Raw genomic sequence first — 66,609 nt, 5'->3', positions numbered from 1 at the left:
AAATGGATCCCAAAGTTACCATTCACTATTGTTATCGGGATATAACAATGGAGAGAGAAAGGATCAAGACGATAGTGTATGAATGTTTATTCCTGAAAGCCGATTAATAATATTTACTATTGTATATTTTCAGACTGTTATGTCATGATAAGAATAGTGAATGATAACTTTGGGATCCATTTATGGACCAATATTATGCATATATTTTTTATGGTATAATTGTTAAATAACTAAACTATTCATATTCATGTCCCCCTTATTATGAGTTTTTTTGACTATGAACTATTATTATACGATTTACCAATCTTGAATTATGCCCTGTCTTTCAATTACTATCTCTTATTCACAGCCATATTTGGCTAAATCTTGTACAAATGTTGTTTCTTATTTTATCGTACGATGTGGTCTGTCTGTTTGGTATATAAACTCAGTATGTTTGAAATACAATGATTCATACCACATAGGCTTTTATTGATGTTCTGGACTTAACTGGCGGGGCTAGACAGAAGCAGGACCGATAAGTACTCTAGACTACTTGTACGGGTTTCGTGTGTCATTGGTCCGATCGATAAATCAATGCTCTCTGATTGGCGGTCTTTTCACGTTATACATTAACAGGGCATCCAGGAGGCACAAGTTATAACACACTGACAAAAATTTACGGGTAGTAAATAACTTCGACTGGATAAATAATTTATTGATCAGAAGGGGTTTTGTGGATATTTCAGTATTTTCATAGTTGAAATCATGAGTCAATTGAAGCTAGACCACCATGGAAAACCTGGAAGCACTGGACGGCCGTTTCGTCCTATTATGGAACTCCTGTGTGGTGCAACCACACAGGTACCAAGCATTCTGGTGGACCATTCGCACCATTCATATACACATTCACATCACATGTATAAATATTCCGATCAATGATCGCGTAAATCAATTATGCATAACATGAACAGGTCAAAGTTGACCCATTCCGCTTACATAAAAGTCAAACTCATTACTGTTAGCAATGGCGACATGCCTTACAATGGATCTTGAGAACACTGAAAAGTAACCACCAGTATGAATGAAATCGGTTAACCAGCAAACCAACTTTTCACATGAACAGCCAGCAAAACTTGCCAAAGCAATGCTGAACCATCCACAATGTCAATGAAGAACCTCTAGCTCATATGAGACCTTCAGCTCTACATGGCGATATAGCTTATACTGTATACAGCACATATGTAGGGTAATAAAAGAAATGACCCGGCCTGCAGCGTTAAAGCTTAAAGAACACTTAAAAGTCATTGTCTTGTGTCAAAATACTATTACAAGACCACCAGGATCATTTTTGTCGCATGTGCGAAATTTTCATTTTTCCAACTTTTTAGACCCTTAATTTAGGGGTAGTTGCCTTCGTTGCCCAAACCGAGTTAACCTAAATAGAATATACAAAATCAAATATCCATAACGGAGTCAGACTGCGAGTTTATAAGAGTAACGATTAACGGAGGTAACTGTTATATCGATTGCTTGTGTGCCCTGTTAATATATGAACGTGCTGATTCCCGCCAATTAGAGAGGAGTGAATTATCGATCAGAGCAATGATACACGAAATACCGTATGAGCAGTCTTGAGTAGTTATCAATCCTGCTTTCTGCCTAGCCCAGCCAGTTAAATCCAGAACACCAATAATAGCCTCTGCAATATGAATCATTATTGTCAAACATACTGGGTGTATATACCAAACAAACTGACCACATCCTACCATAAAATACAAACTAACATTTGTACAAGATTTAGACAAATGTGGCTGTGAATAGGGGGAACGGTAATTATTGGACTAGGGATAACTCAAGAATGGTAAATCGTATAATAATAGTCTATAGGTCAAGATGAAGCTTATAATAAGAGGGACACGAATATGAATAGTTAAGTTACTTAACAATTATACAATAGGAATTATACGTATCATATTGGTCCATAAATAGTTCTCAAAAGTTACCATTCATAATTCTCTTCGGGATATAACACCACCCCTTTTTTGAAAGATCCGGAGTTGATATCCGGATTTTAGATTTCCCGAATTTATATATTCATCAAACTTTAAATACTGGTATATTTTTTACTTTCAACAAGTACTGTATTGCAAACCAGTACTGTTGTTACTAAGTATTCTATTTAAAAAACACTTACGAGATGCAGGTACATCCAGCTGACGAGTCCCAAATAGGACGAAGTGGCGCGCATCAAACTGGATTCAACTGCTAACCACTATCCATCTTTGCTTAGAATGCTTGTGAATTAATGCAATATCGAGGCAGTCCGCACAGTATGCACATATGCCAATAAGAGACTGACCAGTTGCAGTCCAAAAACATCAATGGGAAGATTCAAACAAACGATACTAAATGAACTTATATCATACTTTGTTTCTTATTTTTCATTTATCCAAATCATTGTTTTGTTGACTATGATGTATTTGAATGGATTCTTTCGTTTTTTCTTCTATTCATTGACATTGTGATTTAGTATCCTTAACTGACCGTACTACTAATAGTACTGTGATTGATCTCTTTTTGTAGTTGAGGGGGAGAGGAAGGGGGAGAGATATGGTAAACGATTGATTTCAATTCAGATCATTGACATTTTCATATTTGTTTATTCAATAATTTTGTTGTCATTTTGATAGTGGTGAATGAAACTGACAACTTGTCTGAATGTGTTAGATACTAATGGGTTGTTATTTCAAACGAATAGTAAAAATGAAAAGAGAAATAAGTTGAAAACATTGAAGAAATGGGGAAATTCTTTTTTTGTTCTAACTAAACACTAACTACATTCATTTGGTATTGTTTGCTTGTATCATTCCATTGATGTTTAGGATTGTAATTGATCAATCTCTTATTGGCATATGTGCATATTGCCTCGATATAGCCTTAATTCACAAGCATTATAAGTAAAGATGGATAGTGCCTAGCAGTGGAATCCAGTTTGACGCGCGCCACTTCGTCCTATTTGGGACTCGTCAGCTGGATGTACCTGCATCTCAGAGTTGATGTTCACTCTGAGACTCGAACCCAGTACCTTTCGCTTCAAACGCCATCGCGTTATTCACTTAGCTACTGAGTCTTGGTAACTACCTGCTTAAACGCTATTGGTTCGTTGTATCCTTTAGTATGCTATTTTATAACGTTTCCCAAGGACAGTTTTATGTTGTATATGTACGTTTAATTTGTACCTGTAATATCGCTTGTGCTTCTGTCTGCTTGCAGAATATATTTATTTGGACTTTGTTATTCATCTAAATAGAATCATGAACACAAAAGTATAAATTAAAGCTGAATCTATAAACTTGTATTTAGCTATTAAGAAGAAAATTCTATGGATGTTTATATTACAAATGATGTTGAATGATCATAGAGTGTTTCAGTCCATATTAGATTTGTTCCCTTTTCTAGTTTGTATACTATTCTATTTTATTATCAGAAGGGGTTTTGTGGAGATTTAGTATTTTCATAGTTGAAAGGGTGAGTCGATTGAAGCTAGACCACCATAAAAAACCTGGAAGCACTGGACGACCGTTTCATCCTATTGTGGGACTCCTCGGTGGCAGTGCGCATTCACGACCTCGCCTGGCGAGATTCGAACTCAGGACCTACCAGTCTCGCGCCAGAGCATTTAACCAATAGACCACTGAGCAGGCATCCGGTGGTGTTTATGTCTAACTCCAACCAATCCACGAAGTTGAGCAACCATTCATCAATTGTCTTCAGTGAGTTGATATCTTACAACAGACATAGTTTGAACTCCACTGGTCACTGCTTCTCACTAGAACTCCTGGATTTATCTCTCGAAGTCAGTCACTATTCTATTTTAGTTACTGACAGAATAGTAATAACATATTACATAATTGTTGACAAACAGATGGAAATTCCCGTACAAAAACTAACTAACTCACTGATCAATGGATTAGTTCACTAACGAACTATCTGTATATCTCTTATGGATAATAATCCATGGTAATGATTAATAGTTTATATGTATACATATAGCTTAAAACTGTCTATTAATCTACCATACTACCATCATACTACTACTACTGTTACCACTGCTACCACTATTCATAATTATACGCATATCAGTGCTTCCTGTTTGAAAATAGCTGAGTGGGTAACGCGATAGCGCTTGAAGCGAAAGGTACTGGGTTTCGAGTCTCAGAGTGAACATCAACTCTGAGATGCAGGTACATCCAGCTGACGAGTCCCAAATAGGACGAAGTGGCGCGCGTCAAACTGGATTCCACTGCTAGGCACTATCCATCTTTACTTATAATGCTTGTGAATTAAGGCTAATATCGAGGTAATACACACAGTATGCACATATGCCAATTAGAGACTGATCAATTACAATCCTAAACATCTATGGGAAGATTCAAACAAACAATACAAAGCGAATTTAAAATAGTTTTTTTGGCTGAATTATTAAATTTAATAAAAAAAAGAAAAAAAAGGAAGCTAAAAGAAAACTACAAATCGTGGATACGCATTGCCACTGAGGAGTCCCATAATAGGATGAAACGGTCATCCAGTGCTTCCAGGTTTTCCATGGTGGTCTAGCTTCAATTGACTCATGATTTCAACTATGAAAACTACAAATGTTTATTTCATTATACCTATAAAAGGTAAATATAACAAGAATGAAAATTACGCAATCACGTTTCTGTAATATCTACTAGTTTAGCTTAGCTTATCTACTTATCCATTAACGTTGATAATTAGTTACTATAATGATACATCAACATAGATACATTTGATTAAAACATACCCAAAAAACATTTATACAATTTAATATAATGGATCATCATTTGAAAGAATAAAGAGAAAAAAAGCGAGGGGAGGGGTGGGTGTGTGTATCTGTGCTTACAAGATACAGTTACTATTCACTATTTGTATAATATTCATTTTTTTAATTTTTTCAATCTGAACCCATTAATTAAATAAAAGAGTTTCCAAAAGAAAAAAAAGAAGAAAAAAAGTCAATGTGATAGGGAATTGTAAGAGCAGGGGGTGGTGGTGAAATAGGACAAGGTATAGATCTGTACTTTTCTTTGCTTTCTTCACATTTCCTTATCATAGTTATCATTAATGTTTTTCCTTTCTTTTTTTCTTTTCTTTGTTAAAAAAGGGATACTACAACTGTTGCGTAATCACCATGGTGTTTTCTTTTTTTGTTGTTGTTGTTGTTGAAAGAATGTTCACATCTGTTTTAAATGTTATTTTGAAGTTCAATAAAAGATATGAAATTCATTGTACAATTTAGTAATGTTTGACAATGGAGATTGATATTCATTGGAATATTATTAAAAGTAGGTAATATGAGAAGATTGTTACCTCCAAATGCCCTGGTATGGCTGAGAGTGGGGAGAGTTAGTTATCCTTCTCCAAATGCTTTCATATGGCTATGCGTATATAGCCTCTACCAGGAAAGTCCTACTCACTACCTTCTCGTGGCATTACTGTTGTTTACGAAATTAAGAGGACGAAAAGCGAATGTCTGGAGCTTTAACCGAGTTGGTGGATGTGGAGTGTCCACCTAGGGAAGTTGGAAAATCCTGATTCCTAACCAATCGTGCACATGGGCTAACTCCAGTATCCCGAAGGAACAAATGGCGTATGAATCAATTGTTGGTCACCGGCTATCATGGGACTACATCTCCTCACGATGCTCCACTGCCTTGTGGATCAGATCTTTCGGTCAAAGGCTCCGGGTGTGGCCCTCTAAGGAAACCACCTGTTTCGGTTTGGGTACTTGGGCAGTATCACAGCCCTCACACAAATCTCATTTGATTTGTGTGGCGCATATATATATGGTGCCCTTTTGTCCAAATATTTATGTGTTTAAATAAATAAATAAAACATATATGCACCGGATCAAGCTGCCATACCTCATTAGCACAACAAGATGAACACCAAATTTATAGAAGTAATTACTTCAATGGTCATAATATATAAAAGAAAGATTGTATATAACGATATAATACAGGAAGAAAGAATTAGTTCATAGAAAGAAAGGCATGAAGTTATTTTAACCGCACGGTTTAAGAGAAGACAGAGAGTGTATACACCTATACCATTGTCATCGATTCTGTGCCATGTCACCTACAGTCTCCAACCATTGGTTATGATAGTCACGCGGACCTTAACCAAGTAGTCTGAATCTACCAACATGGCTCAGACTATAAGTTAGTGACTTTATGAATATATATATATATATAAACCAATCACACTTTATGGCGAAACTCTAGAAGATGTGAAATCTTTCACGTACCTGGGAAGCATCATTGATGAACAAGGACGATCTAATGCAGACGTGAAGATGAGGATTGGCAAAGCAAGGACAACATTCCTACAATTGAATAACATATCGGACTCAAAACAACTATCAACTAACTTCAAAGTCAGAATCATCAATACGAACGTCAAGACAGTCAGTTCTACTGTACGGAACTGAAACGTGGAGAACTACTACATCCATCGTAAAGAAGGTACAAGTATTTATGAACAGTTGTCTATGCAAAATACTCAACATCCATTGGCCGGATACTATCAGCAACAGCGTTTTATGGTAGAGGACAAACCAGATTCCAGCTAAAGAGGAAAGTACGAAAAGACGTTGGAAGTGGATAGGATATACATAAGGGAAATCACCAATATGCATCACGAATCAATCCCTAACTTGGAATCCGAAAGTGAAGTGGGAAAGAGGAAGGCTAAAGAATACATTACGTCGGGAAATAGAAGCAGATATGAAAAGGATGAATGTTAACTGGAAAAAACTGGAAAGGATTGCCCGGGACAGAGTTGAATAGAGACTGCTGGTGAGCGGCCCATGCTCCTTCACGAGGGGTAACACGCGTAAGTAAGTAAGCAAGTAAGTATATATGAGAAGAACTCAGTTTGCATGTTACGAAATCCGATAATTATATTTTGTTAATCAGTATTGAAAAGTATATACAACATATTCCCCTCATTTTCTTTTCACTAACAGGAAATGAATGAAAAACGGAAATCAACAACCATTTTATAGACTTTGATTTGTTCGCTTTTCTCTCTAACTTACATTATGATTTATGGGAATGAATGAATAGAATAGGGTAGTCTGAATTCAACTTTTCCTCTTTTTTCTTTCTTTCAGACAATCAGTATAAAAGGCATTTATCATACATAATAGTAATCAATGATTATGTCAGAATTTCAATACTTTTAGTCTACTTATATTCATATAAGTAGTATATGGTGATGATCAGACGAGAGAATGTATTTTGGCAGAAGATCGATAAGGAAAGAACAGGAATGAAACACAGTCGGTACGAAAGTGCATGAGAAATGAAATTAGAGAGGATGGATTGATATTTGCAGAAAGGGACAGTGAAGATTGAGACACTTGATTGTTATTTTGGAAATTAACTGTCGACTGTATGGTTATCAGAATTTAGGGAGATAGTCTGTAATTTGTGCTTAAATACATCCGATTGTTCCCACTTGTGTTCTTGTTCACTACACAATCAGTCAGTAAGTCAGTCAGCTACAACGTAGGACTGGGCACATATATGCATCGGTCCAAGTTGCCACATCTCATTAGTAGTTGCTACATTATATTGGTAATGTGGTATGATCGGTTTACGTTACAATATTCATTCACTGTAGCAAGTTATTGTTACAGATCATTTCAAGATTTATAAAATCTTATCATATGTCTTCACTACCAGATTTATCTATACTGACCCAGTGTTATTCAAATTATGATATACTCATTGATAATAGGAATTTGTGAAGATTGCTGAACTTTACAGCATGTATTAGGGATTGACTTCAGTTAGGCAACCAATAAAAACTAGATAGCACTGAACAGAAGTTTTGTGTTAGTATGAAACTTCTCAGTGACAGTAGTTACCTACGAGGATCAAATGAGAATCTGTGGTCAATCGAGTTCAATCGAAACGGGTATGATACAGTTGCTTACTAGCAATAGTCAAAGATGGTTGCATAATACTGTGACTTGATTGAAGTTGGATATGTAAACCATTGGAAACTAACCGAATTGTTTAAAGTTTCGCGCTCGCCTACAGTGTTGTGGATGCTTACTGCCCTTGAGGAGTCCCGAACTAGAACAAAACAGCTACCCAAATCTTGGTGGTTTTTAATAGCTGTCTAAGATCAGTTCGCGATATTATGTTCCGTTGAATGGTTTTTGGAAATTAGTTCATTGAGGAAATAATTCTCGCGTTCTTATTTATGAATGTTTTTGATATAGTGGGTTAATCAGACATCGTCCAAACGATAAACCTATCGCAGTAGAAAAGATGAGGCTTTCTTCTGTAAGGAATAAAATAGACGTCATTGGCGAAAAAATGTAAATCAAATCCCCAGAGGACACATATATATGAGTGTATAGTTATTTCTCGACTCATTTGGGCGATAAAAAGATTCTTTCCCAATTTCATTCTTGTCACTGAAGTACCCTGTTAGGTTCGTAAATAGGAGTTTGAGGAAATTATGACTGGTGACGAATTTCATTCATATGAGTTAAAGGAGAACTACTCAATAGGTCAGTGGTATAATGGATACCAAAAATATGATGGTCTCCGGATTTGATCCGTATAGTGTGCGAATGTTCCACACCAAAATGTCACTGACTAGAATGATCCACCTGTTCAAAACTTCCTGATTTTCATCCGGAACTCCAGTTGATATCAGTATTAAACGAAAAATATATTTCATATATAGTTGAAATCATGAGTCAATTGCAGCTAGACCACCATAAAAAACCTGGAAGCACTGGACGACCGTTTCATCCTATTGTGGGACTCCTCAGTGGCAGTGCGCATTCACGACCTCGCCTGGCGAGATTCGAACCCAGGACCTACCAGTCTCGCGCCAGTTTGTTAACATGTTGTGATTAGTGTGAAATAACTGAATGAAATAAAATCCATTTTGCTGGTTTCATTTATTCATTAATAAAAGCTTAGTCACTATCTCTCTATCCATTTTATTTCTATGCTGAGTTATACTGATTGAGTTCAACCATAGATATTAGTATTGGATATAACATCACTATAATTCGGCCAATCCGTAAGGAGGCAAGTTATGGAATTGTACAAACGTAGCATGCCACGTTGATATTTATAGTTTGTATCACTGACTGACTCTAGTAATATAGCCGCCAAAAATCAGAAATCGCTAGACATCCGTTTCGTTCTAATATAGGGCTACCTAGAAGTGTGCCTCTACGACCTGCCCTGGGATTGAGAGAGAGAGCACTTAACGTCTAGACTGCCTAGCCGGTATCTAGTGATTTCAACTGTTTAACTTAAATTCATTTATGATATTTCTCAACCATCTTCCAATGCTAATTGGTAACAGATTCATATCTGACATGTCTAATCACAAATTCTGATATTTCTACAAAGACAGTGATTAAAATTTGAGTGATGGAGAATCAACTCAGTGTTTTCCTCGTTATATGCTCATCTCAAAACATTGAAACTGTATATTTTCTATTTAATCCATAGTTTTTACTGTTTGAAAGTCAATATGATTAGAAAAACCTTGACCAATATCCGTCAACGAATCAATGTGCAGTGAATAGTTGATTTGTTTTAATATGCGGATCCTCTGAAGCGCTTACTCATGATTATACACGGAATAGACACATCGGAAGCTTCGGGTTATATGTTGATCGTATTAATTTCATACTACTGAGTTGGAATCCAATGATTTACACCTCTGAATTCAGTCAACTTGGTATAAAGTGTGAAGGTAATTCAGGGCCTTCACCCTTAAAATCATCCTGATGTTTCCAAACTATGTCTCTATGTAAAATTTATCTACAGTTGCAGAATACTTATTCATTATTTAGTTCGACACTATAGAGTACCTGATAAAATTGTTAATATCATCCGGAATTTATACGACGGACTAGAGTGCAAAGTCGTGTATAGAGGACAGCTGACAGATGCATTCTAAGTAAGGTTAGGAGTCAGACAAGGCTGTCTACTATCCCCCTTCCTCTTTCCTCTGGTGATTAACTGGGTTATGAAGACATCGATATCTGAGGGGAAGCTCGGAATACGATGAGCAGATTGGATACAACTAGATGATTTGGACTTCGCAGATGACCTGACCGTTCTATCCCATACACACCGATAAATGAAGGTTAAGATAACCAGTGTGGAAGCAGCCTCTGAATCAGTAGGCATCAACATACGCAAGGGAAAAACCAGAATCCTGAAATACAACACACTTCACCGCCTTGCACAAGGTAGTGGTTATCAGAACTCAATAACTAAGTAGATAACGTGATAACATTTAAAGAGAACGATAGTAGGTTCAAGTCCTAAAGTGAACATCAACTCTAAGATGCAGGTACATTCAGATGACGAGTCTCAAATAGGATGGAACCCTCAACCTGGATTCCACTGTTAGCCATCATCTATCTTTATTTACAATTGACCATAATAGTTTATATTTTTTTAATCTACACTACTCATAAGTACACAACAGTTTTTTTTTACAAAAACCTTATGATTTATCATCATTGATAATAGAACTGAACTCAGCAACTTCACAAATGACATTTATGCAACATAAGTCAATGGATAATCCCTTCAAATCTAATATAGATATATATGAATATAATCACTAGAATGAATATCCTAGATCTTATTATTAAAACAAAATTCAGTATTTTCATAATTGAAATCATGAGTCGATTGAAGCTAGACCACCATTAAGAACCTGGAAGCACTGGACGGCCGTTTTGTCCTATTATGGGACTGCTCAGTGACAGTGCGCATCCACGATGCCGCACTCTCGAGATTCCAACCCATGACCTATCAGTCTCGCGTAAGAGCATTTAACCGATCTAGCTTAACCGACCTAGCTTCAACTGTCTCATGATTTCAACTATGAAAATACTGAAATCTCCACAAAACCCCCTTTCTGATCCAAAATTCAGTAATAAAACTTTTATACAATATCTTCATAACAATACATTTCATATTCTAAACAGGATTACTCTATTCACATTTGTCCATGTATCGACAACAACAACAAATGTTATGAGATTAGTCGTTAGAATCAATTATTGAGTAAGATAAATTGACAGCAATAGTAATAATAATAATAGTAATGATAGTAATGGCTATTATGTCAGAGATTATGTAATGCATGACATAGAATGAATTGAATACAACTTCATGTCATTATCGAACACAACATTTTATTGTGCCGGCAATCTTAATGGATGTATTGTCATTAATAATAATAACAACAGTAATAATAATGTTATAAACAAAGATGGATGGTGGATATCAGTTTTTATTTATTATATTTATTTGAGCACATAAATATTGGTACAAAGTGGCACAAGATATATATGCGCCACATCTCATTTGATTTGTGTTAGGGCTGTGATACTGCCCTGGTGCCCAAACTGAAGCAGCTGGTTTTCTCAGGGGACTACGCCCCAAGCCTTCGACCGAAAGGTCTGATCCACAAGGCAGTGGAGCATCGTGAGGAGATGTAGTCCCATGGTAGCCGGTGACCAACGGTTGATTCATACGCCATTTGTTCCCTCAGGATACTGGAGCCAGCCCATATGCAGCACTGTTTTGGAATGAGGGTTTTCCAACTCCCCTAGGTGGACACACCACATCCACCAACCTGGTTAAAACGCCAAACATTCGCTTTTCGTCCTCTCAATTTCGTAAACAACAATAATGCCACGAGAAGGCAATGAGTAGGACTCCCCTGACAGAGACGCGTGGGCATGTGAGAGCATTTCGAGAAGGAGAGCGTACTCTCTCTCCCCACTCTCGGGGCATTTGGGGGCATCCATTTATGAAGAAAAACAACTTTCCATTCTCTTATTCTGTCTTATAAATTGAAATAATCTTGTCTAATCCTTTATGTTCATATGTAATAATTATGTTGCATACAATCTCTTTAATTATAATGCATATGTACGATTATTATTACTTTCATAATCGTCATTATTATTGGTTAGTATACACTGATCTGAATGTTTTGACCAAATGATGATTACTTATGAAAACCATATTGATTTATCAGTCAGTTAGAGGGAAAACAGAATCTGCCATATATATGTATCGATTCCATATTGCATTAAACATGTGATGTTGGCAGTATGAGGTTATGGAGATTGTCGAATTTTATTGAAATCACGAACATATCTAAGGTATAGAATCAGTGGAACTCTGGAGGCACTGAACAGCTGCTTTGTACTAGTATAGGACACCCCGATAATGCTCATCGTCAAATCAACAGCCTGGAATCGAACCCGGAAACTTTGATCTCACGTTCAAGCTCTTAATGAGGACGCACGTTTCGTCCTATTTGGGACTCGTCAGCTGGATGTACCTGCATCTCAGAGTTGATGTTCACTCTAGGACTCGAACCTAAATTATTATTATGATTACCTGTAGTGATTCACTACAATTTAGCGATTCGGTTCTTTTTTTTTAGTTTTTCTTCTTTTTTTTGAATGGTTAATGTAAATGGCGTCATTTTGTAAAGATTCCCTTTCTCCTCTTTCTCTTTTTTCTTTCTTCTCTCTCTCTCCCCTTTCTGATAATGTAAAAAAAATTTGGCAGTAAAATGAATACCATATCCATTTTAGTTCTATCTCTATAACAACATCATTATGCAATGATTGGTTAGTAACAGAAAAAACACATTATCTGATTATTTCATGATGAAAAGAGGGAAGTCTAATCATTTATTAAAAGTCATTATTATTTATATTATTAAATGAATGAGCAAAAGGAGAGTGAAAGAGGGAGGGAGGGAGTGAGTGAATGAGTAGAAGATTGTTGTTATGTGACAGGAGGAAAAGGATAAAATGAAGTATGAACATAGAAGAAATTCACATACATACACACATACATACATGCATATACACTTATACACATGTTTACATTGATTAATATAGATCTTATTTCTATATAATTTTGAAGTTAGACATTAACACTATTGAATACTGATACGTCTTGTCGGTTGAACGCTACATCCGTTTCCTAAGCTATTCTGGTAACCCACAGGCTAGAACTACTCAGTGACTTGAACACCAGAGAGAAGACACGAGTATGAGAGAAACACTTTATCCCAAGGTTCAATCTTGTACAGAAAATCATAGGTATTTATAGATGTTAGCGTATGTTAAATCAACATCCTATTTCAGCCAATCCATTAACGACATATTATGCTACCGACCAATAGTAGAACGCCACGTTGGAATTCCAGAACGTTCCATCGTACTCTGATTGGCTAGGGCTCTCCGGCTCCTTTTGGGCCTCTGGAGGCTCCGTTGAAGTTCTCCGGAAGCCGCCTCAACAAATGCCAGCTTAGTGGTCTAGAGGTTAAGCACTCGAGCGCGAAACTGATGGGTTCTGTGTTCGAATCTCGTGGGAAGGAATTGTGGATGCGCACTGTTACTGAGGAGTCCCACAATAGGACGAAACGGTCATCCAGTACTTCCAGGTTTTCCATGATGATCTAGCTTCAATTGATTCATGATCTCAACTATTAAAATTACTATAATATTCACAAAAACCCCTTCTGATCTTATATAATTTTGATTAGTAAAAATGAAAGTGAAAACAGTTTTATTGTTACTTTTTGTTTGTTTAAAATTGACTTTTGTTTTAGTAACTGAATCTTAAATTTTACTCTAATGAATAATAATAAAAATAAACATCATATATGTATACGGTTGTGGAGATAGTTGAGTTTTTGATTGAGATCATGAATGGATGAATGTTAGATCACTATTGAGAAACTAGAAGAACTGGATAGCTGTATTGTCCAATTGTGGGACTCCTCAGCAGTGCGTAACAACGGTCGCACACGCGGGATTCGAAACCAGGACCTTCAGTCTTGCGTATGAACGCCTAACCTCTAGACCACTGAGCCGGTTTGAGTCCTTCGTGTGGGATCGTGGATGCGCACTGCTAAGGAATCCCACACCAGGAAGAGATGGCCATCTAATGCTTCCAGGTTTTCAGTAGTGACTTTACATTCATCCATTCATGATATCAATTTAAATATTATATATGTTGAAATAAATTGGTAGTCATCATAACTCAGTAGTATTTGATGTGAGCCTTAATGTAAAGGTACAACAAATTGACGAGTGTTAAAATAAGGTGAAGTGTTTCATCAAAACTCTGCTTCCAGTAACTACCACAAAAATTTGAAATAACTTATAACCACAGTAAAGGTATCGAGGTATCCATTCAAAAAGATTATATATTAACATAGACTAATCAAATACAGTGAGGAATATAGACAACAACGATTTATTGACCCCCTTATTTGACTTCAATTGGATCGTATGAATGTGATTAAAGTACACATGTCGTCTATCCTCATATATAATTCTCGACTTAATCCACGTATCACATTATTATTATCAGTAAATTTGCATTAATGAACCGTTGGAGTTCATTCAGATGATCCAAATAACAATAAAAAAACTTAGTACATAAACAAGTACATATATGTCAGTCAGTCACAACGTAGAATTTCGTACGTACGTACATCAGTTCGAGTAACCATACCACATTAACACAGAGATGCAGTTGTCAATTCAAATCCCATAGTGGTAGAAGTAGTAAGAGTAAAAGCAGTAATCTGAAAGATTAGGGTTTGAAGATGTTATTCAAGGAGTATAATCCAGTGTAATAAATTTGGAAAGAGAGAAAAGAAAGGAACAGGAAGAATCCAGAAGATTAGAATTTGGGAGAACACAAAGAGTGGATGCACCTTGGCCATTACAAACGATTTTGAGCCATATCATTCAAGGTCTCTAACCATCGATTGCTATCATCTCGCGAATCCCAACCAGGTAGTCTACACCTACCAGCATGGCTCAGTCCAATTGTCAGTGTAAGTGGTTTCGCATAAGTTTCAGTTAGATGAAATAGAATTGTGTGACTCTAAATTACAGTCCACTGTTGTAAAATTTAATTAATTCATCGACGAGACTATAATTTATCAACAAACCAATAAGATTTAAGATAACAGGTTATGGATTTGGGTGCGAAATTCATTTTAGCTGATGTCAGTTCGTGATGAAAACTTTAAAACTAATTCCTAACCATAACCATCAATTGTAAATCATATTTCCTTATTCTTCACACAGCTTTATAACTCTCTTTAAGTTCTAGCTAGTAGGTGGATATCATCAAGGCCACTTTAACGTCGTTCAAAGGTCGTCTATAAATTATAGTCTCACTAATTCATCATTGTTATAGTAACAAGAGTTTACATGAAGATGTATTATTCATAATACTTATTTGATTCATTTTTACTTACGTCTGTTACTCCCAATGGGGCATAGGCCGCCTACCAGCATTCTCCGACCCACTCTGTCCTGGGTCTTCCCTTCTAGTTCTATCTAGTTGTTATTCATTCTTCTCATATCTGTCTCCATTACTCGATGTAATGTGTTCTTTGGTCTGCCTTTTTTCCTTTAGCCTTCAGGATTCCATGTGAGGGCTTGTCTTGTGAGGTAGTTGGGTGCTTTCCCTAATGAGTGTCCGATCCGCTTCCAAAGCTTCTTCCTGATTTCTTCCTCGGCTGAAATCTGGTTTGTTGTCTCCCACAGTAGAATGTTGCTGATAGTGTCTAGCCGATGGATCCGAAGAATCTTGAGTAGACAACTTTTAATAAACACCTGTAACTTCTGGATGATGGCTTTCGTAGTTGTCCAGGTTTCCGCCCCATACAGTAATGTATGTAATTAAAGTCTCATTAAAATATTAACTTAAACTGTTATCAATACAGTTGTATATGAAAAGTATTAGTCGATGGAAAACAACATGGTATCTGATATCAATATGCTTTCGTAAGTCTGTTAATTGTTAATAGCATTCTGTTCATTGAGTTCCAGTGTTACCATTAGTCTAAGTGAATTAAAATCACGTGAATTATGTTGAGATTTTAAGTGGTCGAAAGTAGTAATAATAATGATGATCTTACTTACTTAAGGCTGTTACCCCTTATGGAGGAACATAGGCCACCCACCAGTATTCTACATCCACCTCCATCCTTGATAATCCTTTCCAGTCGTTTTCAGCTGCTACCCATACCTTTGATGTCTACTTTCGATTCACGACCAAGTGTGTTTTTCTGGCCTTCTTCTTTTTCGTTTCCCTTCAAGATTCCAAGTTAACGCTTGTCTCGTGATGCGGTTTGGCGATTTCCTCAATGTGTGTCCTATCCACTCCTATCGTTTTTTCTAATTCCCTTTTCAGATGGAAGCTGGTTTGTTCTCTCCCACAGTACGCTGTTGCTGATGGTGTTGAGCCAACGGAAATTGAGTATCTTGCATAGACAAGCGTTTATAAATACTTTTACATTGTTGGTGATGGTTGTGGTAGTTCTGGGAGTTTCATCTCTGTACGGTAGAACTGTCTTGACGTTCGTATTGAAGACTGTAACTTTGATATTTGTTGACAGTTGTTCTGAGTTCCATATCTTCTTCAACTGTTTGGCCACACCTAACCTTATATTTAATTACAACTATGCTAGCTAACATTATGTGTCAGGATAGGTGATATATAAAATTTACAATAATTATTTGATTGTGATTATGAATGGATTACTGTTAAACCACCACTGAAAACCAGGGAACACAGAACGGCTGTTTCGTCTGAGTATGGGACTCCTAAACGGTGCACATCTACGATCCCGCAAGCAGGATTCGAACCCAGGACTCTTCGGCGTCGCTGTGACCAGTGGAGTTCAACCGTGTCTAGTGTGAAGCAGATACTCACTGAATGGAGGATGGCCACACAATATAACGGATTGGTTGAAGTTAAACATCAACACCGTTCAATGCCGGCTCAGTGGTCTGGAGGTTAAGCGTTCGCACATGAGACCGAAGGTTCCAGGTTCGTGAATGTGTACTACTGAGTAATCCCGTACTAGAACGAAACAGTCATCTAGTGCTTCCAGGTTTTCATTGATAGTCTAACATTGATCAATTCATGATCTTAATTAAAAAAAAAACTCTACAACTCTATATTGATAATAATTATTTGATCAATTAAGCTAACCGAATAAAAAACATAGTTGACCTCAATTTCAGATTGACTCTTATAGTAGTTAGAGATGAGTTTTTTTTAAAAAATTGAAAATCAATAATTTTTTTTTGACAGTCACCAAAGAGACGAAAAATTTTTGGTGGTGGTTATTTCGACTAGGTTTAATGGTGATATAAAAAACTTTTTTTGTTAAATTTGTAACATTAGACAGCTTAATTTCCAATTCAATGATTGGGGTAGCCTATTTGGAAATCACCAATGTGTATTACAAGGCAAAACCTAACTTGGAATCCGAAAGGGAAGCGGAAAAGAGGAAGGCCAAATGAACACATTACGTCGGGAAATAGAAGCAGATATGAAAAGAATGAATATTAACTGGAAAGGATTGCCCAGGACAGAGTTGGATGGAGAATGCTAGTGAGCGGCCTATGCTCCTTCACGAGGGGTAACAGGCGTAAGTAAAGTAAGTAAGTATTTGTAGTATGTACTGTTTATGAATTGACAGTGGCATGAGAATGAATACAAAACTGGTGAGTAGTATTAATCAGTTTATCTGTAATCTAATGGTAACTGATACTCTTTGTAAGATTCACACCAGCGTCATAATAAGGAAATCGACCACCGAGCTATTTAGGTTTTGATTGACCTCTTTCTTAGGGCTGGGATGTGCATGTTAACTAATTACTGAATAGTAACCAATGAAATTCTTATTTGATCTTTAGTACTATCCAAATTATATCGATCGATTTGTGGCTTTATCCTAAAATCAAATGTAAATATTTCTGTTAACAGACAAGGAACCAACTGGTAGCATATCACAGTTGTTGGGTGGTGCGAACTCAAGTCTTTGACAGATTTATTTCCAAAATTATGCGTAAGTAATGCTGATCTTTCTTAACAAGCATTTGGTCAGAGTTGAAGCCTACTATTACTTGTCCACCTCAACATCTGTTACAGGTACATGAAGAACAATAATCAAGGAATTCTAATCTAGATTGAGTATCAAACAATACAGACGAATAGTTGTCATAAATAGTCACTGCTTGAATTCAACACTTTGTCAGCAAATTTTATTAGGGAACTCAAAATAGATGGATTTCAACCATGTAAAATAGTAGTTACCCATTCACTGATTGGGTTGGATAATATCGTGCTATATTGACAACCACTTAAAAATGGAAATAATAACCATAAAATTTGATCGAGAGTTCACGTTCCTATAACGAAATTCGAAGATCCTAGATCGTGGGTGAAAAACGTATGGAACAACTGGTATAGTGATGCCCGATTCGCAGTTGATTTTAATGTATGATGAAAATCAAACTCAATTACTGGTGATTGTCACCGAAACTAGAAGGCGCTGAATAAAAGAAATATCTAGTGTTTCCGAGTTCCAAAGGGTTTTTTCAAATTAGGCCAGTTCGTAACCTTAATAATACTCAATAACCTTCTAAACTGGTAATAGTAGGTATTTAGAACTTTTTCGGGACCACGAAATAGCATCCACATTTTCCAGATGTCCTTAAAATGATCATTTAACAATTATACTACTCATGAGTAGTTAAATGCAAATTCTGGAAGTATTTATATGGTGGTTATATATACATAGTACCAAAGGTCAAATTATGCTATTTGTCAAGGTATGTTTGATAGATAATTGACCTTAATCGAAAGCATCAGTAACCTTGATTCTTGAAAAACAGAACGTAAAGTTTATTTCTATTTTTAAGCAAAGAATTTAAGTATAGTCTCAAGCAAACAAAAATGATCACTGTGGGCAAATATGGATAGTGGCTAGCAGTGGAATCCAGGGTGCGCGTTTCGTCGACTCAGTGGCCGAGTGGATAACGTGATGGCGTTTGAAGCGATAGGTAATGGGTTCGAGTCCCAGAATGAACATCATCTTTGAAATGCAGGTACATCCAGCTGACGACTCCCGAATAGGACGAAACGCGCATCCTGGATTTCAATGCTAGGCACTATCCATCTTTGCTTAGAATGTTTGTGAATTAAGGCTATATCGAGGCAATACACACAGTATGCACATATGCCAATAAGAGACTGACCAGTTGCAGTTATAAACATAGATGGGAAGATTCAAACAAACAATACTAAATGAATTTAAAAATGATCACTGACGCTAGAATTGATATAGAACATCGAAATTCTATTGAAGAATCCTAACTGACTGAGTTCAACATCAATGGGAGAGAGACAGTCACCACCGATGATGGTGATTAGCAGTCATAACATATTGAGGACTGATTCCATTTAGAAGTATGGGTCAACAAACAAAAGCTCAGTGATCTAAATGATAATTCCCTCACCAGGAGAATCGAACATTTTAGGTCCGATCCCATGTTGGGTTATAGGTATTTACTTCTGAGAAATCTTCAACTAAAAAAGAAACGACTGTACAATGTCCTTTGGTTCCCTTTTGTCGCAGAGTAGTTTTCATCACGTAAAGAAATATGTAATCTATTGTTAAATATGAAAAATGTATCTTTATTTTTCTTCTCTGTACTGATTCGTTAAATTTCGATTTTCCTATGTGAATAATAAAACAAATACACTTGGTATTGTTTACTTGAATCTTCCCATTGATGTATAGGACTGCAAATGATCAGTCTCCTATTGACACATGTACATCTTGCGAGGATTGACTTAACTTATAAGCATTATAAGTAAAGATGGATAGTAGCTAATAAGCCAATAAGAAACTGATCAATTACAGTTCTAAACATCAATGGGAAGATTCAAGTAAACAATACCAAGGGAACCATTGTACAAATATTTCATTTGAGTATGGAGTTTATCAACAGAGTGCACTCACCATCCTACTAGAGAATATGGACCACCCATGGGGCTTGAGGATTCTGGGTTCGATCGTAGATCGGTTTGTAGACGTGTACTGTCGATATGTCTCATACTAAGACAAGACATTTGCCTAGTGCTTCCTGGTTTGCTGTTCAATAAATAGCCGGCGAGAAACGGAATATATACATATAAATATACATATGACCATGATATTTTTCAGAAGTTGCTTCAAACAAAATATGATATACTGTATGTACAATAATGTAATTTGTTCTCATTTTTAAATATCCTACAAAGTTTATTATTTTACTATCTGATATACAGTTTCTTAATAGAAGCGGGTTTTTGTGGAGATTTTAGTAATTCTATATAATTGAAATCATGAGTCAATTGAAGCTAGACCATCACGGAAAACCTAAAAGCACTGGACGGTCGTTTCGTCCTATTGTGGGACTCCTCAGCATTGCACATCCACGATCCCGCCTCAAGAGAATCGAACCCAGAACCTATCAGTTTCGCGCACGAGCATTCAACCACTAGACCACTGAGGAGGCCAGCATTCAACGGTGTTGATGTCTAACTTTAACCAATCCACGAAATTGAGCAACCATACTTAACAGTTGAATTTATGAGTCAATTAAAGCTAGATCATCATAGAAAACCTAGAAGCACTGGACGACATTTATGTTCTAGTATGAGATCATTAACTTATTACAATCTCCACAAAACCCCTCTTTTGATAAGTATCTTGTTTCTTTTAAAGAAAAAGCTTTCCCAGATTATCAATTTTTACAAATCTGTCATGAAAAGTTGATTATTATTATTGCTTTTTGTAGTCATAAAAAAGCAACAACCAAATTTCTAGATCATTTAATGCTAAGCATTTAAACTGTATATCTACATAAATATACTGATTTATAACATTAACTTTAGATTCTGTTTACATAAACATTTACACTACATACACATCTTCATGTACATTAAGCTTATTAAACATCTAATTAGTGTATGAAACCAAATTACAGAATTAATTTCGCAGATTAGTTGAAGTTAGACATTTACACTGTAGGGTGCCGACTCGAGGGTCTAGCCCCCAAATGCCCTGGTACGGTCGAAGGTGGGGAGAGTCTGCTCTCCCTCTCGAAACGCTCTCACATGGCCACGCGTATATACCCTCTGCTAGGGAAGTCCTACTCACTGCCTTCTCGTGGCATTGTTGTTGTATACTAAATTAAGAAGACGAAGAGCGGATGTCAAGAGCTTTAACCGGTTTGTTGGACACAGAAAATTCACCTAGGGGAGTTGGAAAACCATGATTCCAAACCAATCGTGAACATGTACTACAGGATTCTGAGGTAACAAATGGCGTATGAATCAATCATTGATCACCGGCTACCATGGGACTGCATATCCTCACGATGCTTCACTGCCTTGTGGAACAGATCTTAAGGTCAAAGGCTCCGGGTGTGGCCCCCTAAGATAACCACGTGCTTCGGTTTGGCCACCCAGACAGTATCACAGCTCTCACACAAATCAAATGAGATTTGTGTGGCGCATATGTATCTGGTACTCCTTTGTACCAATATTTGTGTTTAAATAAATCGAGTGTCTAGATGTTAGGCGTTCACGTGCGAGACCGAAGGTCCTGGGTCCGGATCCCGCTAGCAGGATTGTGGATGAGCACTGCTGAGGAGTCCTATACTAGAATGAAGCGGCTGCCCAGTGATTCCAGGTTTTCCATGATGGTCTCGCTCTAATCGACTCATGAATTCAACTATTAAATTACCTATAAATATGTTATGTATATGTAAGAATGAAGAAATTATATTAAAATCAATGATTAGTGTAACGAATAAGATCTCTATTTAAAATATTGTAATAGTGTCGTTGCATAGAGTAACTGAGTCAGATTTCAATGTACATCTCCATTGTAGTTTTTTTTCAAGTTCGTAAACATCATTATTTGTCAATTAAAGCTTTTCCAATCAGTTCGCTTTATCATTATGTGATAGTTAAGATTTACAGCTTTGATTGAAAAACCTGAAAGCATTGGATAGATGCTTAAGTATAGTATGCGATTCTTTAGTAGTGTATATCTGTAAGTGCACCAAGAATGGAGTTCAGATGGCGCTTAACCAATAGACCACTGACTTAGGTACTTAGCACAGTCGTGCTTGTACGCTGTTGATAAGCCCTATACTAAGATGATGCGTCTGCACAGTTGTTCTTAATTTTTGTCGGAGCGTAACGTGAGATATGTGTCATCGTAGTTTATGACACTCAAATTTCGCAAAATTCATCTGGGAACTAGTCATCGCCCCAATCATGTAATCATTTGGTAACGTAATTTGTAGATCTAACATGATTTAATGGTGGAAATAAACTTGACTAATATGAAACAGTTAATATAAATAAACCTATTTTTACCGTCATGTAAATACAACAGTGCCGCCTGTTCACCGAGGGCATGGTTATGCGCTCACCTTTGAGATAAATTTACCATGTGAGGTTCAGTGATACCCAATTTTACAAACCAACGTGTGAAGGGCTATTCGACGAATAACCATTGTAGACATAACGCTCTAACCATTTAAATGATCAACTATGAAATTGATTATTGTCACTAATCGAGATTACTTAGCATACATCTATGACGCCCTGTTGAAGATTAAAATTGGAAACCACAAAGCTCTATGGCAATCATCTTATAGTTTATACTAACTGCAAAGAAGGATGGATTTTGACATATTCCAAATGTTGACTTGATTATTGTGTATTTCAAGTGCTAAAAAGAATCCCATCGACCAAGTCGTAGAGTGGTCACTACTTTACATATCTACGAGTCATAGTGGTCTCAAGGAAATACAATGATTAGTAACTTATGTATATTTTTGAAAATACATTTCAAGAAACCCCGACCGGGACTACCTAAAAACAATACTTCTAAACCTTACGTATAAAGTTGGACCAGGCTCCTTGAAAAACTGACTCTTAAAAACAATACAAATGCTTCTACAACTGTCCACAATGTAGAATTATCAATCAAAGCTGTAGCGGGATCCCAGTTCTTTGTTTTCTCAAATGTTAAGAGGCGAGATTAATGAGGTAAACACTACGGAATTCTGTTGTTTTTTTTATTAATGTACTTCCGTTTCATGGAGCCAATGTAAAGCATAACAAAGATGATGCTTCAAAATTGTATACATTTAATTAGACATCCTTTTGATATAACGTAACTTGCAATCACATAAAACTAACAGTCTATTGCAGTGATTCTATAAAATCTTAGTAGGAATTCAGATGTATGCCATACTGATCAACAACTGCCGAACTCCAGCATTTAAGTAGACATGTGAATACATCCAACCAAGTCATGGAAATTGTCTTTAGTAAAACGATTATCAACTGAGTGAGACTATATACTAGTTGTTCAAGAAATCGACTTTCAAGTTGAGAAATTTCGAACATACATTACCGAATACAGAGATTATGATTCATTGGGATGAATTTACAACATATCAGATTTAAGGATGAACATTTTGAAAAAATAGGGGCGAATTGTAGTCTAGTTAGCCATAAAACTACATCACACAACAGGCTTCACTATCCCTTTTTTGTACAAAATGACAGAATCACTGTTTAGGAACTTAAGTTCACTTTAATATTTTACACAAACTGGATACAGTGTGAGTTCAGAAAATCAACTTGTATTAATCGAGAGAGTAGAGGTTTATGAAAACCTCTACAGTGATGAATCAGTTGTTGCTCTAATACCTTAGTGACAACATTTTCGACACTGACACATTAAGTCGGATTCGAATTCACTGAAGAATACCAGTTCTCTTAATATTGTAGATAGACTCTGCTAATGAGGGCCAACTAGAACAAAACCTAAATTTACAAGGTTCTCTATCAACTATTTTCCAGACCTAACATCTAAATATAATTCACAAGAAGTTAAATCACATGCATTAATAGTCACATTATAATATGATCGATAAAATATGATCAAAACTGAAAGACTTTAAAAGATATACTAATCACTTGTTCAATGATCAATTAACTATCGGTACTGTATATGTTTCAAATGTAGCCCATTTTTACAAAGTGTATGTTTATGTATACAACTATGAGATACATTTTTAGGTCTAAGGATCAAGGGGATATTACTAACCAATAAACTAGGTGTAATATAGAATTAGAAGTTGAGTACCTGAAATCAATAACTTTGTTTCCCTATCTCCGTTACCAATTACTTCAAACGCTATGCGCTTAAAATCAAATCGATTCTCTAAACTCATATATTACCGAAATGTCAACGAGTGAATTTACGCGGTAGAAGAGCTCCCTGGTACTATCTGGACTATGTTAAGTTGGTGGCTAACTCAATAGAAGAAAAATCTAGACAAACAGATTCCAGAAATAAAATTTCCACTTAATCCACGTTAGTACGTACACAATTTTTCTAATGTAAAGCTTGATACGACTGAGTTAGAAGCGTTATCATTAGACCCTAAGTTTTGTGATTTGAAAAAGAAGACGGTTAATAAGATGGACGTCGGAATTCTGTTTGAAAATCTTGATGCACAAACGACAGAATTAGTAACTTCATCAAATGATAATGTCGAAAGGTTCAAATCAACACTGGTGGACTGTTGCTTCAAATACTTAAATCATGGACATAGTTTCAAAGGAATTTTGACGAATAAACATAAGGAAGCTTTAAGAAAACTTAAAACTAATGACAATTTATTCATCATGAAACCAGCCAAAGGTTATGGGGTAATACTCATAGATAAAAACAACTATATAAACAGGATGAAAGCCCTTTTAAATAATAAAAGTAAATTTCAGAAACTAGTACTGAAGAATGACGTGGTAGACAAGATTGAAAAGCAACTAATAGATTCATTGAAACAAATCAAACAACATGGTTTTACTTCAGAAAAAAGTGTTCGAAATGTTGAAACCTACAGGAACGATTACATTAAGATTATATGGCCTGCCAAAAATACATAAAAGTGACTTTCCCCTTTGACCCATTTGAGATATGAATAACTTAGCCTATCATACTATAGCAAAATGTGATCTTGAATGCTATTCAAGGTATGAAGGCAGTTATCACTTCCCGGTTGCCCACACCCTAGAAGTGTTCTTCTAGAGGTACCTGTAAAGGAATGTGGATTAAAAGTGTTCTTAATGACCTGAGAGCGTGACCGCAGTGCCCAAGGAACAACTGCTTGATGTCGATCATACACGACCTTTTTGTGGGTAATTTTTGTATTAGCTCCGTACTTGTTGGGAACTTACCACCGGAGACGGATATTCGTGGGATAAGACGAGGTGTGCATTTTTAGGGTCGACCTTTCCCAACCCCAACCCTCCTTATGGGAAGGCAGCATCGCTGTTATGCTGGTTATCTGAAGGAAACACCTTACTGCCATCACACCTCTGTACAGTCAGCAGTACGACTTCAGACCTTAGATTTGCTGGTTTTAGTCTTACCGCTCTTCAACCGACCTGTCTGGCATGGTAGGACCTAATGATATCATTAGATATATCGTCCTTATTCACCAACATTCCTCTCCTGGAAACGGTGGATTTTATTTTGCAAGAAAAATAATAATCATCATCATTCACATACTACTACTCATTCATAACAATAACCAAAAAAATCAATAAAATTGAGAACAAAAATTTTTTTTTCCATATTTTTTCTTCTTTGAATAGAATAATAAAAAAAATTATATCGTGCACAAATTGTCTAAACACCATTTTTTTTTAAAAAAAAAAGAGTAAATTTTTTTTATTTATTTTAAAACTGAAGAGTAAAATAGAAAAGAAAAAAAAGGTGGAGGGGGGATAAATATAGGATAGGAATATAAGAGAGTAAAGACACACACAAAAAATGTATACACACACACATACACACATGTAAACAAGAGAAGAATGTTATTAACCGCAATGAGATAATGATAATATGGTAACTAAATGAGAATTATCCGACTATATTGTTTGTTGATAATCCACATGAAATATCTACTTTTAAGCTGTTTCATTTTATTTAATGGTGGTATAACCTTTAATTTGTTCTTTTACTCAAGGCACAAATAAATGTACATAAGGGTGTTTAGTGTTCCTTTTCTCTCTCTCTCTCTCTCCCTCTTTCAAAGTAGTAGTGTTAGTAGTATGCTCGCATAAATATGTGAAAGACAACACCGGGAGGTCTCTTACTTTCATGTAATACAACACAACGCAACACAATACACAAACAAACAGATACACACTTATAATATAATCACAAATGAAGTCGGATAGGAGGGGGATGGAACAATCATAATCATTTCTATCAATACACTGATTTATTTATTTATTGTTGACAATTAATAATGAGCAATAACAAGAAAATGTAGTTATCAACTAAATTATACTAGTTACGAGAGAACAAGGGTGTTGTCTTTGTTGTTAGCTGCACATATGAGCGACGAAAAAAAAATTGGTTGGTCTACAATTAAGTGTGATTTGAGCTTAATTTGTTCTTGTTTTTTTTTTTTGATTCATATGAAAAAAAAAGATTATGTAAGGTAGGAAAAAAGGGGAGTAAGAAACGAATAGAACTAATGGTACGGTTAACACAAAAAACGAAGGATTGAAGTTCAACAGAGGCAATGTGAAGTTTAAAGATGGAGTGAGTTACAACAAAAGAAAACTAGTTGTTTACACACAGGAAAGAACAGTTTATAATCGTGGGTAGAGTATAGAAGGGGGAGGTAAAGTGTAAACTTTGTTTAATGTGTAAATATACAAACACATAACCATTTTCTTCTGTTCGAACACATCTATTAATCAACACAATCATAATCATCATCTCTTACACATCATGAGTTTTTCAAGTTCAGAGAAAACAATAATCAGAGGGTGAAAAAGGGAAAAGAAAAAGAAATGAAGTAAACAACACACACACACATAAGAGAACTAATAGCCGAAAACTGAGCGGAACAATAAGGATAACAAAGAGTAGGTGATGGAGAAACGGAGTAAACAGTAAGTAAACCATGATACAGAAAGAGAGACAGATAAAAGTGAACAAGTCAATAGAATCAAATATATAAATCCTCTAAAAAACAACAAAGTGAGATTACATAATAAGAAATTCTCATGATTAGTATAGATGATTATTATCCAACTGTTTACGGATGAACACTTTATCCAATCACAAAAACATGTGTACTCCACGCATACAATAGTAGAGAATAAAGAGACTAAAGTCAAGGATTAAAACCGAAGCATGAATAGAGCTAAAGGGGAATAGAGTTCGATAAGATTTACAAAAAAAGAACAAGTGATAGAGAAGAAGACAGGGATCATATTAAATCAAGGTGAGAGGGGAAGGCAGAGTATCAAAAAATAAGATGAATACAAAATGTTGGGTATTCGGCTATTGAGAAAAGAACTAAATGATGATAACAAAAATTACTAATGATTGTGTATGTGTGTGTGTTTATTCACAGAAGGTTTGTTTGATTTTTCATTTATTCACAATCATGATTATAAGATGAAAGTGTAAGTGAGCGAAGATGAAAATTAACAAAAAAAAACAACAAATAAGTATGAGAAAGATATTGGGGGGGGCGATACTGTCTGATCAAATCTAACTATCACCACCGACAACTAAATCTTCTTTATTCCGTCGCTAGATAAATTTAGAGAGGGAGAAAAACAAAACAGTGAATACACACACAGAGTATTGATTGCTTGAAGTACAAAATCAACATTTTAAGTTCCTGCTTGCAAAGGTACGTAAAAAGTGATATTTTTTTCCTAAATATTAATTCGTCAGTCACAGGTCATGAACACTGTCGTCTTCTGATATTCTATAGCTTGTTGAGGTATATGTATCTGGAAGGGTAATAATCATATTTGTTATCAATTCATAGGTATTATTAAAGGGTAATCCGTTCTGATCGTGTAATAATTCTTCTAGTTATATATTTATTTATTTGAACACATAAATATTGGTGCAAAAAGGGCACCAAATACATATGCGCCACATAATAACAATGAGGCTATTAGTAGATATCAATGATTCGTGTGAGGGCTATGATACTACCCGGGTCTCCAAACCAAAGTGGATCAACTTTATCGCCCTTAAACAACGAGATACGAATATGTAAATCTGAATCTTGTTTTCCACACATGATTTAATAACTCGATTATAAATGAGGGATGATAAAGCTTATAAAACAGTAACATTATAAGATGATCAGACAGTGTGAAATTCTATATTTAATTCAACCGCAATTACAGATGCGTATGATAGATCGAGAATTATATCTTAATTCAAATGCCCTGATACGGTCGAGGGTGGGGAGAGTCCTCTCCCCTCCAGATGCTCTCATATGGGATTACACGTATATAGCTACTGACAGGCGAGAGCTATTCATTGCCTTTTCGTGGTGGGGTTGTTGTTTACCGAAATGAGGACAAAAAGCGAATGTTCAGCGCTCCACTGGTTGCTACTTCTCACTAGAACTCCAGGAAATACCTCTTGAAGCTAGTCAACCAGGTCTGTTGTGAGATAGTAACTCACTGAAGACAATGGTGGATGTGTTATTCAATTTCTTGGGTTAGTTGAAATTAGACATTAACACCGTTGGATGACGACTCAGTGGTCTAATGGTTAAGCGCTTACGCACGACACTGATAGGTCCTGGGTTCGAATCTCTCGAGACGGGATCGTAGATGCGCACTGCTGAGTAGTTCCACAATAGGACGAAATGGGCGTCCAGTGCTTCGAGGTTTTCCATGGTGGTCTAGCTTCAATTGACTCATGATCTCAACTATTAAAATTACTATAATATCCACAATAACCACTTCCGAATATAACTTTGTCGGTTGAAAGTATCGGTTATGAATAAGTCAGTTGTATTGTGGAGTGTTATTCACAAAAGGGAGAATTTTCATGATATAATACCCGTTCAAAAAAACTCATTTGCTTAAACTCAGATAATGGATAAAAATTTAATAGGAATAACACCAAATTATGTCAAAAAACTCATACGACAGACTACAGCGGAAAGTCGTGCATGGAGGACAGCTGCATTTCCAGTAAGCATCAGAGTCAGACAAGGCTGTCTACTCTCCCTCCTTCCTATTTCTTCTGGTGATTGACTGGATTATGAAGACTTCGACATCTGAGGGGAAGCACGGAATGCAATGGACATCTCAGAATTAATTAGACTATTTGGACTCTGCAGATGACCTAGCACTCCTCTCTCATACACACGAACAAATACAGACAAAGACAAACAATGTAGCAGTAGCTTCTGCATCAATAGGCCTCAACATACACAAAGGAAAAAGCAAGATTCTCAAATACAACACAGAGAACACCAACCCAATCACACTTGATGGAGAAACTCTGGAAGAGGTGGAATTTTTTACGTACCTGGGAAGCATCATCAGTGAACAAGGAGGATCTGATGCAAATGTAAAGGCGAGGATTGACTAAGCAAGATCCGCATTCCTACAGTTGAAGAACATATGGAACTCAAAACAACTGTCAACGAATTTCAAAGTCAGAATCTTCAATACGAATGTCAAGACAGTCAGTTCTACTGTACGGAGCTGAAACGTGGAGAACTACTACAACCAACGTCAAGAAGGTACAAGTAATTATAAACAGTTGTCTACGCAAAATACTCAACACTCACTAGCCGGATACTATCAGTAACAGCGTTTTATGGGGGAGGACAAAGCAGCTTCCAGCTGAAGAGGAAATTAGGAAAAGACGATGGAAGTGAATCGGACATACATCAACGTACATCATGAGGCAAACCCTAACTTAGAATCCGGAAGGGAAGCGGAAAAGTGTAAGGCTAAAGAACATATTACACCGGGAAATAAAAGCAGATATAAAAAGGATGAATAATAACTGGAAAGGATTGCCCAGGACAGGGTTGGATGGAGAATACTAGTGTGCAGCCTATGCTCCTCCACGAGGGGTAACAGGCGTAAGTAATGTCAAAAAAATAAGAGAGAAAAAAAATTGAGAGAACATACTGATTCTTGTGAATTCTGCTTTGTGCGTACTCCTTGATTTTTATCCCCATTTACTGTACTATGAATTGTTTGTTTTGAATTGTGAATAAAATTTGAATGATGATTAATTTGATTTGGTGTGTCCAATAAAGGCATACTATTTAAAATAAATGGTTCAACTGAATGATTTCCAGTATTGCATGGATTACGAAATCTAAATTTATTAGGATGAGATGAAATTGATGAACCACGATATCCTGAACCAGGAACAACTTGTGAATGAGTAGATGTGTGAACATGATTTAAACTTGTAGGTGGACGTACCGGTGGTGGGAAAGGTAGGTTAGCGATAAACGTGTAACCAGGACCAGCCGATGGAAATCGTGTAGATTGTGAACAGGACTGATCTATTTCAATATTGTGTTTGTCATCTATTGTATCACTGAAACGTCCACGCGGCCAACAACCATACAGTGTTGGAGGTCCGATACGCACAGGCCTTGTCGTGGTAGCTATTTTTATTAAATGAAATACAGGCCAAACAATATAATGTAGTGATTTTGAAAAAAAAGCAGAAATTTCAAGGTATTGGTCGAGAGATTGTTAGTCGAACACAACTCTTAAATATAGTGAAATACATTACTAACTAAACAGTTGAAAAATAAAGGTTGCCGAACTAAATAAAGCATGGCCCATAGATATACTCAAAAGTTTAGGGTATGGGGAAAACATTTGGCATGATATTGATTGAAACAAAAAAGTGAGAAGACATGTTATTAGTAGTAGTAATAGTAATACAGAGAATATTACTTCATTCATATCATGAACCAATCTAAGTCAAAATCACTACCGAAAACCCAGAAGCACTTGACACCTGTTTTGTCCTAGTATGGGACTTCCCAACAGTGCGAATCCACGATTCTGCACACAGGACTCAGACCATGGACCCCTAGTCTCGCGTGAGGACACCTAATCTCCAGACCACTGAGCCGGCATCCAACGAGTCAATGTCACGCAATGTAGCGAATTAATTGAGATTATGTATAAACAACGTTGGATACCAACTCAGAGATCAGAGGGTTAAGCGTTCGTGCGCGAGATCGTGGGCGCGCACTACTGAGGAGTCTCATACCAGAACGAAACGGTTTCCAGTGTTTCTACGTTTTCGATGGTCGTCTGACTTGGATCGATCCATAACACCAGAAAAATTTAACGATCTCGACAATCTTATAGTAAGAAAAGAGAGGATATTACTTTTAAAGAGTAAGTGACTTAAACTGACGTGATACATTTTGAATGAAATTAACTATCAATGGGAAGATTCAAACAAACAATACCAAGTGAATTTAAACTTCACCCCATTGTACAAGCAAGTGGCTATTAGGACTCAGTGGCCGAGTGGATAACGCGATAGCGTTTGAAGCGAAAGTTACTGGGTTCGAGTCTCAGAGTGAACATCAACTCAGATACAGGTACGTCCAGCTAACGACTCCCGAATAGGACGAAACATACGTCCTGGATTCCACTGCTAGTCACTATCCATCTTTGATTACCATGCTTGTGAATTAAGGCTATATTGAGGCAATACGCACAGTATGCACATATGCCAATTAGAGACTGAAGAGTTACAGTCCTAAAGCATCAATGGGAAGATTCAAACAAACAATACTAAGTGAATTTAACTATTAGATAGTTTATTCAAATGATAAAAATGATGTGTACTATCTTAATAAATACAAAAAGAGGACTTTTGATGTGTTATGATCTAGTGCAAATTGCCTCTTTCCATCAAATATTAAGTTAGCATGATTAAAGGACAAACTAGTTTCATTTTGTCTAGTGAATACATGTAATCAAGTCTAAACATGCTATTTGTAATTGTATTTCGCAAATATATAGAAAGGAATTATACATGAAGTACTTTTGAAATTTACAAGTGTATTTGTCATTTAAAAAAAAAATAACGTGATTTTTTTTGGGGGGGGGAGGGAGGGTATGTGATCAAGATTGATAGAAGGTTAAGGTCTTTTTAATATTTTGACCGTAAAACATATAACAATTTTAACTACTACTATTCCTACTATCCCTATTAGACCTCTATTAGAAACATGAAAAAGTTCCTGACAATGTCAAATACTTTGAATTGACAATCTCATAGAAAATGACTGAAAACAATTGCCATTAAATTATGGTACTGAAGTGTGTGTTTTATAATATTAACAATTACATAACTATCAGAGGGGGGTTTCGGAGATCTTAGTAATTATACATGGTTGAAATCATGGGTCAATTGAAGCTAGACCACCATGGAAAACCTGAAAGCACTGGACGGCCGTCTCGTCCTATTGTGGAACTCCTCAACAGTGCGCATCCACGATCCCGCATTCGCGAGATTCCAACCCAGGACCTATCAGTCTCGAGCCAGAACACTTAACCGATAGACCACTGAGCCGGCATCCAACGGTGTTGATGTCCAACTTCAACCAATCCACGAAATTGAGAAACCATTTCACCAATGTCTTCAGTGAATTGATATCTCCCAACAGACCTGGTTGAACTCCATTGGTTACTGCTTCTCATCACTAGAACTCCAGGAAATACCTCAATTTTTGTTGACAAATATCCCTTTAAATAATACCGATAATTATCTTTCCCTATCTTCGTTACCAATTACTTCACCAAAAAAATAATAGTAATTCACACTATCTAGTGTTCCTAATCGAACAGAAAAAACAACCAGTCATATACCATTCATCATTTAAGTGGATAATATTATTAATGAGGATAAGATATATATTCCACAGGCTATTTAATCATTGATCATTACATAAACATGGATAGTTAGTTAACATATATAACAATCTGTTGACACATGTGTATAGACGAACTGAACGTGCACCAGGAAACAGAAACAGAGAGAAAGAAAAGAGAAACTCACAGATATTCTACTAACTCTTATATACATTCTATACTAAAGTTAAAATTATGTTTACATATTTCATTAAGACACAATAAATAAGGCTAACAAAAGATGAATTACCTTAAAACACATACAATACATAAATAATATTTGGGTCAATACTGAAAAGTGGAAAGTGGTAATTCAGTTGTAACATAACTTGCCATTTTAAAAATACCTCATTGAGTGTGTGTGTGTGTGAGAGAGAGAGGGTGAGAAATAAACGGTATGATTGATGTTACAAGTGAATGAATAGTGTTTATACATTTATCCCCCCCCCAAATGCCCTGGTACGACCGAGAGTGGGGAGAGTCCGCCCTCTTTCTCGAAATGCTCTCACATGGCCACTCGTATACAGCCACTCTCAGGGAAGTCCTACTCACTGCCTTCTCGCATCACAATTGTTGTTTACGAAATTGAGAGGACGAAAAGCGAATGTTTGGCGTTTTAACCAGGTTGGTGGATATGTGTCCACCTAGGGGAGTTGGAATATCCTCATTCCAAACCAATGATGCACATGGGCTGGCTCCAGTATCCTGAGGGGACAAATGGTGTATGAATCAATCGTAGGTGACCGGCTACCATGTGACTCCATCTCCTTACGATGCTCCACTGCCTGGTGGATCAGACCTTTGAGTCAAAGGCTCCAGGTGTGGCCCCCTAAGAAAACCACCTGTTTCGGTTTGGACACCTGGGCAGTATCACAGCACCCACACAAATCAAATGAGATTTGTATGGCGCATATATATCTAGTGTTTCCTTGTACCAATATTTATGTGTTTAAATAAATAAATAAAATACATTTATCCTAATCATGGATAACAGGTTAATGTGGTCCGTCATATTAAATGCAGAACTGATTATGCCACTTAAACATATAAGTTGTAAGTTTAAAAACAAATACAACCATGTAAGATGATATTTCGTCTTCGATTTTAATATGACTGATCATATAACACTACAAGGAACATATTAATAAGTTCAGAGTTTAGATTATTATTCTTTATTTGAATAATATATAATAATACTCAAATTTCAGATAAGGGATTTCATAGAACGATCAGTGATCTTGAGTGCTGTTAGAAGGTATGAGGACGGTTATTACTTCCCGGTTGCCCACACCGTAGAAGTGTTCTTCTAGAGGTACCTGAAAAGGAAATTGGGTTAGGGATGATCTCAGTGACCTGAGAGCGTGACCACAGTGCGCAAGGGACAACTGCTTGAGGTCGGTCACACACAACCGTTTTTGTAATTTTTGTGTTAGCTCTGTACTTGTTAGGACATTACCTCCGGAGACGGAAATCCGTGAGATAAGTCGAGTTGTGCATTTTTAGGATCACATTGAAAAATACCCTGGAAAAATTAAGTGAATGGAATCTCCAACTGGTGAACTTTAATTTATGATTCTTTGGGAAGATTCATGAGATTTTATCAAAGTCAAGTAAGAAACAGTCAGTGCTTTACAACAAATTATAGACATGACGATAAACTTGAGTTCTTTTAAGCATTTGTAATTTTTCCCTTAGTTAGGATACATTTTTAATTCACTAGGTATTCAGTGATTATTTCTGTGAATTTTAGCAAACAGCTTTCATATAGTAATCATAAAAAGTTGAGAATGTGGTGATATAGTGAAGTGTTCCTATTTGAATCACCTTTGCAGGTTATCCTGAAAATCTTAATACCACGGAAAAACTGCTTTATAACTATAAATAAAATTTGGTTTCAAATGTGACCGGAAATCCTTTATGCTGTCTATAAGTGGAGATGTAATTACTATCGTATTTTTTAATGGAAGATATAATTAGTCAGCCACCTATAAGCAGCGTAGATTGTCGTGGCACGTGTACATCGGTTCAAGCTGTTATAATCCAACATTGACACAGCGAAGTAAGATTGTCAGCACAAAACATTAGAGTATTAGTGATAATAGAAAAGATTGGGCAGCCAAGGTACAATTCGGAAAGAAAATATAAATTAGTAACACAATAAGGCATGTGTTCATGATGAATTTAAAAACTTAAGATCTATGGGAAGATAGATTGAATGATTTTGAGCCATGTCATTTAAAGTCTCTAACCATTGGTTACGATAATAGAGCGGACCTAAATCAGGTAGTCTTTACCTACCTACATGGATCAGTTCAGTAGTCAGTGTTATTACAGACCGACACTGTCTTAGTTTGGCTCCCCTTAGCTCTCCTCCAACCTATTCTTACACCAGCTATCATCAAGCCTCGAGGTAGTCAATGGATGGACATGGGTAGTACATATTTTAATCATTTCAGTCTATTAAGATTCTCTACTTCGTCAATCGATTCTCCATCCTTACTTAATATACTGCATCTAATCTCAGGATTGCTAACTCAATGGTCCAAAAATAAACGAGCAATGCTTCAAAGACACCTATGATCGGATACTATTAACTTAAGAATATCTTTTATTTTTAAAGGCCACGTTTAACAGTAATAAGGTATAATGCAGCGAACTGCTGAGCAGTATACTCGTCCTTTAGTTGGTAGAAAAAACCCGAGCCTTTTGAATCCGTTTCGAGATTTAGTCGGACATCAGCCCACTAAGGTTGAAGAGACTTCCGAAATAAGTGAAGCAGTCGAGAAGTTCAAATGATTCACTCCTTATCATTAGTTCAGATGTTGACACAGACCACTCTTGAAGCAACATTTTGAATTTAGAGGGATAGAAACACACACTAAACATACTACAGTTACTGCTTAAGGTGGTCAGAAGACCTGTTCAATGTCTTCGACAAACAGAACTGTCATATGCGTATTCAAAGTCAAGAAGAGCACCTTCTGATAAGTCAGACGATTGGTGTTGTCTCTAGAAGAATCTCTATAACAAAATTAAACCAAAGTTGAGACAGTCCTGACAAGCATTGCTTGAAGGCATCGATTACGATAACAATTCGCCATAAGCTCTGACTTAATCAGTAATGTTTGAGTAGAGAGCCTGTGCAAGGTTGATGTACTTTGTTGGTACGTCTTTTAATGACAGATGATGACATAAAACCTGTCGACCTATGGAGTGAAAGATTACCTTAAAGTCAAGGTATACAACTATGGCCAGGAGTTGGTACGTATGTCTGTATTCAGGTGTAATTAATGTTGTGAAATGATGTGGAAGATTTGTAGCCTAGATGAATGCGTTTTCTAAGCTGGATGATTTCAGTCAGTCAGTCAGCTACAACGTAGGACCAGGCACATATATGCATCGGTCCAAGTTGCCATACCTCGTTAGCACAACAAGATGAACACCGGATTAATAGTAGTTAATTTAGTGTTGGTAGTAGTATATAAATTATAGGTTGTATATAAGGATATAGTATAGGAAGGAAGAGAGATATGAAGCAATTTTAGTCTCAAGGTTTAAGGGAAGATAAAGAGTGTATACACCTACGCCATTGTGATCGATTCTGAGCCATGTCACCTAGAGTCTCCAACCATTGGTTACGATAGTCACGCGGACCCCAACCAGGTAGTCTGCATCTGCCAACATGGCTCAGACTAGAAGTTAGTGACTTCAAGCACTGATGCCATGTTTTGGTTTGGCCGCCCCTAACTCTCTTCCAACCATCCCCAATACTAGTCATCATAGCGCGTCGTGGTAATCGGTGTTCAGGCATACGTAACACATGGCCCAACCATCTCAGTCGATGAAGATTCATGACCTCATCAACTGATTTACCATCGTTCCCTAATACCCTGCGTCTAACCTCACTATTACTTACCCGGTTATCCCAGCAGATGCGAGCAATATTTCTAAGGCATCTGTGGTCAAATACTAGTAACCTACGAGTATCTTCTACTCTTAATGGCCATGTTTCACAGCCGTAAAGTAGAACAGAACGAACTGATGCGCAGTATACTCATCTCCTAATTGATAGACGGATATCTCGTCTTCGCCATAGGTGACGCAAGTTGGCAAAAGCCAAACGAGCTTTTTGAATCCGTGCTGAGATTTCGTCAGACACCAACCCATTAGGGCTGATCAGACTTCCAAGATAAGTGAAGTTGTCGACGCGTTCGACTACTTCACTCCCTATCCTTAGTTCAGGTGTTGACGCAGGCCAGTCCTGGAGTAACAATTTACATTTGGATGGGGAGAAACGCATCACAAACATCCTGGCATTATTACTGAGTTCCAACAGAAGACTCTGCATTTTGTCAGCGTCTTCACCAAACAGGACTATGTCATCTGCGTATTCTAAGTCGCTTGGTGGTCCCCCTGGTAGGAGATCAATTCCTGTAAATTCAGTCGACGAGAGTGTTATTTCCAGCAACAGGTCTATAATGAAGTTAAACAAAAAAGGGGATAGTGGACAGCCTTGACGGACACCACTTGAGGTTGTAAAATCATATGACAGTTCGCCATAAGCTCTCACTCGACTAATAGTGTTCGAGTAAAGAGCCTTCAAAAGGTTTATGTACTTCTCAGGTACACCTTTCAATGACAGACACTGCCACAGAACCTCTCGGTCTACAGAGTCAAATGCTGCTTTCAAGTCAAGAAAAACTATCATTGTCGGACGCCGATAAGCGTGTCTGTGCTCTAAAACTTGACGAATGGTGAATATGTGGTCGATACAGCCACGACCAGGTCTGAAGCCAGCCTGATTTTCTCGTGTTTGCAGTTCACGAGTCTTAGTTAGGCGCCCGATAATTATTGAGGCTAGTATTTTAGATGCTATGTTAGTCAGACTAATCCCTCTATGGTTATCGCAGGATGATTTGGACCCCTTTTTATATATTGGGACAATCAGTGATTGTGACCAGTCGGATGGGATTACATCCGTCTCCCAGATTTTAGCCAGAATATTAGTCAACCTAATCGCTAAAATTGGACCACCATATTTAAAGACCTCTGGAGCCAATCCATCAGGACCAGCTGCTTTTCCTCGTTTCAGATTACTTATAGCCTTTTGAACTTCAAGTAGAGTCGGGGGGCCTACCTCAATGTTCCATTCAGGTTTTCTGGGAATAGTGGGTAGTTGTGCAGTAGCTGAAGGCCAGCTAAACTGCTCCTTAAAGTGTTCCGCCCATCGTTCTAAACGTTTAGGTTGAGAGCAGATAAGGGTTCCGTCTTTTTCGGAGATTGTCTCACTTACACTTGACTTCTTAATTCCGGTTTCTTTTATTAGTCTGAATAGTTGCCTGGTGTTGCCTACAGCCGCTGCCTTTTCCATCTCTTTTGCTTTCGTTGCCCACCACTGCTCACGATCGTTCCTTAGACTTTTAGTTAACCTAGATCTAATTTCTTTACGCTCTTCGTCGTGTTCAGAGCCTGATGGGATGAGTTTACGCGAATCCATCAGTGAAATAGACTTAGAGGAAATCCATTGGTTTTTTGGAGCCCTATGGTTTAAATGACTAATAGATGTGACTGCTGTTTCCACAGTTGTTCGTATGTCTTTCCAAGCAGCATCTGGGTCAGTCTCGTTTACAGAACTGCCTAGATGTGAACTCAGTTGTTTCTGGAATTCGCATTTGGCTTTCTCGTCCTCCAGTCCAATCCTAATGGGTCTTCTTAGTGTAATTTTCCTGCGTCCATTGAGGCGCAGACAAATGCGCGCTCGTATTAAAGCGTGATCAGAGTCTAAACAAGTATTCCAATACGAGCGACAATCTTCTATTGAGCCTCTCCAACGATGACTGATGACAATATGGTCTATTTGAGTCCATCGTTGGTTTGGTGCAGGTGGTCGCCATGTTAGACGATGTCTCTCCTTATGTTTAGAATTAGTGCTTGCTAAAAATAAACGATTGTCTGAGCATAGTTGCAACAGACGATCACCATTATCGGTTCGTTGAGCCGGAATACTAAAACACCCACCTAAATGTCTTTCTGTTTGATTTAAGCTACCTACCTGGGCATTAAAGTCACCCGCTACGACTACTATGTCTGAGCGCTTAGATTTCTGAAGAAGCTCAGAGAGCTTTCTGTAAAAGTCATCTTTCATCTCATCATGGCTGCAGTCAGTGGGAGCGTAGGCAGAAACGACGAAAAGGCAACGACGTGTGTCCCTATCCTTCCGAGTTCTTACGGAGCCATTTAGCCCGACAGCACACAGGCGACTGTTAACGGGGATCCATTCTAGTAGTGCCTGTTCTGCCCTTGTACTTAGTGCTATGCCTACACCTGCAAGTCCGCGAGAACTAGCCAACGGGTCGCCAGATACACGGAGGGTGTATTTCGTCGGCTGTCCATTTTGGCGAGGTGAGGTCAAGTGAATGACCACACTGGGATCCTGTATGCGTGTTTCGGAGACACAGCATACATCAATGGTACGAGATTCTAGAGTTTTAGCTAAGGAGGCCTGTTGACCGATTTGGCATAGGGTACGTACGTTGAAGGCTCCAATGTGTAGTTTGGAGCGAGGTTTCAGTAGACCTGGGACAGCGTTTCGCGCACTAGAATCGTTGGCCATGGTGACACTTGAGGAGGAAACCGGAACAGGAAGTTTAGTGTTGAAAGTCAAGGTAGAAAGAATAGTAGGAAGTGAAGAAGGAGATTGATTATGAATACAGTGGTCTTGAGTGTTGTTAGAGGTATGAGGGCAGTTATCACTTCCCGGTTGCCCACACCGTGGAAGGATTCTTCTAGAGGTACCTGAAAAGGAAATTGGGTTAGAAGTGGTCTTAATGACCTGAGAGCGTGACCGCAGTGCCCAAGGGACAACTGCTTGAGGTCGGTCACACACGACCTTTTTGTGGGTAGTTTTTGTGTTAGCTCCGTTCTTCAAAAAAACCTTACCGCCGGAGACGGATATCCGTGGGATAAGGCGAGGTGTGCATTTTTAGGGTCGACCTTTTCTAACCCCACCCCTCCTTGTGGGAAGGCAGCATCGCTGTCATGCTGGTTGTCTGAAGGAAACACCTTACTGCTGTCACACCTCTGTACAGTCAGCAGTACGACTTCGCCTTCGGACCTTGGGTTTGCTGCTTTTAGTCTCACCGCTCTTCAACCGACCTGTCTGGCATGGTAGGACCTCGAGGAACGATTGTTCCAGCCAGCATAGCTCGATTGCTTCATCACGATAGGCAAGCCCGACCACCACGTCAAGGTAGCAGCAACGATCGGGCTGGATGATTTAATCACAAAGCTTTCATTATCGTTCTGGAAAAAATTATCAGCGCCTAACTCAAATAAAAATGTGTTTAGGAGGTGAAATAGAAAGATATAATATTGCATCTGATATTCCTCGTTTACTAAAACAGGCATACTGAACTAGATTTTACGGGTTTTCACATTTCAACACTATGTTAGGTCGAATATTGATACGTATTAGAATTCGGTAGTAGATCATAATGAGAAATCACGACTTCTATGGACGATTGAATGCTTTTTGTTAACCCAAAGATCTATAACACCATGAAGGGATGATGATATATCAGTATACGCATTACATTGCTTTTCAGTTGAGCATTTGTGTTTACTCTTTTAGAGGATTATAAGCACATACTGTCGTAAAGAATGGAAACCTACCTCTCGGTTTGCAAGAGCTGACAGATTTACGCTAGCATGTATTAAGAACTATTTAGATTTTTAATAAATCGACCATTACTGACGTATTCAGAGGAACTAACTAACCTTAATGAAAACTATAGCCAAACATATAACATAATTTAACTAAAAGTAATAGCTTACGGTCTGATGTCATCGTCTGTCCTGAGTATTTGCTATTGGCTATTCCATGCCAATTGATCAAAGGATATCGAGGATAGAAAAAAGGTTGAGCGAGATTTGTGCAGTTTGAACGGTCTGGGAGCATTGGTGTTGAATAGTTAGGGGCACCTGCAGTAGAAGATCCAAAATTCGGAATACCACCAGGAAACAATGGTATATGAAATGGTTGTCTCAGAGAATTTAAAAAAGCATCTTGACGACCGGGCATAAGTGTCCAATAATCAGGTTGATCTGTATTATGTCGATTAGATTTAGAATATGGTCGACCGTTAGCTGAATCCGAGGTTGATATATTAGTTGGACGTCCATTGGGCAGTACATATACGATAGGAGCTTGAATAAACGATTGAACAGACGTGCCAGCAAGAGATTGTCCATATAACCATAAGGCTAACATATGATGCAGATTTGTTAAAATAAGCTGGAAATTTAAGTAAGAGTAGTGGATAAATTAAATTACAGGGATCATAACCTCTTTAATAAAAGAGTATCGGTTAACTATTTCCTTTAAACAGTTACGCTGCTTTAAAAAATGAGGAAGCATTTAAGTACTACACGAAGATATGAACTACATATCAATCAGTCATTAACAATATAGTACCTAGAAGAGGTGTACTTTTTTACAAGTCATCACAATAGGCGTTAGGGAGGCGCGAGGAGACCAAGATAAGAAGCATCATATGGGAAAAAATCTCGACTTCAAAGAAGAGTTAAACATGAGAAATATAATACAAAAGGAACAAATGAAATTGAAGTTATGAGTGTTACTGAACTTCAGATTTCGTGGAAAATGGACACAAACGCAACATTGGGACCTGTTTTTCAAACATTACCTAATCTATACCTATCGACAAGTTTTAGACCAACAGTCAATGAATTCACAAACTGACGCTATGTCTTGATTCACTCATCTCTAGCCCATTACTGTACTAACCAACACTGCACATTGGGATAAGCATGCCTCGAAGAAGGTTTATGGACCTTTTGACTGAGTACATAATGCATAACCTCACTATTACTAGCTAGATAGTTCCGAGAAAATGTGAACAATGGAGCACATGTTCACCATTGGTTTGGAATCAAGATTTTCCAACTCCCCTAGGTGGATACTCCATATCCACCAACCCAGTTAAAGCGCCAAACATTCGCTTTTCGTCCTCTTGATTTTGTAAACAACAATAATGCCGCGAGAAGGCAGTGAGTAGGACTTCCCTGAGAGTGGCTGTATACGAGTGGCCATGTGAGAGCATTTGGAGAGGAAGAGCTGACTCTCTCCATTCTCGGCCATGCCAGGGCATTTGGGGGCTAGAATTATGAAAATGTGTTGTGACGGGCGGTGTCTAAATCTGATACTGACTACTTGAGCGAGAGAGTGTATTGGGCTACCGAATAAAATACACAAATACTCGTTTATATACATATACCACTCTAATCCTTGAGAAATCGATCAATTTCTTAGCCAATGAAATGCACTTGTCCTTTAGGTCGATTCTGATTGCCATCGATCGACCTTTACACTAGGCTACTTCTGATTGGCTCTCCATAACAAAATCACTGATAAAACTGTTGCTGTGTAATTAAATCTCTTTCCATTTATCTTCAGTGACATGATCGATACACAAGGAAGGTCATCCAGTACCCTCAAATTTTCAATGGTGGTCTAACTTAGATCGGTTTATGATTAGAATGAAATTCAACAACCCACAAAATTCCTTGCTGACGAATGAATAGTAATAGTAACATTATTAATAATGAATATATTAAACTGGAAATGACTTACTTGTGTAGTTTCAAAGTCAGCATATATTTCTAACGGTATACGATTAGGATGAGCCCATAACTGATCTAGGCCATCATTAGTTAATCCTCTTGGTGGTAAAATAAGTGATTTAGATAAACAATTACCGCCAGTATAGTTTAACTGTTGTTGTTGGCCACGCAGAGTAGCATTGATTCGTTTAAGTTGTTGTTGAACTAAACGTTTACGTCGTCTAGGCTCAGGTAGTACATGAATGAATTTCTTAACTGCATCATTTGATGATAAATTTGCATTTAAACGTCTACTAGCTAATGATTGAATCCAATTCAATGGAGATGTTCCAGATTTATTGTTATTATTAGTATTACCAGAGTCAAAGAACTTTGAGAAGACAGTCGATGTAAGAACGGAGGATGATCGAGATGTTTCTATGAATCCAGGATTATGAGTTGTAAGCCACCAGAGAAATCGATACGGCAAACATATTAAAGTGGCTAAACAAAATAATTTCTGACTTGAATTATCATTTGATGAAGACCCAGTGGTCATCTAGTAAAAAATAAGGAACAAATCAGAGATTGGATATCCATTACAAAAAGGTGTAGAGTTTGACTGGTAAATAAGCGTACTTTAAACAGATTTAAGGTTTTACACCTTCAGATTAAGGTTCACTATAACTTTAGCTTTGAAACTATTAATTGCAAAATATATTGCTAACAGTCGATTCAATTATCCAGTCATAATCAATGTAAAGGGTGGTAGTCAATCAACCATGTTCATCATAGAGTTTTAAATTGTTAGCGGGACATAGATTGGATTAAAGCATGTTTCATGCATTATGGTGTTGCTGCGCGCTGATTGGTTAATTCTAAACCGATCAGCCCGGGCATATTATTGGAGAAAAATCTAGAAGCTTCTTATGTATATACTATAAATATATGAACGTTATTCAAACTAGTGATTGCTGTTCACTTATTATTATTATTTTGAATACAATTTCATTCCTGTTCAACGTGTTCTGATTTTGGGGTCTTGTCGAGTGTCATTGTGTAAGAATACTAAGCAATAGGAATAGCTGGGTCGTTTATTAGCAAAATACAAATTATAACAGTGGCAACGAGGAAAAAGGAAAATTTGTCATCATCAAACTTACACAAGGTAAATATAAGATGAATAGCAAAAGAAGTCGAACTAACGTAGTAGCAGTGACAATAAGAAAGACTAATCATTGAGAATATGATTTAAAAAAACAAGATGGAAAGATATTTATAAAGGAACACTGAAATTCAAGATTGAGAGGAAGATAAAGAGCGAATAAATTTGCACCGCTGTGAACAAGGCGACGGAAAATCTCCAGACACTGATCGTAGTCATTGTGTCAACCTCGACCAGGTATTCTGCATCTATCAGGATGGCTCACACCAACGGTCAATATATTCATGAATTGACGTCATATCTTTTTTTATTTATTTAAACACATAAATATTGGTGCAAGGAAGCACCAGATATATACGCGCCATACAAATCTCATTCGATTTGTGTGAGGGCTGTGATACTGCCCAGAAGCCCGAACTGAAGCAGGTGGTTTTCTTAGGGGGCCACACCCGGAGCCTTTGACCTAAGGATCTGATCTACAAGGCAGTGGAGCTTCGTGAGGAGACGCAGTCCCATGGTAGTCGGTGATCAACGATTGATTCGTACGCCATTTGTTCCCTCAGGATACTGGAGCCAGCCCATGTGCACCATTGGTTTGGAATCAGGGTTTTCCAACTCCCTTAGGTGGACTCGCCTTGTCTACCAACCCGGTTAAAGTGCTGGACATTCGCTTTTCGTCCTCTCAATTTCGTAAACAACAGTAATGCCACGAGAAGGCAGTGAGTAAGACTTCCCTGGCAGAGGCTATATATTCGCTGGCCATGTGAGAGCATTTCGAGAGGGAGAGCGGACTCTCCCCACTCTCGGCCGTACCAAGGCATTCGGGGGCATTTGGTCATATCTAGCTTTGACCACGACCGACTACCTTTTAACCCACTTCTATTTCAAGAAACAAAGTTCATCAAGATAGAGTGTGATTAAGCATACGTAACACATCCTAACGACCTCAATATAAACCAGTAAGAAGATATATATACCCAGAAATACATACACCATAATGAATAATCGAGTATTTGACATAAGCTTTGCCCACAATAATGGCAAAAGGAAAAGCAAGACCCTCCGATACAATACAACATGCACCAATCAAATTACACTTGACGGAGAAGCTTTGGAGGATGTGAAAACCTTTACATATCTGGGCAACATCATTGATGAACACGGTGGATCTGATGCAGATGTAAGGGAGAGAATCGGCAAAGCAAGAGCAGCATATTTACAACTGAAAAATATCTGGAACTCAAAACAATTGTCAACCAACATCAAGGTTAGAATTTTCAATACAAATGTCAAGACAGTTCTACTGTATGGGGCGCAGATCTCGACAACTACCAAAACCATCATCCAGAAGATACAAGTGTTTATTAACAGTTGTCTACGCAAGATACTTCAGATCCGTTGGCCAGACACTATCAGTAACATTCTACTGTAGGAGACAACAAACCAGATTCCAGCGGAGGAAGAAATCAGGAAGAAGCACTGGAAGTGGATTGGGCATACTTTGAGGAAATCACCCAATTGCGTCACAAGACAAGCCCTCACATGGAATCCTGAAGGCCAAAGGAGAAGAGGAAGATCAAAGAACACATTACGCCGAGAAATAGAGTCAGAAATGAGAAGAATGAACAAAAAATGGATAGAACTAGAAAAGAAGGCCCAGGACAGAGTAGGTTGGAGAAAGCTGGTCGGCAGCCTATGCTCCATTGGGAGTAACAGGCGTAAGTAAGTAAGTACAATAATGGCATAAAATGACATACAAACACGTACATACCTGACGTTTATGTAAATTTTTAAGACGTTGAAATATTTGCCATTGAGCCATAATTTGTGATTGAACTGAACCAGATAAACAAACTAAACGATATGATTGATTTGATGTTGATGTTACTGTAGTAGTAGTATTAGAAGTTTTTTGTTCAACAGATTCCGATATTTGATGATCTGGCATTTTTTCAACAACTGTACAATCTGAATGTATTGAAGAACTTTTCACTAAATGATGATTATAACAATTAGATAACATATCTGATGTTTGATCAGCTGCAATCTCATTGATATGAGTATCATTATTCATTGAAGAAATCATTTGTGTGCATTCATTGTCTACAAGAGATATTTTATTTGTACAAATGGTTTCTTCATTAATACCATTATTAATAAGTTCATTGGGTTGTTGTTTCGTAGAATCCCCCTCCACCTCCTCATCATCATCGTCATCATCACCATCATCATTATCATTAGTTTCATTGATATCCATTGAAGATAATTGATCATTTATAATATTGATTGATTGATTAGTATCAATATGATTATTATCAGTAGTATTATCATTAATATTATCATTATTGATTTTAGATAATGATTGATCAATTTTATTGTTAACATTAGATGAAGAATCACAGTTTATAGCAGTAACAGTATCATCATTAAAGAAAGAATCAACAAGAGATATACATGTTGGTGATTTTTCATTAGACTGTACATTGTTATTATTATTATTATTATTATTATTATTATTATTATTTGAATCAGTACGTTTAGAAGGAGTTGGATTTAATGCATAAGGTGGACTTATTGGAACCTTGAAAATACAAAAATAAATAAATAAGATAGAATTTGTTGGTATATAAAATTTCCACTCAACTGGTATCTTGATAATAATGTCAGTCAGTCACAACGTAGAACTTCGAAAGTACGTACATTAGTTCGAGTTGCCATACCACATTAACACAGAGATGCAGTTGTCGATTCAAATCCCATAGTGGTAGAGGCAGTAAGAGCATGAGCAGTAATCGGAAAGATTAGGGTTTGAAGATGTTATTCAAGGAGTATAATCCAGTGTAATAAATTTGGAAAGAGAAAAAAGACAGAGACATGAAGAATTCAGAAGATTAGAATTCGGGAGAACACAAAGAGTGGATGCACCTTCTCCATTGCAAACGATTTTGAGCCATGTCATTCAAGGTCTCTAACCATCGATTGCTATCATCTCGCGAATCCCAACCAGGTAGTCTACACCTACCAGTATGGCTCAGTCCAATTGTCAGTGACTTCATAGATTTGTGCCACGTTTTGGTTTGGTCGCCCCTAGCTTTCTTCCAACCTCCATTTTTATAGTGCAAACGATTACTTTATAATGGTTAAAGTAGTAAAAATATCTTGTTAAAATGAATTATTCAAAAAGTGAAGTTACTTTGAGGGAAATTAAACTAACAGGAACACAGATGATACAATAAAGATTCATGACAAGAGGAACCAACTAGTAGTGCGTTAGACAAGTTAAAATCTCAGGTATTTTATATATCTGGTTTTTAACAGTCTATCAATGCTCAAATTGTTTGAAATTATCAAGTCAAACCTTGGTAATGATACCTCCAAAATCATTCAATTTGTATGTGGGCTGGGATACTGTTTACTTTCTCAAACCGAAACAGATGGTTTTCTTAGGGATTCACCCTTTAAGCATTTGACATAGAGGCCTAACCCACAAGACAGCGGAGCAACGTAAGGAGATGCAATTCTATGTTAGCCTGTGTCCAACAATAGGTTTAAGCACTATTTATGTGCACAACCGATTTGGAACCAGAGTTTTTCAACTTCCCCCGGGTGGATGCTCTGTGCCCATCAGCCCGGTCTGAGAGCCAGACGTCTGCCTTCCATCCTCTCCATCTGATGGACATGCCAGCAGAAAGAAAGCAGTGAGTAGGATTTTCCTGACAGTGGCTATATACATGTGACCACATGAGAGCATTAGAAGGGGGAGAGAAAACTCTCCCCACCCTTGGTTATATGAGGGTATTTGGGGCCACTAAAGAATAGTAAATTACACAAGAATAGCAATGTACGGAATGAATGAGAGATATGAAAGAAGTCGTACTTTAAAAGCTAGATCGTAGCACAGAAAACAAGGTATTCATTTAATAATAGGCGACGTTGACGTTATGGAAATTTCAGAAAAAGGTACTAAATTTAGTAATCAACTGGAAAATTGATTATCCAATCAAACTTAAGAAAGCGTGATTATTTTTCTAAATTCCTTCCCAAGAACGCCAGTTGAATTTATTCGTTATAGGATAATGACTAAATGGAGCAGCGGCTTAATGATTAAGGCATTTAGCTTCCAGAAGTTAAATCATACGTAAGAACCTAACCGCCCTACCCACATCAATTTGCCCAGTCGATGAATATCGCTAGTCCTCACAATTAGTGTTGCTCATAATCAGGTACACGAATCTGTATCTGGTAATTGAAATAAAGGAACCTAAATGTCGTCTAGTTTATTCAACTTGTAATGTTTAACTTAATATTTAATACAGTCGAAATTTTATATCATGATGAACGACGCCACACTTAATATTCATTTTGATTATATTTATTTAAACACATAAATATTGGTGCAAGGAAGCACCAGATATATACGCGCCATACAAATCTCATTCGATTTGTGTGAGGGCTGTGATACTGCCCAGAAGCCCGAACTGAAGCAGGTGGTTTTCTTAGGGGGCCACACCCGGAGCCTTTGACCTAAGGATCTGATCTACAAGGCAGTGGAGCTTCGTGAGGAGACGCAGTCCCATGGTAGTCGGTGATCAACGATTGATTCGTACGCCATTTGTTCCCTCAGGATACTGGAGCCAGCCCATGTGCACCATTGGTTTGGAATCAGGGTTTTCCAACTCCCCTAGGTGGACTCGCCTTGTCCACCAACCCGGTTAAAGTGCCGGACATTCGCTTTTCGTCCTCTCAATTTCGTAAACAACAGTAATGCCACGAGAAGGCAGTGAGTAAGACTTCCCTGGCAGAGGCTATATACGCGTGGTCATGTGAGAGGATTTCGAGAGGGAGAGGACTCTCCCCACTCTCAGCCGTACCAGGGCATTCGGGGGCAGAAAATAAATTCAGTAGAACTGTAACACATGAACAGTTCAGACTAAAGATAGTGAAATTTTGTGCGAAATTCAACATGTGGTGACAGGTAATCTGTACATAGATAGTTCTGAACTAAGTAAAACCTACTAACATTCTATCGTAAAAACGCTTACAACTGATAAGTGTGACAAGACTAAAGAATAGAATCAAAACTTGAGCGATTATAAAAGTGACCCTGAAAATGTTTTTTTTTGTTTTCATCATAAATTATTCATTCATATCACCTGAAAATCGGCTTTTCAACAACCGTGTCAAATTTCTCAAGTTTGTCCAGATATAGTAATACAGTACAGCTTTATCAAACATTCTTTTTGATATATCATGAAGTATAGAAAGAGAAGAATATCTTCTTACCTTGCCAACATGTATTTCAGCTCCTGTAGCTTGCATAAGTTGTTGAATTCGAGATCCTTCCGATCCAATCAATGAACCAGCTTCGTTGTAGGAAACACGCATATAAAGCATACCACCGGTAGCTAACCAAGCTATTGGACCTACAGCTGCAATTAATGACTGTTGAACAGCGGTCACCATAGTAGGATTAGTTTCTTTAGGGTTTGTTGAACGAGTTAAGCGTTCAAATGCACATTGATCAGGTTTTAATTGATCTAGTTTATCCGATTTTTGTATTTCCGAATCAATACAATTATTAGATGGCAAATGCAGTTCTGTCTCTGAACAAAGAAATTAATGTGAAGAGAAAATGTGAATACATTTAACAACTATGAGAAACAAGGACTAAGAAAGGTATTGAAGATAAACAAAAGTGAGAATATCGTACCTTCCAACCAACTGTAATTGAATTTGAGGAAGTTTTATTCCCTAAAAATCAGTAATAGTGACATATCGGGATGAGTAAAAGAAAAATAAAAGTACGCATTGCACTGTATGTGTTTATTAACATGGAGAATGTATGTTAGATGCATTGAGAAGTTCAATTATTTGACAGTCTCATCAACTATGGTGGGTAAGAAACTGACGAGATCTGGTCACAGATGACAATAGGTGGCTCGACATTTGCCAGCTTACAAAGTAATATTCGATAGCCTGCTAAATCAAAAGTACAATGCGCATCAGATGACTATGTATTACTTCATGGCTGTGATACAGTCTTTAAAAGTAAATGACATTGGTACACTAGTAGCATTTTGATCATAGAAAGATTTGAAATCTCGCTAGGGCGTGGATGAACCACTGACGTTAGTCGTAGTGACTTAAGTAGGTGTGTTAAATCGGCTGATGGTATTGCTAACTTTAGTCGGTTTAAGTTGTTGGGATAACATGTTATATATATATACTTTGTCACTACCGAGACTAACATGATATGCTAATCAGCATAGGATTAAGTTGGAAGATGGCTAGAGTTAGTCAAACAGAACATGGCATCAATCTATGAAGTTATCAATTGTTTGGCTGAACCTTAGAGGAAGTTGAACACTTGCTGATTGAGATCTTCAAGATAATCATAATCTGAGACGTGAAGTGATATGGCTAAAAGCTAGTCCAAATGGAGTAGACGCATCTATTCTTTATACCTCTTCAAATATTGGGTGACATCCAGTGGCAACACCATGTTAGTAATGCAGAGGTTCGGCATCATGTGTTCGAACTCAGAGACGATAATTCAATTGGTGTCACCATCTTGAAACACCGACTTCGGTGGCTTGGACATGTTCCACGAATGTCGTTCCAGAGAATTACACATCGTGCATTATTTGCCGATTCTGGGACTGGTTGGAAAAAGCGGAGAGGTGGTCAGTGTATGACATGGTGTCGTGGTATGAAAGAAAGCTGCAAAGGGCTAGCTTCTGTTGGTCCTTCACAACTCCCTGGATGGGGTCCGAGAGATGGTGCAACACAGTGGCTAGAGACGTTATCAGATATGGCTTAGAATAGAAGCCAGTGGCGATCTTGCTGTAACCTTCTTTTAGTTTCTTCATAAAGAGTGGTTATAACTTTCTTAACTGAAAGAGTCTTCCTGTTGTACATTTCAGTCCCCCTTATCTTTTCATCCTTTCTCTTCCTATTTTCATTGTTTTATGTGGGGCATATGTATCTAGTGCCCTTTTGTACCAATATGCATATGTTTAAATAAATAGATAAATCAAATATTGGGGCTTAGTATTATTACAAACGTCTGAAGAGTGTTTTCTACGTTTAGCCTTTAATTATTAATATCATTTTAATTCATTTGTTTTTAGTCTTGTCAATTTCTTATTTTAACTTGATGTTAAGTGTTGCACTATAAAAGATATATATATATACATATATATATACTAGCCACAGGTTTGTCTTACATTGTGTTTGTAACTAGCCAAACCATGTGAATGAAGTACTACTATCAGTAGTACATGACACTTAGTTCTTCTCACTTTGAGAAGTAACGAAAAGTTCTTTATTTCTGTCATGTGATTGCAAACAGTCAACGAAGAGGCTTCAAATCTTACGCAGAGATGTATTTACAACTCTACATCGTGTCTTGGAGTTCATTACCACATGGTAATAAAACATGAGTACTACATAACAAGTCTGAAACTAAGTGGAAAAATATTGCAGATACGACAAAGTGGCAAGAAATGTATAACACAAAACAAATTTAATAATATTATGAAGGAAGTCAAGTGAGAGGAGAGAGAGAGAGGGGTTTAGAGATAGGGAAACCATACAATCAACTAGTATACTGGACGTTTTTCAAGTCACACCTTTGTCTGTTCCTAAGCAAATAATATGTATAGGATATAGGTTTACTCACAAGAAAATGAGTACAAACAAAATGTTACTAGGGAAGAATTCAATGGGGGGGGGGGTAAAACATCGATTTGCCGTAAAACAAAGAAGCCATTTAACATATGATTTTTAAAAAAAACCCATACTCCCTTGATTACCTTTATTCTCGTCAGACATTTCTAAAACAACAGTAGATTCATTTTTGTCTTGTTCATAATCAGATGATACAATACTACCAATCGTTTTACTATGTATCTCTTCTTGATCTTGATCCTCTGCTTCTTCTTCTTCATCATCACCACCATCCACTGACAATTCAATGTTCATTGATGAGTGATTCAATGTATTGTCAATAGGGTCTTTTGTTTCGAGGTCGATCCCATTTTTCTCATCACTATCATTGATCGTTTTCAAGTTGTCACTATGATCATCATCATCATCATCATCATTGATATTTTTGTCTTGATCTTGTTTATTCGGATCGTTTTCATTGTCAACATTATTATCATTTTCAATGTTTCCAGAAATATTTTTAGATGGTGTATTGTCAATTTTTTGTGTGGTCATACTTCGTATTAAAGATCGTTTATTATAATATTGAAAATTAGTATTTTTTCCAAGTTTAGCACATACAGATTGAGGCCAAAATATAGATCCTAATGACATAATTAATGAACATACTGATTGTGGATCATAACTAAATGATAAATTGGAAGATTTTGATGATCTATTATTATTATTATTGTTATTCATTGGAAGAGGAGGAAGATGATTGAGTAATGGCCAAAAATTCGATGGAATAGACGATTCAATTGTTGCCCATCGAATTTGTTCACTAAGAAATGCTTCAGCGGCACAAATAGAATGTAATTGACCACGTACAACCAATACTCTATCGGTAGGAGCTAAATTACATTGTTCAACATCACTAGAAGGACGAATTTGAAGTGGTGTTCTTGATACAGAGAAAAAATGGTCATTTTAATGATGATTTAGGATATGTAATACGTTATTACTTCTAAAAAATTACAAAGGCCTACCAAAACATAATTTTACATATGTGTAAGTAGTATTTATCACAGATTGGTCTCCTTTAGAGTACTATTGGGAAACAAAGGGCACTGAACAGCTGTCTTGTTCTAGTGTGGGACTCCTCAGTAATGCACATCCATGACCCTACCAGGGACGAAACCCAAGATCCTTAGGTCTCGCCGAGGATACTTAACTACAACGGTCACTGAACAAACGTTTAATGGTACAATTTTAACTTCAGTCAGCTTACGATAAAGAGTGACAATCATTCCCAGCACCACTGGCGACATATGTTACACTTTTGACACATCTGAACACCAGTAACGACTTATCTCTAGAACTTAAGGAACACTCTAGAGTAAACCACTAGTGAGCTGAATATTATAGTTTAGTTGGGGGTGGGGATTTTGAAGGTTAATTTTTTAGGTTATATATATATATATATATCACTGGAGTACTGGTTCAAACAAACTAATTGTCCCAATTGTATGTGGAAGTAGTTACCGAGTTGTATTCATTATTTCATCTACTAAACGGTTAAATGTATGTGGTCCAAAAGCGCATAGTAAGTACAACTTACCCCGTTACTGATATCCGTGCGCCTGTAGCAGTATGAATAGCATTGAAATATTTTTTCCCTTTATTCATTATCAGTTGCGCATAGATATGCTGTTCAACAAGTAGACCTAAGCAAGGATCAGAGAAACCACGATGTTTAGATTCACGAAAACATATTGTAAGAATTTCACATAATGCCGCTGAACACTGTTCCCTTGATCCGAAAAGAATAGCAAGCTGACTCTCGTCTGATTGAACCTCTAAATTGGACTGAGATTTATTAGTTAATATAGATTCAGTATTGGTATTTGGACATGTTTCTGATGGTTGATCAACCTTTGTATTGTCATTAACATTTGTAAAGGTATCTTTACTGTCAGGCGGTTGACATGTTTCTTCCTTTTCCCCTTCTTCTTCTTCTCCTCTAAAATGGTTGGTACTTGCAATGTGATTGATACCGTTAGAATCAGACGACTTGAATGTCTTTTTCCCTTTCCCAGGCAAAGAGAACTGTGAAAAAGTGATAATGTCCTGTTTCATCCCAATTTTAGCTCCCGTTTTTGTTGTAATCTGACGAATAGTTCGACCACCTCGGCCAATAATCGAACCAACTAATGATGTGCTAAGTAACAATCTAAAAAAAAATTAAAAAAATAAATACAACATATTCTAAACTATACAATGGATGATAAATTCGTAGTTGTTCTATTTATCTTCGAAATAGTTTAAGATGGACAACTGTAGTTCAGTATCCAAAGATGCTATGAATACTAGGAGGGTTGCATTGTTCTAGACACTAGTACAGTTATGAAAAGAACATATTTTTAGGTAATGGTGATCAATCAATATTCGCTATTGCGATGCTTCTATGAGGATGGTATATTGTTGACCCAGTGTAGTATATTTTCTTGGTACATAAAGGTGGATAAATATATTACCTATGCCAAAAGTAGTATCCCATGATTGTAGAGATCCAATCAAAATGGCATACTGGTGGTTACAAAGATGAGCAGATAACTGAGTCGCCATTGTAGCGCCAGTACATAAGTATATACGGACGGTATGTAATTGTTACAAACGTCATCTCTGAAATTGTAGATCATAACAATCTCAACAAAATATTACAACCACCAGCGATTTATTGTAAACGTAGACATAATAACATAAAAAATAGAATCAAAGATAGCCGAGTGTGAATAATTTATTGGACTCTATTCAAGTACTTTAGCATTCTTTAGGGGTACATGAAAGAAATAGGTAAGAAAAACCTATGGAACAATACTAAGTACAGTACTAATGAACAATTAGGCATCCATAAGAAACTTGTTTTTTTTTAATGAACCGATGAATACAATAGGTAGGACACACACTTTTTTTCGTGAATCCATCGAAGTCAGAATGGAAAGCCATTTATTAAGTCATTGACCAAAAAAGCACAGTTGTTTCATGAGTACATAGATTACTAAGCACTTTTACTTTCCAAGCAGGACTAAAAGAGATTCGATGAATAATGGAAAGAAATATGATTGTTACTGTGATGAAAGTGAACATAATCTACTCAGAAAATGAAGTACCTCTTTTAGAACAAGCTGTCCAGACTGACAAGAGCTACGATAAAATCAGATATTCAAAGTCCAATTAGATTTATATACACTAAAAATAACTGATATAAAGTGAAATAGATTATGAACTAAAGTAAGAAAATATGAGTTTGTAAAGATGTTATCAACATTAACCAATTATTGAGTATTTAAGGTTTGGTAACCAGGATAAGTCTGACGGTTAAGGCATCCGCAGCTCAGTCACTAAGTCAGATTCAGACCTCAATCCACCCAATTCAGTTTGGGGAACTGAGTGGTATTACTATCCGTCATGCTTAGAATGTGGCTTGAAGCCAAGCACACTAGTCTGTACCTGACAATGAGTAGTAATTTAATTACCAAGATTCAGAATTCATTGGATTAATGTGGATTTTACAAACCACGAAAATGGGCAAAAGTAAACCTGATTTCATTTTAAAGAAGGATACCAGTAAAAAAAAGATGATTATTTCCAATATTTACTGATAACTATTGTTATATAAAAAAGTGTTACGGTAGATGCCATTTATAAATATATAAGAAAAATATAAAGACTTGCCTTGTTGGACATGAATCAAGAACCAAGCGAAAACCACTTAATTTCAAACTAGCTATCAGATTTTCAGGAAGACCTTGTACATAACTAGACAGTAGGTTATTATTGGCAAGAGATGATTGATAATTTTGCAAATGTTTTGGTGGTCCTCCAACACACTGCTTATTAGTCTGGTTTACCGTCCCATGAACATTTGTATAGGCCTGTGGATAGTCGAAATGGGTGGGTTTTGTATTCAGTTGGTGGTTTGGATTAAAGTCCTGGTTAGCTGTCGATAAGGAAGATATGAAACCTTGACTACCTGAGGATAAAAAACTCGACGTTGTTTGAACAGTAAAAGAGTTAGTGTTTTTTTCCGTCTGTGTTAACCTATCGTTTATCGAACTAGAAGTAGGTTTACGGTCATTAAAACTAGCTTGTTTGTCTGAAGAGAAATTTTTAATGACGTTTCTTGATTTTGTATTGTTTAAACGAGAGTGATGAGAACTTGATAGAGGTTTATAATGGATCGCATCTTTAGATTTATTCCACTCACGAGGTTTGTGACTTGTGCGTGGATAATTATCTTTTATGGGATAAGCTGATTGTTGTAGTGTTTTTGAATTATCAGAATTAAAAATATAAGCATGGGAAGAGACAGTATGATTGTTATTGCTGCCAATATAGTTATTATTGCTTTGAACTGGTATGCAAGATGGAACTGATGATAAGTATGAATTATTATGAACTTGATAATTCGATCTTGAAGGCAGTTGACCTACTGGAACAGAAGTCATATATGAAACATCATTACTGGGGAAATCTACTTTGTTAGTCATAGCTGAGGAGGAATTGAACTGTAAAGAAGCGGGGTTTTGATAACTACACGGATGCTTTTGTGTTTCGCCATGGTGGAATGTAACGGAACCAGGTAATTTAGAGATATCCGGCTTTTGACCATCTGTTTGGTAAAAAGATGATTGGTTGAAACCAGAAAAATATGGAGTGGCTGTATATTGAGTAAATGAACCATGTGAATTCAAATTATAATCGTTGACTGTAGATGGAAAGTCATTTGGAACCAAAACCTTTTCGTTTTTTATTTTCCTAGCAGATGAATCATGATTAATAGCAGAGGACATATTATCTTCAAGACCAGCCCAAGTGTTGTGGCGTATACGTGAATTAAAGTTTGTATTCATTGTTGAGTCGAATCCAGTGTTCATTTGCGCAGGATAATGCCCAAACAAGGCTGCAGATTGCTGGGTATATGGAACATGAACATTTGGATTGGTAGGATAGACAGCTTGAACATACTCTACCATCCCATGTAACGACGGTGGCTGAAGTGTAGGACTCGTGTATAGTTGATGGTGTGAGACAACGGGATGCTGTTGGACTGGGACAGATGGCACGTAGGCTGATTGGTTCATTGATACATTAACGTCAAGAATCCGAGGGTGTAGGTCACGTGCAGTGTTCGTATTGTTAAGATTATTTACTTGCTTTGAACCAGATGTTAAAAGTGGTTGAGTGGATCCAGATTCTCTGTATGCTGGAGATAAGTTATCCTGTGTCAATGTTCTTATAGTCGGTTGCCCTACAATTCCCGGAATAAGAAATGGTTGACCTAAAGAGCCAGATGGATGTTGAGCGTTTGGATGAAGGACACCAGTTTGTTCAGAACGTATTGATGTAGACGGGTTTTGTAGGCCTGTATGTGGCTGAACTAAACCATTGGGAGTAGCCGCGACAGCGAAATGAACCTGTTGGGCTCCCAGAGTAATAGATCCATGATTCCCACCAGTATTTCCGTTTGATGGTTGGAAAGAATGAGTACAAGATCTTGAATTTAGTTCATTTAGTTTGATGTTGGGTGCATATTTATAACTCTGATTTGAGAAAAAAATATTTAAAACTGGTTTAAATAAAACACGCAAACTGTAGAGAATTCAGAATATTATCTCATTTCACTTGTTACAGCATCATATGATAAAAAACCCAAGATATGACGAGGAATAATGAGAACTCGAGTAGCACTATTTTACAAAAATGTATAAGTTAACCGATAGTAAAATACTGGCAAATCAACACTACATGGAAGTGGACCAACAACTTGTTAACTTTTTGTGTTTAAAAGTATACGAGTAAAGAAATCGTAGGATTTTACTGCCTTCCAGGACTGATTCTGAGAAAGTACCTAATGTGAGCTATAAAGATTTACCATTGTAGCTGGATGATCTAAAGCAAAATTTATTCGGTAGATTATAACTAATACCGAATGATTAGGTAAACCAAACAGAATATTTAGATATATATGAATAACTACAAATATAGAAGTCTTTGACCATAAAACTTTATGGGCTAGGTCAGCAATCTTCAGTGGAGAAGACTATTGACTTGAATACATCAATAAGATGGTATAACATATCTGCAGGTATCAGATCCAAGGTCTTCTGAGAGTTAGCTTTCGTTACTCAACACAATCACTCGCATCTAATCGCTAATCCTATTTGTTGTTTATATTTGATTCAAAGGTCCTCAATGTCGAATAAATGGTGAGAGAACTAGTTAGGAATATTTATTCGGTAGTATTTTTGATGTTTGTACATTCCAGTCAAAACTATAAGGTCATGATTTTCTGTAACAGCAGATCTTAGTAAAAATAAGTGAAACTTACCCTAGTACAGCTTGGAGAGAAAACTCAATTTTCAACGACAAGGGCAATAGAGAAAGTAGCCTATCACAGTCTTGGCACCGCTGAAGAAGTTATACAATACCTGATGATGCTTGAGAAATACTTCAAGTAAAAGTGTAATAGTGGGTGTTTAAAAACGATGTAGTTTCTAAAGTAATGAGAAATCCTGGAAGGGAATTTTATCCGGTTTTATAACAGAAGGATATCTAGTACAGATTAGTTAGCCCCCAAATGCCCTGGTGCGGCCGAGAGTGGGGAGAGTCTACTCTCCCTCTCGAAATGCTCGCACATGGCCAGCGAATATATAGCCTCTGCCAGGGAAGTCCTACTCACTGCCTTCTCGTGGCGGGGGTGTTGTTTACGAAAGTGAGAGGACGAAAAGCGAATGTCCGGCGCTTTAACCGGGTTGGTGGACACGGAGGGTCCACCTAGGGGAGTTGGAAAACCCTGATTCCAAACCAATGGTGCACATGGGCTCCAGTATCCTGATGGAACGAATGGCGGACGAACCTGTCATTGGTCAACGGCTACCATGGGACTGCATCTCCTCACGATGCTCCATTGCCTTGTGGATCAGACCTTTTGGTCAAAGGCTCGGGGTGTGGCCCCCTAAGAAAACCACCTGCTTCGGTTTGGGCACCCGGGCAGTATCACAGCCCACACACACAAATAGTGTGGCGCATATGTACCTGGTGCCCTTTTGTACCAATATATATGTGTTTAAATAAATAATAAATAAACAGATTAGTTCCGCTGTTTTACATAAAACGACTGAATATTCTCTATTCTAGTGTATGCGTTTACTCTTCAGATGCCTATATCTTATAAGAATATTTGATCCGTTTTAATGTAGGTAAAATCAAGATAAGTGCACTTTCAGTGCTACGATAATAAATAGCACGTGCTTTGCACCCTTAAACGAAACTACTATTGAAACAGGTTATTACTTGTTTGGTAGACATCCTATTCATTTCTTCACTGTAAAACATGTGGTGAGCGAAGTTAATGTCCATGTAAGGGGAACATATATAAATAAAGTACTAGGTTTTGAGCCAAACATTGTATGTTAGTAGTTTTCAGCTGTTAGAAACAAAGTATTTAGTGAATTTGAACTAGAAATATAAAGAGGGACTCAAACTGATGACTCAGCTTTGTGATTGTGAACATCGCACTTTCGCGCTTGTCTTGATTTTTATCAAATTTACTGTTATGGTATAGCTATACAGATATAGATCTCAACAACACAAACACCTAACAAAAGAAGAATACCTCAAAATAGACGCATTACATGGGGATATGAATAAAGTGATAAAATACTTCAAATTGAAAGACGATATGATAGCATGTTAGTGTCACATGATTCAAAGTTTGGGAACGTATATACTTATACATGCAACACATGTCAACAACAAATTATTTCCTCAGATAGTTCATACATCGATTGAAATATACGACTCCATTATTTGATATATCCTCTTTGCCCCTACTTGAGTGATGGCTTGATGGCTAAGGCGTTCGACTTATAACCGCTAGAATACTGACCCACTTCAGTTTGAGCAGCGAGTTAATATTGCCGACTCACATGGCCTGAAGCTGAAAACACGAATCTGCACTTGATAGACGAAGTGCATCAACTCGATCATTTGCTTAGATGCAAAAATAAGTTGACGGTACAATTAATTCCATACCCAACTTCAACATAGGATTAGTGATAGCACTAACTACTGTGGTTTTATGAAAAAAAACTTCATATTTTCCTTATTATGCAGATAATCTGCGTTAAAGTAATGATTGTTCTATAGCCTAATCGAAACTGCTAGCAACAGTTGATACACCACTAACTTATGAACTCAGAATAGCCACAAAAGGTTTACAGGATGAATGGGGAGTAAAGACATACAAATGCCCCATTGGTATGCTACAAAAATTACAAGTGAGATAACAAGTAAGAGTATACGCTACTAAAGTGAACTGAATAGCAAAGTAATAAAAATACAAAGGAATACAGTATCTAATGGGTCTGGAATTTTTATGACTTTTATAGTGAGGCCTTTCAGAGAAAAGTGATGGGTTTCGGGAGATGCCATTACGCCTCTTTGAACTAGACTTAAGATAAACAAGAAGGCTATGTTATTTGATGAGAGGCGTAACCCAGGTAAGCTAGCTTAGAGGTATTTTGTCTTTTTCTTACCTCACTTGACTGACTGATTGGTGTTTGTTCCATATCTGTCATGCTTTGCCCGGGAAATACATTAATCATTTTATTTAACCCATTGACATACATTCCCTGCGTCTGAGTCCACGACCCATCCATAGGGCCAAGGTTTTGATAAGGTTGTGAGAGAGCAACTTGATATTGTGTGTGAACATTTGGTCCAGCGTTAGACGTTGAAGCTGACCGACTACGTTGAGTAACTATGTGCTGTTGCTGTTGATGTGGTATGAGGGAAGATAATGCAGTATTGGAATACATAAAATTAGCTGACATGTTATCAAAAATACTCCCCCAGGAACAATATATTTTCGTCACCGAATAACAAAAATCCTGTTAAGATATGAAGACATGAGAATAACTACAATATCCACAAAAACTGGTGAACAAATCTCCGCAGGTCAATCCGATGGAGTCGAATCTACCGGGTTTTAAGGTCCGGCAGCAACGAACCTAAACAAAACACAAGTTTAATATAATTGTGATTAAGAACTATGGGAATGGAGAAGATCTCACTAGTTATATGAATAGGATTACTGTGGGTCTTCGAATCGCCATAAAAAAACAAGCTTTTATTTGATGCACTTTGTATTTAGTAGCAATGAGTTTCGACTGGACTTCCAATATCCAATATCTTTGTAGCAACTTATATAAACTTATCGGTTTATTTATGGTCGTTTCATATTGTTTCAGTACGGTTCCAGATCTTTGTCGCTGACAAACTGGCCATAGTCTATCTATTTCATTGCTTTAATTCTAGTCATTTAGGTAGTCATTTGTGGGTTTGTATATATTGTAGTTTGAGTGAGTGCATTTGTCTCAGATCGGTAGAGTTATCCTACTGCCAATTGCTTATCGGCAGATGTAGAGGTAGTGTTTATGATGATTCCGGAGTCCGATAGTGGTTCCATACAATCTTTGGTGGCCAGAAAGTGATTTTACGGAGGGCATACAGAATAATAAGTGACTTCAAACACCTTCGGTTTGATGTCATCATCTTTTTGTGTGAATTTTGAGACAGAAAAGACTGTCATAAATCTGTAAGAGAATATATCTTGTACAAATGGAATGTTCGTGACTGTCTGAGGCCTTATCCAAACAATAAAGATGCAACAAAGCCGTGAAAAAATTAAACGAATAATTGGCTCTAGGAGGAATCAAATGAAAAAGTGAGTAACGAACTCAGCACAACTGAGGACAGTTCTTCATACTTTTGACAGTATGGAGAAAATAGTTGGTATGTCTTAAAGTCATAAATCCATCCATAGAGCTTCAGGCAAAGAACGAGATGCACTACATGAAATGTTTCGAGCGTCGATTTGATACGGCTGAGAAACGTCTATCCAAGAGGGAAATGTTATAACTTTTTCTGCCCTCGACCCACTGGGCTTATCTCTTCGTTGTTACTACTTTCCAACCAAATCCTGCAGAGTCTTTGAAAGTCTTATAAAGCCTCGGACACTAGTGTTAAGTCCTCAAGTGAGAAGTGGATTAATTTCATTCAGAGGCTGAGGAAAACCACCGTTAACAGGAGTATTAGGAATAAGCACAAAAGGAACATTGGGGAAGCTGAGTTACATTTTTGCAATTTCCACGTGATATGCTATGTGGAGTCTGCATACCTGTGGAACTTCCCTTGTCTTAAAACCCTGCACAATATGTTGCTCCATAGCGAGGTAAAAGTTGAGCCCATAAAACCAGTAAGTGCGCCAAAATTAGAGTTAGCACCCGAAGTCTTGAATTCACGGATCGATGATATTTTTAGAAGGAATCTTGCACATACGTCTGACGAAATCTGCTTTCGTACGAATCCTATGATAGTTTTGCACTATATGAGGAACCAGAAATGGGAGTATCATACGTTTGTGGGTTATCGCCCGAACATCATTCATCAGTTAGTGTTCGTCGACCATTTAGGACAATTTAGATCTGCAAAAGATCTTACCAGACTCTCTTGAGATGTGAAGGTCTTCATAATCCAGTCAACCACAAGAAGAAAGGGTAATCGGTCTTGAATGATTCCGGTTCTCACCGTCAACTGTCCTACATACACGAATTTACAGTGTAGTCTGTCTCATGAATTTCTCTCAGGTACTCCATAGTGTCGAAGAAGTTTCCATAATTTCCTCCAATCCACACTGTCAAATGCCTTCTCTTAATCATGGAAGTTGATGTATAGTGACGAGTTCCATTCAACTAACTGTTCAACGATGATCCATAGTGTCACAATTCGGTTTGCGCATCCATAAGGATTCCAGCTTGTTGATTTCTAAACTGAACGTCTACTAAGGCTTACATCCGGTTCAGAAACACTCTATCGAAAACGTTACTTGGTACCGATAGTAGTGTGAAGTATCTATAACTGAGTTCCCACATTTGCTCAGAGCTCCGTTCTTTGGTGTCCTGATGAGGGATACTTCTCTTCAGTCTGTCAGCATTTGTTCATCCTCCCAAATCTTCCTGAATAGAACGTGAAACACTTGCAGTTACTTCTATGTCTGACTTCAGTGCTTCGGCTGATATTTTGTCAGGTCCTGTTGCTTTCACATTCTTGATTTGTCTGGTGGCCATCCTTGTTTCTTTGATCATTGGTGGAGTGACATCTATAGGGAGGTCTGTAGGTACCGCTTCAAGAGTTCCTCGAAATATTCTACCCATCTGTTCATTTGTTCTTGAATCTCGGTGATTGGCTTGCCTTCTCTGTTTTTCATTGATCTCTCTTGTTTACTATATTTCCCTGCTAGTTTCTTCATTGTGTCATATAGCTGTCCCATATTTCTCTCTCTTGCAGCTTCTTCCGCTGTCATTGCTAGGTCTTCCACATGTAACCGTTTGTCAGCTCTAATGCTTTTCTGCACTTGCTTATTTGCTTCAGTGTATTCAGCTTGTGCCTTGACTTTCTCTGTTGTTAATTGATATCTTCTTGTTCATCCTTTCCTCAACTTTGTCCTTAGTTTTCATAGAGATTCATTCCTTATGATGATGATTCCTGCTGCCCAGCACCTGCAGACACGTTGAAGTCGGTGCATCTTTGTTCCTTTTCCTGTTGTCCTCCATGGTGGTTTCTTCTTTCAGTAGATCTTTTAGGGCTTGAAACCTGTTATTGAGAGCTATCTTGAATTCGTTGAATTGGTCAGTATCTGGAAAGAAGTTTGCATTGAACCGTTGTAGTGTTGCTTCCCCAGTTGTCCAGTGCTTCTTCAGCTTCAGTTTCGGAAAATGTGGTAGTAATACTAAAATAAAGGAATGAAAAAGCTGATCTCTCATGTAAAATGAAAGATTGTTTTGTGTCGGCAGACTACTAAACTACTTGAATTACCAATCCTCCTTCAAGCCCTCAGTAAGTTCACCTGGCTATCACTTCATACCGGGGTTAGTTATACAACACTTCCACAACCTAGGTCACATCGGCACTCTGTAAACATTAGGCATCATATGCCAGGACTGATGTATGGTCGAGAGTACCAGTGAAATTAAACGGTTGATAGCGAATTACGTATAAATACATGAATTCCAAATTCACTGCATTTATCACTTATTGTAAATAGGAATATGGAAAGAGATTCCCTAACCGGATCACGTACGATTCAATAGACGCAAAACGAAGCACACTCAAGACGATTATTCCTAGCGGAATTCATTCCGAGTGTCAAAAGTCTGACAGAAACTGTCTTCTAAGTTCAAATATATCACAGAGAACTAGGAGAGTCATCGCAGAGATCAATCCTGGCCTGAAAGTTCTATTGGATGCGCGTACATGACTGAGCACCATTTTCTAGAATAGAAGTGAAATTTGTCGTTAAAATTCTCTAGTTGCACTTCAAGCCCGTAACAAAGCTAAAATAGCAAGGTTCGGGCAAAACTAGATCTAATGTTCGGATGATAATTCCTGTGAGTGTTTACTATAGCAAACCTAAGAGACCTCGACTTGCACAAGGTGCGAACCAATTTACTCAGTTCCCTAAACTCGAAATAGACCCTGCCTAAACGTGCCACAGCTATTCGGGGATTGATAACGCCCTTACATGCAACACCTTTATAATCAAAATATATCAACCCAGACGAATCACCAGTAAGATATTAAGGGGTTCGAAGATATATTTGGAAAGCTATCGGAGTGTCTAAGTTGGCTATCAGTCGCAAGGGATGAGTGGAAAGGTGTAACCATTCGTGATCTGGTGCGTATGTGTGATTAGGCACCTTCATCAAGGTATGTCTCGTAAAACTAATGAGGTCAGCATCAATGTCGAAGTCTCTTGGAACTATTCTGAGGACTTATTTACTTCTACACTCCTTTATCAATCAGAGAGTTTCAGGGCAAACTTCTGGATTTTTTCGAACATAATCAAGGCAAATCTCCAACCTTCCAAAATTAAGCTCAAAGTAACTGACGCACTTAAAGCTGAAGGTATCGTATGAATGTGAGTTTCGTAAATAGACTCATTGCCCTGCGTTCACTAAAATGTGGGTGCTAGGTTGTAGGATTATGGTCTACTTCGGTATTAGTACATTTATCTTTGCTACTTTAATAATAGGCCCAATCCCAAAATTTTAGATGCGTCATGATGTGAAAACCTAATCTATGAGATCTTACGTGGAAGTCACCCCATTGTCTACACTGGCTCGTCCTATCGTAATAATCAGCAATATGATGTTAAATACTTCTGAAGGACGTATTTGAGCTGAGTAGAGAGTGATATATTTGATACAAGATGCAATGGGCTTTACATAGAGTGGTCACGCCTACATGACTGAGCTATGCTAATTCTGCCCATTGTTCCCGCGTTCACCATTGCCGGCCTCCTCCAAGTGTTACATATTGAATATCAATCTTGTCAGTAATCAAATGTCCAGCTTCGAGAACCGTGTGGTTAGGAACCAATATCACTGCAAGGTCACGCCATCGACCAATAAACGTCGCCTGCTTGTAGTAGTCCTGACTGCAATTTCTCCTTACATTGGTCAGTTATTAGCGATACTATGACTAATAGAACATGCAAACCAACGTGGTTTCTAGGTGATGTTAGGTAAGGTAATTTTACCATAACATGCACACTAACACCAAGCCAATCAAATAGTCAGTATGCAAGACTCCGATTATGTCGCTAACCATAAGAAGTCTACTCGGTTCTAAGACTCTTGGTGTTTTTATTGTTTTTTTCTTGATCTTATTTTCCAATTTTTATGGTCAGTGAACACCTCGTGTATACCCACTGAGGAAACCGAACTGACATGTTCTTGTTTGGTAAGTTGATTGAACCGACATTCCTGTGAAGTCGATCCTAAGAGAAGGTGATGCAACAACTTAGGCTGATTGTTTAAGAGTTGGCCTAAACATTATAGCTCAAATATTCATTCTTTTTTCATTTTGTATAGTCATTAGACTTCCTATTACTTTATATCAAATGTTGAAAAACTATGTGTGTTTGAAATAGATAACCTCGCGTACATTGACAGATTATCACCTGCTAGTCCTGACTTGCAATCACATGAACAGAGTGTGAGACTCATGAACATTGAACAAACGAGGATCGAAGTGTGTATTGGAAGTCGAATCTTCGAAACTCCTTGGACACAATAGACGCAGAAGGGATTGCCCTAATTAAGAAAGAAGTGGACTCCTTCAACAATACATCGTACCGATGTTTCTGACATAACATGAATATTTAATTAACCTTTATCACTGATTATTACCCAGTTGTTCACAACAGGTGTAAATGTTGAAAGATGGTCCTGGAGGAAAAAGAAAATTTAATCTACTTTGACACGACAATAGCGATGCTTCGACCCTTCTACCTATATGGGGAAATTAATATTCGGCACTCTCCATAATTTGCCTAATCCTGGTGCGAAAGCTGCAACCAAGCTAATTAATGCTAGATATATAAAAACAAAATTTAGAAAACAACGTGCACAAAGGACAGCTGTCCGAATGTCCGGCACTTTAATCGAGTTGGTGGACATGGAAAGTCCACCTAGGGAAGTTGGAAAACCCTCATTCCGAACCAGTGGTGTACATGAGCTGGCTCCAGTATCATGAGGGAACAAATGGCGTATGAATCAATTGTCGGTCATCGGCTACCATGGGACTGCATCTCCTTACGATGTTCCACTGCCTTGTGGATCAGATCTTTAGGTCGAAGGCTCCGGATGTAGTCTCCTAGGAAAACTACCTGCTTCGGTTTGGGCACCCGGGCAGTGTCACACACACACACAGAGAACAAGTTTCTCACTTAGATAATCAAACATCAGATGTGGCATTCAACTATTTACTTAAGAGAATGATTATAAATTTAACAGGTAACAAAAACAAATATCCATACTTTATGAAATGTCAAGTAGATACAAACAATTATTCAATCTAAACTAAGTAGATCTTTAGATTAATACAACTCCACACAAAACAAGTCAATGAATCGATAACTGAAGATCAATAAAATCGGTGTTCGAAAAATCAATAAATGAATTATTTTAGAAATCAATAATTTAGAAGACCAATAAATGGACAATTGAATTGATTGATGTTCTGATGTTATTTTTGTTTTGTTTTGTTTTTCTTTTGGCATAAACATCTTTGATTGATTGATCAATCAATTGTGATCCATATTTTTTGGTTCATTTTTTAGAATATAACTTGTCAGTAAATAATAATGCTTGTATGCTATAAGTCATCAAATGTGGAAAGAAACAATCATACCATGGTTAAATGGTCTAGAGATGAGACTATAATTTATGGACGAACCAATTTGATTTAATTCAATTAGTATTGTTTGTTTGAATCTTCCCATTGATG

General features: G+C 37.3%; 1 protein-coding gene and 1 non-coding gene across 2 annotated transcripts; one reads left to right on the top strand and one right to left on the bottom strand.

Annotated features, from left to right (window-relative positions):
- The first annotated feature begins 18,940 nt into the window (after window positions 1–18,940).
- On the top strand, window positions 18,941–19,007 carry Smp_tRNA_01523_Gln_TTG.1.1. Its single transcript has one exon. It is a non-coding gene (tRNA).
- Window positions 19,008–27,579: 8,572 nt separating this feature from the next.
- Window positions 27,580–60,110, bottom strand: Smp_127620 (hypothetical protein; the record flags this gene model as incomplete). The annotated part of the gene is made up of 10 exons (XM_018793543.1): window positions 59,796–60,110; window positions 54,931–56,798; window positions 52,814–53,425; window positions 51,360–52,156; window positions 48,829–49,148; window positions 45,317–46,126; window positions 42,412–42,939; window positions 40,593–41,052; window positions 29,991–30,481; window positions 27,580–27,621 (listed from the first exon to the last, which is right to left on the bottom strand). Exons 1-10 carry the CDS (start codon window positions 60,090–60,092, stop codon window positions 27,580–27,582), a joined length of 6,225 nt encoding a protein of 2,074 aa, XP_018647139.1. The 5' UTR covers window positions 60,093–60,110.
- Window positions 60,111–66,609: the final 6,499 nt, after the last annotated feature.

The sequence above is a fragment of the Schistosoma mansoni genome, assembly GCF_000237925.1.
Source record: "Schistosoma mansoni, WGS project CABG00000000 data, supercontig 0201, strain Puerto Rico, whole genome shotgun sequence".
Lineage (NCBI taxonomy): Eukaryota > Metazoa > Platyhelminthes > Trematoda > Strigeidida > Schistosomatidae > Schistosoma > Schistosoma mansoni.
The sequence above is the reverse complement of the archived record's forward strand: the minus strand, read 5'-3'. Positions and strand labels throughout refer to the sequence as shown.